Here is a 72,089-nt window from a genome sequence, read left to right as displayed (position 1 = left end):
TGCATATACATATTAGTGCGAACAATGTTTCTATGTGTCTATCTGTAATAAAATTCTCGGAAGTCGGTAGTGAATTGTCTCTAATTAATTACATCGACGTAAAAACATTTAACGACTTACTAATTCAATAACGCAGGACGTTGTTAATGTAAATGGTAGCTTACGTACACCGTGCGTGTACGACGAGCATGATCTTTGACGAGAAATTCCCCAGATCTCAAAGTGAGCGATGCAGATGGTTACAAAAAGAAGACGAGTCGTAAGGGCGGCCGGAATTTGATTCTCGGTGACGTATTAAATGTGTGGTAGCGCCCGTTGGTGTCAGGGGGATTGCTTTAATCAGTAGATTAATTCGTCATGGCCTCGCAGCGTAGCAACGTCCTTTGTCGGCCACTCGTAAAATATGAGCCAACGTACATAATCAACTATTTGTGGTAATGAATATTATGCGGCCCGAGAACGTGTCATTAATAATGCCGAGCCGTGCTACGCAATCTTTTTTCTTCGCGAACGTCGTACATTATATACACATACACCCTCTATTACCAAATCCGTGGAAAAATAGCTCGCGCTCGATGCGTCCTTGGTACCTATAATTCCTTTCGTTGTGCGAACGTTCAATTGTGTATCGTTGCACAGCAAAACGAATAAAAGCCGAAACGCTCGTAGCAAATATTGCATGCATGTCAGGCTGAAAGCGATAACGTAATGCAGATGAAATGTAAGTCGACGAACTATCATCGGTTGTGTTTTCAAAGTTGTTCCATAATGCCGCTTTAAATGCTTATCCATGTTCGATAACTTTCGCGCCGGCGCCGGCGCTTACGTCCTTTAAACCTAAGCTCTATAAAGTGAATAGCGACGCGAAGTTGAATCGGCCACCGTGAGAGAACGGCTGGCGAGCTTTTGGTAGCTCTACGGAGAGCTCCAAAACGATCTCTTTCCTCCTCCTCCCTTGCCTCCTCGTCCGCCCCTACTCCTTCGGCCGTGTGCCGTCACAGGTTCACCTCTTGGCTGAACCCCTCCTGGACAACTCCCCGCGGCGAGAAGACAAATGAGCTTGAGGTGAGAACTTGCCCGATAAATACCAAAGGCGACACAGCGTTTGACCAGGGAGCATATAGCGCAGAGCGGGCAAGAAATACTGCGTCGGACGGTCCTTTCGCCCTTTAGGACCTCCCTGCGTATCCACGGCCCGTGGCCGCTACCCTTCCTCTCCCGGTGCACTGACACAACCCCCAGCAACCTGCAACCTCCGACCTTCTCGTATTCCGGCTAGCCGCGAGACTCATTTACTCTCACCGAAACTTTTCCATACCTTAATTCCGCAATGACGTGTGTCCTTTAATCGAGTTCTTTGTTTCTAACGTAAAGGACGTCTAGCTATTTCGAATGATTTTTGATTTTTGATAGAGCCACGACAGGTCCCGTTGATAAAAAGATTGATAAAAAGATTGATAGGTACTTTTGAATAGAACTCGTAGTTCAACGAAATGTATTTATAATTGTTAAGGATTGTTTCTCTAAAATTGAAAAGAAAGAAAGAGTTTTATATGCTGTTTACTATAGTTACGGACTGCTGTTTACTATAGCTCCGTGGTTATATCTTTTACAATATTAATATCTATTTTGTTTAGTCATTTTTAGGAAATATTCTCGGTAAATTTCATGCGATGTTTACACAGGACTTCTTTTCTTCTTAACCATGACATGTCCTGAAAATGCATTAATTTTGCGCGCTGGATAGGATTTGGGATTCTATCCGGAAAGCTACTGTGTGTTCGCAAGCGGAACAAATTTCAGTCCCGAACTTGGGTACCACGTGCTCAGTGGTCACGCTGCGGTTAAAAGAATTGGATATGCATATTCACGGAAGTTATGGCAAGTTTTATTAAGGCTAATAAGAAACGCGTTGAATTTTTCATTTTTTACAAAAAAATACATTGTATAAAAATAAATATATTAGAAAGTTAAATGATTTAATATACATGAACATTTTTAACACTTTAATTCTCAAAATATTGTTATTATATGTTCTATAACATGCTATAATAATGTATTTTTTCATATAATAAAAAATTTAGTTGACGTTTCGATAACTCAGAAAGATCTATTGGATATTGAACGATATAATAAATTATCTGTCAAATAAATAAATTATTCGCGAATAAGAGAAGAGGACTCGCGGCACGTTTAACATTCGCAAACCGAGAGGCGTATCTTTCAGCGGGCGAAAAAATATTTTTGTGCTTTTAGCCGGGGCAGCTACGGAGAGAATCATTTTTCAACGGTGCTTCGTAAAAGAGACAGACAGCGAGAGAAACGCCGCGCCGGCCGAGGCCGCCGGCGATGTCAAACGTCAGCGAACAGTCTGCTGCCCTCTGCCCGTAATGCGTCTTTCTTCCTCCTTGACATTTCCGTGTCTTCCATTTCGCGTGCGGTACACACACGAAGCCTATTGAATCCACCGCGCTGATCCGGCCATGAGACACATTATTGCAATTCCTCTCGCGCCGCGACGTTCTCGTGATCAATCGTACGGGCGTCGTAAGCGAGAAAAATGAACGGCACTCAAAAATTTCTAATTTCAATTCCATCCATTACGTTTTCCCCGCGCACAGCGGAAAATAAAAAAAAAAAAGATTCTGCCGATCTTTTATGCCCGTTTTTTTCCCCTTTTGGCGTGGTCGTTAAATCTCGGTATCGCCGTGAGCGATTGCACCGAAATATCGAGGACGGTTCGAATCGACGTTGGGGTCGTTGAAGGAGGAGGCGGAGGAGGAAGGGAAGAAACAAAAGAAAAAGGGAGAGAAAGAGTGGGGCTTGGTACGTGGGGCACGTTCGTGGGACCACCGCCAATGTATGCTGCCCGCATAAACTAACAGGCGCATCGGATTTTACATAAAATTCCGGCCGAGAGCCGTGATTTCAGGAGATGGACGGGGAGACGTGACGAACCACCGACAGTCATTGGTCGCAAAACCGGCGACGCGACGCTACGTTGAATTATGATTACGGATTATATGCCGTCGTGTTTTACATTCAGCAAGCCTTTCCTTTCGCGTGCGTTATTATAGCACGCGTTAGACATCTCGGTAAACTCAAATGGCACAAGAAACTGAAAGACATTCTGTGTGTAGAACGTTCGAAACTTCTTCCAGCCGTCTTCGGATTTTTAGATGCTATAGCTGAAACAGACATTTCAGTTAAATATCTGGTTAAAAGTTTTATAGCTCTTAAGAGCTCTTAAGAGCTATGGATGACACATGTGATTAATGCAATATAATTCTCTGTTCAAATCGATACCGTTCATTGCCATGGACGCGCAATTATTTTACCAAATGGGAAACGCCACACTAGGAAAGAGCGAAAAATTGCCTTAGCTGGCATCGCGAATGCAAATCATCGGGTACACCTTCCGCGCACCAAGCGCAATTACTTCTGATCAGACATCACGTATCCGCCGTTTTGCAGCTCGCGCGCGCGCGGCTACGTGGTGGGCTTCCAGCGTACAATTTGATCGTAAATTGCTTCGAGGCGAAATCTTCTGGTGACGAGTCCGTTGTACGTCTGATGCTTCGGTACGAACGGCGAGAGAAACGTACGAGGACAATGAGAGACAGAGGGATGAAGAAACGGCGACCGAGGGAAGGGAAGGGAAGAGAGGGGAGGGCAGCCCGGTCGCTATCTCACGGGGGGACGGGTGGATGGATGTGAATGCAATTGTTTAATTGGGGAAACGGCGTGAGGGCATGTATAGACAAAACTGTTAGAGGCGAGACCCATCCATCACCTATGGCGGGCCTTCTTCGGCGAGGTCGCACGACGCTTTCTGTTTCTAGATTGAGAGCGGAGCGAAAGAGGAGATGATCCGTGTTTGGCCCTCCTGAACTCGCAGCTCGCAGTCCGCCCGACTGACACGCGTTGATTACCACTTATTTGATTTTTGCCATCGTGGGTGACACGCTGCGTCAACGGACTTCCGTGTGAACATACATCCCGTATCGTCAATTCGTCACGGCATTTTGACAATTAATTGAAACGATACGAGATATACAGTTAACGATGAAATTTAACGAAACAAAGCAATTATTAGTACGTATGTGTATAAATTATTCATAAATATATTTTATTCTCCACTTCTACATGTAATTGATTGTATTTATATACAATCAGTACAAGCAAAATACATTTATTTTTTACTTTACACAAAAGAAATATATTTTTTATATTTATCGTGTAATTATATTAATTACATATATAAAGTATAAATAAAATATATTTGATACTTCTTGTAAATAATTGTTTTATTTCTATATTCTTATCGGCGAATTATATGCGCATAATATACGTTGTATAAACGTCCATTGCGTGATTGTTACTCCATATATCTTCAACTAGAATATCGGTGCTTTTTGCAATAATACATTGACGATTCAATAGCTTTCACGAATGTTTCTTGTATTATTGGGGATTGACGTACTGCGAAGTACGTCTAATCCTGATTTTGTCAGCATCCGTATCAACGATCGATCATTCGTGCAAAAAAAGAAAGGTGAAGGCCTTCGTGTCAGTTTCGGCGAGACGGAGAAGGAAGCATTTTCATAGGCAGGGTATCCAGGTTGGCTTGTGACGTGGCAACGGTTACATGCAAGCGCCTGTAATAGGGTGAGCCCGAGGGTGAGGAGCTTGGACTTGACTAATGAGGCGGTGCGTCCTCGACGTTATTAGATCGCCGAAGGAGTTTTTGAGGATGCCCGGGCTCCGAAGCGAAGTCGAATCCACCGCGAAGGATGGGTAATGATACGGCTGGACCCTGTTTCTTATTTGTCAAACGTCAAGCACAAAGACGTTGCCCAGTTGTTTTCGGAGCAGAAGGAAGTCCCGGCACTTCTCAGAATGATAATCTACTTGCAAATGCGAGACTCTTTAGTTGATTCGGCCTTTTGTAATCCTCCGCGCCGGTGGGACTCCCTCCTCCGTGCCTTCCGTGCCTATTACGCAATTATAAATAATATAATGGCGGCGGTGACACAATGAGTTCAGTAAAAAATGAGCAGTAATGGTTTGTGTTGTCTACGGCCATTGGGAATGATAGGTTTCTATATCCGCGGTGAGTTTGCTTTCCTGTTTCGTGCGATATATCTGAGTCAGCATAGTAAATTCATGTGTGCAGTAATATTGCACCGTTCTAGTCAGTCAATATTTCAAGCGTCATCTAAAATAAAATATTCTATTTTTTTATGAGCAATTATCTAATGATTTGATAACATTAAGTATTGTATAATATTTATTTTAGATCATTAGTTACATTTTCTATTTTTGCCAAGCTCTATTATATCTCTTTTATATTCTATATCATAAATTTGTTCCTAAAAATTTTAAAAAGTTTAAGAGCAATAAGAGCTGATGGAATTGAGCAAAGAAAAAAGATTGTAATATGTGAAATAGGTGACCAAAACACCCGCATGAGATGCATTGTGGCGTATACAGCGCAATAATTAGCGTTTTAATTGCATCCTTTATGTATGAACGGTGATCGTTCCACTTCGCGATATACGTTAACAAAGCTAATTTCCTCCTTCTTTTTTAACGCCGCTTAGTGGAACGAAATCATATTCTTATCTATTAACGCGGCGCTGAACATGTGTAGGCCAATATATTCTCGTCTTTTTATTTTACTCTGAAAATTGTTATGCTTGGCAAGACGGAAATCTCTGAGAAAATCCTGTAATACATTATACGTATACGTATATGTATTCTGTATAAAGTAATATATTGTATATACAAATATTATTTTGTACAGAAGATATATCTGTATTAGTAAAAAGAGTAAAAACATACATATTGATCAAAAGACGGTTATCTTTGTTTAAAATGCACGTTTGCTTCGTTCATTTTTCCGTTTCTCGCAACTATAGTAATTATTCTCTTCAGTTTTTCAATCACGCAGTATTTTTGATAATTTACATTATAAAATGGTCGTTAGCCGAATCGCGAATCAATGCTAAACGCCGCGAAATTCAACGCGAGCAGAAGTCCGATCTGAAGCTCTTGCAGCTTCTACGAGAAAAGAGAAGATGGGAGAGGAAAAAGCGTGTAGGAAGAACAGGCGATGGGCAACCGTGGCAAAGCTGCTTTCGCCTCGCCGAATGAAATTGCCCCGGCAATCGGTGGTTGCTTATTAGCGTTTGACGTTCGATTAGTCAAGTGCACAGGCTGCGATCCGCCGTTTGAAGAATCCACGGCTCCTCCCATTACAGGTTCCTGGACTGTTCGTGGTCTCAGGATACTCCGCTGGCTAGCAAACCATGCATCGGAGATCTCGGAGAAGCGAGCAACAGGCATGTAGCATCATCACTCTTCCTGCGCGAGTCTTGCACGTTCTCCAACCATGCATATACCTTATAATTACGTTAACCACTTACATACTACTACCAGTCATACTTGTTCAAATTGGTGTAGTTTAATGTTTTGTTCAATGTCTTTAAATTTAAAACGCTAGGGTGATAGCGCAGCTAAATAATAGTTTCTTCGTATCTGCACGGAATTATAAATTAATCTATTCCCCTCCTCTATCTTTCTGTGTATATATGTGCGTGCGCGTGTGTGTTTGTGCGCGCTGATATTTTCTCAATTTTAACTTTTCATAAAGTATTATAGTAGTCAGCTTAATTTAGATTGATAATAGGAACGATTACAAAATTTCTTCGGGCGTATCTAGAGAAACGAGTTCGATAACTACGTTGATTTTCCTTCTCTAAAATCGTGAATCAGGTTTGCAGACTCGGGACGTCTCTCACGAAGATCATTTATCACATCTTGTTGTCTTTTTAAAGACGCGTTTCCTTTGTCACGTCTTTTGTCGTTGGTTAACCACGGCGGTAGGTAAGCTCGCGGGCAGTGTGTAGGTGGATCACGGTTAGAATACACGAACGTCCAGCAGATCAGGTGAGGAGGATCCGAGAAGGGAGGGGTAGAGAACGGAAGCGAGATATGGCAGTTGGCTTGATACGCATGTAAAAGACACAAGAGAGTTTTAATTCCACTGTGGCACTGTGTGCGTCCTAATTTTATACGTTCTGACATTTCTCTCCACTTTGAAAAAGTGAACGTGAGATAATGGAACATAATGTAGCGTGCTCCGGCCATGCTACCTCTTCTGAAGTTGTCGGTTTACCCGCCCCGCTTGTATGGAGCATTGCGGAAATAGCCGGATAATAGGATGTCTGACTTTAATGACTGAACTTTAATGGGATGATAATAATAATAATGAAAAAAAGATAAACAAATCCGTATCCGTCGAGATACTTTGAATAGCGCCACGAAGCATTCTTACAATAAAATACCATTTATATCGCTAGAGAGAGTGTCATGTATTTACATATACATGCGAAAGTCGGCAAATATGTATATTTAGAACAGTCGTACAGCTACGTCACGGATATAGCAAAAAGTAAAATGTTTTTTATACGCTCGCCCAGTAAGGAAACTTTTACGTGTATGTTCCTTAATGATCCATCCGCTTGGATCTCACGAAAACCCCGTTTCATCGCGTATGATGACCACACAGAAGCGACTACAGAGTCTTCTTCTGAGAAGAGATGAAGACACGGAAGACATTGAAAGCAAATTTCTCGTTATATCTTTTTTACAGAAATCTATTGACCTAACTTATACTAATGAACATTTCTAAATTCGGTCTTTACCACTCTTATTATAAACTCATTCTTTAATCCTGTCATGATTTATTTTTATCGATTATTACAAATTACTATGAATTGAAATCTGTTCTTAATGAAATTTTATGTAATTACTTTTTTATTTATTATGATAAAATTAAATTGACTTTACTTTCCAATCTATAAATTACAATTACTTATTGAAACAAAACTGAATTTACTATAGGGATTACGTTAATGTTACGTTTAACTCTAACAATTGACTTTAATAGATATGCCAGTGAAAAAATATCGCTGAAATGTGATGCAATTATTGTATGATCATGGAAGCATCGCAATCTAAACCTTTTAATCCGACTCTTCAATTGTCTGTGCTTCACTGGCCCTCCACTCCCGCCCCTTATGAGCCACTATGTCACGGATTCAAATCATAATTTTAATGAACGCGTTGTGAACTCTGAAAATAATGGTCAACGTTTCCTCCGCGTATTATTTTCTCTGACGGGGTAGCGGGGATTTACGGGAAGCGAATGGAAGCAGAAAATTAACGATTCTACCGGCGGTAGGACGGGCTCGGGGGTGGGTCGGGGGTAGGTGGAAGTTTTTCTTAGTATTTTAATATAAATGCAGCTGTGCGGCGCGGGCGACTTGGGTGAGCCTTCGTTTCGCGCGGGGGAGGGTCGGTTGTTTGCGGCAGTTTGTGCCAAGCTAAATGAAGAATGAAGCTGAAATTATTTGGTGGAAAACAGTGAAACAGGATGTGGAAACGACACTGCTTGGATTTACAGAGGCTGCAGCCACGCGTCGGGGGAGCCGACGCGATGGACGGCGGGAGCATTTTTAAGCACGGTTGCTCCTTATCAGTAATTATAATCTCTATTTATTAAATTGACATCTTATGCAAATCGAGTTAACTTTTTAACACCATATTATTTAATATGTATAAATAGAGATGTTTGCGATCTAAAAAATGCTATTCTTGCGTTGTGTTAATCGCATGAAGAACTTACATACATTAGATTTTGATTATAAATCACTTATAATTTAAATAAAATTTTTATTTGAATAAAATAAATGTTTTTTATAATTAAGCAGATTTAGCGCAAAATATAACAATATTCTTTAATAATCTGCTCTTGGAAAGGAAATTTTAAATAATAATTCGGCTTTAAAATAGAAATACACAGAGCGTAAATGTGTCATGTCGCCAAAGACACTATTTGCTTTGATAGCTATCAACATACTACTCGCCACATCCGTTATCAGAGGCGATGAGAGAAATTGATGAGAATGCTTAAGGCATTCCCCGTTCTCCTCGCATTTACTTCATATTCGACCTTACCCTGCGGAAGCTTCCGTCCTCCACCCTTCCATGCCGAAGAGCCAAAAGGGTCTCTCTACCCCACGACAGAATCTTCAGCCGCAGCTTTTTACGGCGAACCAATAATGAACTTTTTTTCTCGGTATAAAACTTGATTTGTAGGGCTCTTTCTCTTTCTCTCTTGCCTTTTCCTCTCTCGCTGCTCTCGCACCCCTAACTTCTTAAAGCGGCGAGAAGTATCTCGTTCTCGCACGCTGATATCACTCGCGGCATTGCTCATTACTCACGGCGTCTTATCGTCCTTACCCCCCATCGTGGCACCATTCCCCTCCCTTCTCTGCTACACTCTCGTCTCACCTACCTTCACATCATACCGACAGCCTCTTCACTTTTACACCCCCGCCTTCACCCTTCCTTCACTCTCGCGACTTCTCTCTCCCTGGCCTCGTAAAATCTTATTTTGATCTTGAGATTGCGCTCCAGTTATGTTTCTAGCGGCTCTTTTTTCCGTTCTTTCATGTTTAATGTTATTAAAAATCGTAAATATGTGTCAAATAAACGAAATATGGATATATACTTATTACATTAGGCGTACATTGCAATAAATTATTATAATTTAATATTTATATGGTAGTTTTAAGGTAAATCGATAAATTTTGTTCAATTAGATAAGCATGTAGAGATAAAACGCTTATTTATTCTATCAGTTCTAGAAAAACTTAGAAAAAGACAATGCAAATCTCCGTATTTAGCAGCAGATTACGTCACTTTTGTACGCTCAATAATGAGGGGTGAGCGAGATGGCAGTAATTCCGGGTTTTTAAGATATCAGACTTCGCGCGCCGGCCAAGATACGAACCAATAAGTATTGAGCCGATGAGAAGGCGGTGCGATGGGGTGGCGAAGAGTCTTCGTGTGTTTCTTATCAGTGAATTAGCAGTCGGTGTGCTCATCAGATGGGTGGTATCCTTACCCAGAGTTGACGATGATGATGAGGCGATGTTTCGCGAAGTGGTATGTATCGAATAATGCACCACCCACTACGTATCGAACGAGTTTCTGATAAACTATATTTTTTTTCAAAGAATATCAATCGTAACGTTAATAATAATTAAGTGGTTAAAGAAGAGAAACTGTCGTAATTTATTCCTAATCGTGTAGAAATCTGTTTTTAAGTATATTACGTTAAGTATATTATATCTACTCGTTTCTTTGTAATTCGCTATAATTCGCTCGTTACATCTTTGTAACAAGAATGAATTTAAGAAAATTAGAATATGAAAAGTATTCTGATAAATATCCTGAAAAATATTCTGATCGCCGTCTCGGGATATTTCCATTGTTGATGTAAGCTGCTACGAGGATAGCTCTGAGGAAGAAGACGGAAAGGGACGATTATCCCCCGATATCAGCATACCAGGCGCGATGCACACCCCCGTGAACACTTCATTTATTATGCGGTTAGTTATCGCGTCTTTTCGTCTGATTTCCCTGGCAACAATGCAGCGTCACCGGCGCAGACAGGTCCCAGCGGCCTTAGAATCCTGACATGTCGACGTCTCGCTCTCTCCTTCTCTCTTTATCTATCCCTTCTCTTTTTTCTCTCTCTCTCTCTCTCTCTCTCTCCCTCTCTTTCTAGCTCATAAGATACTTTCTCATCCGCCACTCTAAGTGACGCTCCATGACGACATGCCATACGTCACGAAAGGGCTTCTTATCCCTCCTGCGCCTCTCGCCGTCCTTCTCCTTCTTCATTTTCCTACGTCGTTCTCCGCAGTCGCGGAACTTCAGCCAGGTACACACATCGCATGCCGCCATTTACGTATTCTTTGCTCTCCACGTTGCAGTTCTATCGTTCCTTTTTGCTCTTTTACGCTTCGTATTCCTTGCCGCTTTCTTCTACCGTTTTTTTTTCGGCGCGACGCGCGGTTTCGCCTACCACGTCGAGCTACTGCGCGACGTGGAGAAGAGAAAAAGTCGTTCGTTGCTTGAGTTACGATCGGAAGCGATGGAGATGAAACGTGCCCGGTTCATATATTTCCCTGAATTTTGCCGAAACGCCCTTCAATCGCGTATGAAGCGGTACGTGGAAATCGGCGCGCTATGTTGCGCAAGCTGTTGCTCGTTAAAAAAAAAATTTAGGGAAAAAGGACGCCGCACGCATGATCGTCGCGTATGTGCCCTATACGAATATGTAATTTCTTGAATTTGTGACGCAATATTCATAGGAATTAATTAATATTATATATATCGTTATTATTTTTGTTTAAATTACAATATATTGTTATTATTTTCTACTTTTATTATTATTTTTGCTTATTTTGCAAGAATATTTGCGAGAATATTTCTTACTATATTACTATTAAAAGTTTAAAATAAAGTTTAAAATTATATATCATCAAATTATACTTTGTGCATTGCATTTTATTAGGTATTTTCGCGATTTGAGAATACCGCAAGAAGCAAGTAAAAATATTTCCACGTGCTGTGTTTAAAGATTTGTTACATTGGCAATAAAAATTTTCGCAAAGAATTGTACGTAAGGAGTGGAGGCCGTAGGTCTAGGAGGGCCGAGAGGACGCCCAAGAAGTGATGGATGAACGCGGGCCGGTTTCTCGAAGACGAGCTTCGCTAGACTGACATGTTTATACGAAGCCTGTCTGTAAAGGTGCCCATGGCTTTGCTTTCGTGCTCCTCTTTTGTATATATGTCTCAAGCAAAGTGCGCTGCTTACGATTTATCCGGTGAATGTCTACGGATACCTATTGCCGCGTCGAGTAGTCGAAAAGGGGAACGGGATGCTTCTTCGGGTGAGGGACGTGGGATACGCGCGCGCGGTCTTAAATGGGAAGTAATACAGTTGAGTGATTAATTAAAGTTGACGTTTATCGTGCCCACCTACGAGGCTTATGAATGATCCACCTGACAAGAGTCCCTGCTTTCTATTATTCGATGCCTCGTGTCCTCGTCGTCTACGTGGAGTAATTTGTTATACTGTAAAAATTGTAGTTTTAACTGATCTAAGTGTTTTTCAGCACTTCTACCGTCAATTTTTAAATATTTTTCAGGGTCAATAAATTTGCGTGAGCGCAATATTTTCAACCAAATAATATAATAAATCTCTATATCTTTATATTGTAATAAAAATGTACTATGAATTAATAAAGATAAAGCAATAACTTTTATAAAGCCATAAACAGAATAAAACTTCACAATGTATTTATTGTTATCTGTTTAGAAAAGGTTATTTTAATAAATACATTCCGTCTATAGAATAAAATTATCTTTTGACAGAATATTCTTCATACTCTCTTTTATTTAAAATATCTCGTACTTGAACTATCAATTATATCTTTTGTTATACTTTTAAAAAATATATCTAACAGATATTTTAAGACGTAGGTACTTATACGTTTTTTCTAAATTCTTATATTAAGTACTTGAAATGTACGTGTAATGATCACATGCTCGTGTAATGTGTCTATTATATCTAATCTTATTTAAATATTTAGATTAAACATATGTCTTTAAATTTCAAGTGGAATCGACGTTTCAAATAAAGTAATACGAGTCGTAGTCGCAATGATTTATGCAGAGCAAACATTTCGCTCTTCACGCATTAGGCCGTATTTGCATAGACGCATTTGCTCAGTCTGGATGAAGCAAGTCGCGATATAACCGACTCAGTCAATCAATAAGTATTTTACGGTGATGGACGATCTCTTTAATTGATGCAAAATGCAACTTTGAAAAAGTAATATAAGAACTAATTTTTTATAGTCATACGAAGAAAAAAATGTAATCAAATCTTTCATAAAAATTTTGAAGACACATAAAATAACTCGCCTAAATTGCTATCTATATTAATTTCTTTCTATAGACATTTTAATAAATTTCTAAAAAATTGTTTTGTTTTAAAGAAACTATGTGATAACCATGTTGATTTTTAATTCATTGGCTCGGTATTCATAGTTCAATCTTAATATCGTCTTAAGTACGATCTCAAGATGCTGTAGTTCGTTTCATTGACTGGACGGACTCTTAAGACCACCCATGATCATACTTAAGACGATCTTGAATATAAGATCCGGACTATACACTGCCCAGTATCCAATTTGAAAATGTAATTGTATATATAAAAAAATATCTATCTTACTAACTATATAACCTCACATCGATATCTCATTGTTAATATTAAAATTTTATGTGCAAAATGAGAAAAAATATTGAGTTTTGTAAAGAAATTATGTGTTTACATAATCCATAAAAAATTAAGATTATGAAAATTAATATTTTAGTTACATTAAAAGTAGAAAAAATGAAAATTATAAAAACTGTTTTTATTACAATATATACCTACAGTTTTCTTAAAACACAAAACGACAATCGCTTTAACTTTCGTGTAAAGTTTCTTGAAAGAAAGTTGATATGTGGGCGAGCAATTTAAGTGAATCACTCTGTATACGCAATATTTAGTATGTATAAGGTAATTATCTAAAATCGATGAGCAGTCGCTACCAAAACTACCCGCAGACCGCTTTGCGCGAATAACGTTTTTCGTGAAGTACGAAATAACGTACCGTAACTTTTGCGGCGGGCGTGGCGGTCTGCGGCATGAATAGAAAGCACCTTTAATTAAAAAGGAAAACTTACTACCTTGAAGAAGATTACGACCACGTGCATTCGTAAATTTCGTATCAAGGTTAAATATATCGGTCCTCTAATCGATAATTGTAAAATATGCAAAGAAGAGGTAAGAAGTATATATATTCATACTATAAAGAGTAAATGAATATAGCATTTAAAAGATCACATTGCACCTACCATTGAATTACATGTGACAAATAGCGTGTGAAATTCGTACATGTAGAATCTCTGCGAATACATCCGACAGGTTCCCAAGAAACTATCGAAACAATCAGTCATTCCGTATTTTTATACCGCGGCGGTAAGCGAAAACACAATCTCGTGAAACTCCGAATCTGGATCCGAAAATGTATCCCCACATTGAGAAAATTGACTGCAGTTAACTTAAGTGCACAGTGTAAAGTAACGTGACCGACTTAAGGCTGACGGATTTCGAGCGGAATATGAATAAATTTATCGAAAGAGTACGTGGACGGTGGGATGGGATGGAGAGCGAAGGAGGGTGCGGGAGGGTGAGAGACCGGGATGAGAGCTCGATGGAAAGCCAAATGGTGGTGGGGCTCGTAGGACAGGGGCAAAGGGGGAGTCAAAAAGAGTTTGAAACTGCTCGGGGAACCCCTGTATTATAAATATCACCTATGAAAGATGGCGCAGACAGCAGCAGGGAGGCGATGGGGCTGGGGGACGCCTGGGTAAAGGAGTGGAACAGAACCGGAATTAGCATAATCAGAATAATTTCCACCAGCTGACAGCGCCCTCATTCTTTTTCCTGCGACGCGATTCTTCCGCTGCTTTATTTTCCGTTGTTTTCCGCCTTCCACTGCCTCCTCCGCCACCGCCACCGCCACCGACCACAATCTCTCAGTCTCTCGAATTCTCGCGCCGTTTTCGCGACGCTGCATCGCGGATTGACCTATACACTTGGTAGTTACGAAACTGATTTAATTCTTAACGTGGCAAACACATCAGTATGTGAGCGGTATCTTGAATACCTATTAAATGCAATTATAAAATACATGTTATTATGTGCTTATTTATGAATAGAGCAATGCTCTTTCTTGAAAACCGAAACAATCGTCCTTTGACAAGAATATCGAAGCACGAATAATTTTTGAAAAAAGAAGATTCTGATGGATTAATTCTTCAACAATGTGTAATGTGTAATCGAATTTCATGAATAATAAAACCATTAACCGTCGCGTCGAATTGATCTATATATTCGTGTACCGATCGTGTACCGAGCTTTCTTTAAAATTGTAAAAATTCTTAAAGATAAGGTAGGCACAATTTCTTGGAAAAAGATGCTATCAGAAAGTTGCAGGTCACGTATGGTTCGGATACTTGCCGCGATATGGCGTCTTATGCCGCCATGCTCGACCGCCGCTCACCTTCTCCACGCTTTGACTACTTCTCCCCCCGTCTCCCCTTCCTTCACCCTCTCTTCCTACTACCTCACGAATATATCAAAGTTCATGCGTTTCTACCTAATATCACTTGCGTGCACGAGCAAACCGACCCCTTCTTTTCCCTTCTCGCAGCTTCTCCTCACTTCCTCGGCACACCAAGTTGCGCTTTACGTGCTGGCAACGGCAACCCTCCGGGCTTTCCCCTCTCTCTTCCTCTTCTCTCTTCTTTATTCATTTTCTCATCTTGCCCATTTCAATTGTATGTATATATACATATACATATACATATATATTTTTACGTTTTAACCGAAGGAAACTTGAATTTTGTCTCGCGTGCATATAAGAAACCTAAACGCGCTCAATAAATTTTGTAGTTTATAACGTTGATCGCTTGTGTAACGCAATTAATTTCGGAATAGAATAGCAGAGTTTTGCCATTAGATCGCTTTATGAATTATATTTTAATAATACATTTTGAACACAACTAATGCATACATGCTCATATTAAAAGCGTTATAAGAATCTAGGCAACACCTACTTCTATGAAAAAAATTTTTTTTTTTCAATGAAGATAAAATAACGTCGTTATTTTTCTTAACAGTATCTGCTTATCTTTTTTCTTTCTTTCCTCTCTCTCTCTCTCTCTTCAGTTCGTATTTAATATTATTGTGATAATGCGTAGAAAGAGAGTGTGAGTTACTTAAAAAATTCTAGAAGCTCTGCGCTCCGTCTTCCGATAATAGGCCGTCCTGTTTCGATATTATCCATCCATTATTCATCCGGAATAAAAGTGGAATCTCTTAGAATCGCATTCGCAGTAAATCCGAACGGCGAAAAACGCCTGATTCAGATTCAAATGCTCATAGATCCCGCTGTAGATCCACGGGCATTCCGCAGTCCATTGTATTTATTGGTAGAAACAGGCGACCGGGGTGAAAGCTACCTTATGTAAGTATACATGTACTCATACCTCACTATCGTTCACGCACGCGTGGTCGCATTCATCCGTACATGAGTACGTACGTTTACAAAGACGTTTCGGTCGAGGAGATCTCGCAGCGCGATCGACTGGAGGCCACAGTGCAAAAGTTGTGAACTCTCTCAACGATTTCGTAAGAGTTAGCAGAAGAAATATACACCTGTATGTATATCTAAGATGTAAGCGCAAGTCGTAATGAAGACAGTGATATCATTACAGTATAATACATTTTTTTTTAATTTAGAGATTTTTAAAATCTTTATGTGTACTTCAACATAGATTTGTTTAAATTATAGCTTTGACGCTCGCGTAGTCAAAGTCAGTTCTCTTGCAGTTAATGTTCGTTTCTTCTGACGTAAAAGGAATCGGCATTACTGATCAAAAAAATTTTTTTTTAAATTTCTCTTTCTCGTAATTTCTTACATCTCTACGCATTGTGCTATGTATTATATCGAGGGTGAGATATAAAAGCAATTTTGCTGTACGAGTGTCGCTGGAAACGAATTTTTCACACGGACGCGAAGTTTAAAGGCACGCAAAGCTTCACATAGCGCACTCACACTCAGGAGCACGCAGACACACACACATACACACACACACACAACATGCAAGACTTGCCACGTCACCAGCACTCGGATCCGCGTCTATCTGTCAGTTTCCAGTCTCAAACAAGATGGATGGCTGGCGAATGGAAATCATGGTTGAAACCCAACCCCATACCCTTGCTTCCTTCCACTGTGAGAGAGCGCCCCTCCATTCTGTTTGCGACCACCCTTATGCCGAGAGGGCCACCTCCCCCGCGTTATTCCACACTTCGTTCTCGTATCATCCTCCTGCCCGTCTCACCCTTCCCAAAATACAAATATATTAGGAAGAACTATTTGTCATATATTTATAATATTTTTGGCGATTTATAATTATTTCTATGCAATTTTCTATATTTATTTATATAAACACACATTTTGTAATAATTCTGTGATTTGCATATGTGTAGGATATTTCAGAATAGGTATAAAAGAGTTTTGTCAAAGGAGGTCATTTCAAGTAAAAAATATGTGCACACATATTTTATTGTAATTAGTTCTGTGAGAGTATAATTGTAAGAAATCATTTTTTTTCAATTCTACGCTAATTGTAAATACATTTAATAATATACACTGTACAATTTAAGATACCAAGAATGTAATAGAATGAAATCGTCTGTCTTTCCTGTAGATGCAAAATCTAAAATAGAGGAAAATTTTATATATAATAACAAGAGAGTTAGTAGCGTCAAATCATATATAGTGTTGAGAATTATTAAACTTCGACATAAACTTAACAATTATTATGAAAATATTGTATAACTTCGAACATTTCGCTAAACACTTTGATTTGAAGGTAGAGTTTTTAATAAATATAGTCATTAAAACAATGTTGAAATAAAAGAGCCTGCTCACTCTCGGTGTTTTCTGAAATATAAGGCGGGATCCAGAGTACATTTAGATATAATACTAGACCAACGTGAATCTTTATGTTTATTCGTAACGATGGCATTACGGTAAATTACGAGTCTATAGAAATATATTGCTTTCAGTCTTTAATCGAAATTCTTTGCTGTAGATATGCGAGCGAGAAGAAATATCGGGCGATTATATCAAATAGCCAAATCATAACTTTCTGCTTGTCGGTTGACATTTTTTACATAATAAGAGTAAGACACATGTATCGCGGAGCAAATTATACATAATAAAGACAAAGCAATTGCACGCAACATGATTGCGCTGTAGTTCCCAAAAGAATGTCTACGACCTTATTTCAAATAACGTTTTGTCATATAATCACATACGCTATAAAAATTAGACAGTGGCAAAAAAATAACGAGAGAGAAGAGAAAGAGGAAGGAGAAGTAGCAAAAGCCTATTATTCAATAGCGGGCGTAAGAAAAGAATACATCTTCAATAACTTGGCCTGACAATTTATATGGACTAGCAATTCGGAACTATTTATAACAATATAATATATTATCTTCTTCTGCATCAAGAAAATTTAAATTTCTTGGTATTATTTTGCGTATGAGGATGGTTCTATATAGTTGCAAGTAATTGTTGTTCTGCTGTAGTTGAGGGTAGTGCGTAACGAGATAGTCGGCCCGCTGCAAACACAATTAATCGACAAAATATGTATCATCTTGTGAAACGTTGTAAGCGGACTGCATTTGCGTCTGTTGTGCTAGTATGACCACTTAATTGATATTTCTGTGCTCCTTCGTGCTGGATAAGATCGAGAGACTTATGATTGAATATTGCCTGAATTGAATGTCGCTGTTTTTTTGTTGCTAGGATATAAATTATTTACAGTATTTATCCAGGCTAGAGTAACCAGTGAATTTAATGTCGAGTCGTTAACATTGCTTCAATAAATATATTCAAAGTCTTTGTGTTGCTAAACTACGTGCTTTGGAAAATATCATAGTCGAATTGTTCGATTCGTTCTTAGAATCTTTTTTCTTTTATACTTTATTCAATTATTTTCGAATTATATTTGTCTCTCGGTCAAGTTAAAGTCATCCGCTATATGAATACGTTGAATTTTGCTAAAATAATGCTCAGTGCTGAATACCATTCTTCAACGCCATCAAGTGCACTATATAGGCCGTTCTGATATGTTTTCTTTTCTTCTTCTTCACGGTTGCTAGAATAGAAAATTTATAATTGTCGCAAAGTAGATAAAACATCAATTTAAAACATATTTAGTATTTTCAATAAAAAAAAATATACTAGCTAAGAGTTAGTTTCACTTAAATAGCAATTAGAATGAAGGTAATTACTTTAAACTATGTAATTTATTTGAGATAAGGAAAGATAGTCAATAAAAGAACATCCTTGTAATGATATATGTTTCAATAATAATAATATATGTTTCAGTATTTATATAACATCTCTAATTAAAAAATAATATTTAACTACAGCTTTTTTCTTAAAAATAAAATTCATTGATCTTTTTTATCTGACAATGAAATAAAATACTAGTGACTAATACTGATAAAAAAAACGTTGCTATACGCCTTTGGAAGCAGATTCATCACTAACAGATTATTACTTTAGAATATTTTGAGAAATTTATGTTTCTAGAAATTTGTATCTTTTATCTTTGTATCTTGTATCTTATCTTAGTAAAAATTGAAGAATTATTTACTTTGTGTTCCATTTAAATAACAATTTAAATATATTTGCTTTATATGAACAATATTATTAAATACGCATTTTATATTATAATTACATTATTCAAGAAATTTTGTTATTAATTTTTTAATCAAATATTCAAAAATACGCGAGAATCAGCAATGCTGACAGCGGACAGGAAAGTACTGTCAAGGGTCGCCCAGCGGGAAACTCGTCGACCCACAAGGAAGCCGCTACACCTGCTGAGCGTTTCAAAAGCCCGAACAGTAAAGGCGTGTTATTTCGATTAAACGGTCCCATTGGGATTTATTACTGAAGATTAATCAGTGACCAAAATCGGATGGAAATAGCTGTATAGGATAGTTCGATTTAGTATACGAATAGAGCATATAAGATTTTGCACTTAAAAATAAATAGTTTATAAATTGAACGAATTATTTTCTTAAAACTGGAACCTTAATTGCAAAAGTTTAGCTTGTGAGATAAATATCAATAAATTGTTTTGTTACTTAAATCAGCATTGTTGAATTCTTATATATTCTATACGTCGATATTGAATAATCGAGGGGATCATAACTCAAATATTATTTTGTTTTGTTTACGAGTTTGTGTTCTTAATATATAGTATTTTATATCAAGATTTTCGAACAACGTATACATCCATATATCGGCGCGCGATAGATTTTTGACTACATAAACAGACTTTTCCTTCGAACTTATGTTATGAAATAGCGTTGGCGAAGAGAAGGAAAAACGCGGATCGGTTTGGGGTCTGGACTTCGAGATACGAAACCGGGAGATTGATCAGCGTCATCCTGTCCGTCTATCCCTGGACTCTTCTCCGGTATTTCTCCTCCCCTTTCACTACCGCGAGATTCTATATTGTCTTTTTGTCCGTTTCGCGTCTCTTTTCTCTGCGCCTCTCTCCTTTTCCTTTCCTTTTCTCTCCTCACAGAATCAGCCATTCGCTATCCGCGCCGGAGAGCTGTCTGCAGATCCGCGCCACCGGTTTTCCAACCTTCCTTGCCCACCCCAAAGACGAACATCCTCCGACTCTCGGCCACATCCACCCCTCGCCGAAGCTTCCTCCGCGTCGTCTGAACGTCCTCTTTTTCTACGCCTGCTTGTTCCGTAGACAAAGATCGCCGCGATAGAAAAAGACGACCGACGGTTGTAGGGGGAGGGAATGAGTGTAGGGGTGAGTAATACCACAGGAGAAAAAAAAGAGAGAGCATCCTCTCGTTGCTTCTTTCATTCTTTTCTTGCAATCAACTTTTTGGATGGGATCACGCGTCTGCACCTTCTCCGTTTCCGCTACCACCGAAAATTATTGTTTCATGCTGCGATATACACGCTGCAATTCATGGATAGTTCAAGAGCTCATAAAATATTCATCCTATAAAGAAAGTATAAAGATGCGATTAAACATGCAAAAAAACTTTTTTATTAATATTCCTTTGGACAGAAGCAAATATATTTGACGTATATTCCGAGTATTATTACGTATTACAGATATGTTTATATTTAGTGCTCACTGTTATATTTGAATAGCAGTTACATCATGCAATTTTCTTTGCGTTTTTCACATTTATACCCGTACAGTAATGAATAATTATCGCACATCGTGCATACTAATAATCTTTGAGATGTCGGGATGCGTATTGATATAGAGAACAACAGAGATGGAGAACGGAGCAAGATATTTCAACCGCAAGAACGAGCGAGCTGACATCAGGAAGAAGGAGAAGCGGGTATGAAGGGCTTGGTTAGAATATGGGGAGATAGTAGACAACGTGCATACGTATACTGAGACGGGTGAGTAAGGCGATGGAGGACAGGAAGGATGATGAGGGGACAGTGGGGTGGGAAGGGGGGGATCGGTTGAAGTAGGAGGGTAAACCTTTCCCGACCCTTAGCAACGCTCTCGCGACGCGCTATCCTGCGGATAACATCAGCGGCTTCAGGGCAGGAAATGAAAATCGCGCCGACACTGTTTAATTTAGATAAAAGCATATGTTACACGACGAATGGCGTCGCGAGATGGTATATCCTTGAAGAGGCCACATTATGTCTTTCCTCAGAAGGAATCTACGCGGGGACGCACGCCGGGCACGGAAACATTCTATTTTCGTGCATTTGTATGCCTTCTGAATGCGTTTTGCACAATTCTTTGAGATGATATGTTAAATTGTGGTATAATATATAACATATATTTTAGCATGTGATAAGTAAAGGTAAAGGATTTATATATGTGTACAAGAAAAATATTTTTGTAAACTTAAAAAAGAATATTATCCTTTCTTTATTATTAGATTATAAGATACTTGCTGTTTGTATTTCATAATTTTCTCTCTTAAATGCATATCGATCTTTACAACTGATATATTGATGCGAAAATTGATCTCGATCATATTGAGATATCGTGGTTGCGGACATTGAAGAAGACGACGGTATTCGGCAAAATGAGTCGAAAACCGTTTTTACTAGGGATTGGAGACTTGGTTTCGCGCAAGAACCACCCGCGGATATGACGTGTTTTTATCGGCAGTACCTCGGCCAGACTCCGAAGAGCCGTCAACTTCAAGGCGGATGCCGAGATTCGTGCGAGCAGATAGAAAAGGCATAGCACTTTTATACTCTGGAGGTTAAAGTTTACGAAGTTATTTTGACTTTCGGGGTTGAATACCTCTGCCCATACCATACTTTGGTGGGAAAAGCAACCCTGTCAGCTTGGTTGACGTCTCCCGTCATAGCCACCCTCACCAAAATGTAGATCTTCCCTCTCATCGTTCCTCTCTTGCCCATCACTTCTTTTCTCTTATCCAATTATTGTTGTTACTTTCGAGTTTACTTTCTTTTAATTAAATTTTCTTATATATCTTATATATACATGTATATTATATTCTTTCTTATATAATCTTATTATAATAGTTTTCTTTAGAAATTGAAGGTAATCGGAAGTGGGATATTATTAATTCTTTAAATAGTTACTTTAATTTTAATATCATTTTAATATCAAATTTTAAATATCATTCTCTGTTTATTATTTTGTATTATTTTCTTATTTAGTCTATCATATTATTTTTTTGTTCTATTTTTTTCTGTTGTCCATTCGGTGTCCCCGGTTTGAGTAAAAAGTTAGCAATCTTATAATAAAACTTTGTTGAATACAAAATCAGTGGCCCGTCGCTCTTCATGGCCAACTTGTACTGTATTTTAATAGAACGAACTTACTACGGTTATACACACCGTCTGTACGATACTAAAAAATTATCATTATTATTATTATTACTATACAAATTCCAATAATCTTTATAATATTCGTTAATATTCCTTTTTGTTAAAATTAAAAAAAGATAAATATCGTCAAATTTGAAGAAACTGGCATTGTCCATGTATATCAATCAAGAATCTTAAAATCTTGGTACAATTATTATGAAAATAATATTACAAGTTACACAGACCTTATTACTCGTTAGAAGACATGTGGTCAACGGGGGACATCCACCGTAATGCTTACAGCATGCCTTCCTTCAGGCGTGTTGCAAGTGTATGTACAAGGGTAGCGCGGGGAGTTGCTTGCGTAACGGATGATATATTATCGGGCGCTGTTTGCACTTTGACAACATCGCGGGGCATAAAAACGCTGACTCATTTAAAGCGGCCCCCGGGATTGTGCGGTGCTTCGGGAGGATCCGCGTGCCGGCCTCCCTCTGCCTCCCTCTGCCTCTCCCTTCGCCCTCGAGCCCTCCTCTTTCTCTCTCTTTTCCGATCCTCCGGTGTTCCAACTACCCGCCCGGCTTCCCTTTTCCGTTCCGGCGCAAACCACCACTACCACCCCAATTGCACCCCCCGACGTTCTCCTTCCCACCACCCTCGCTTTGTCCACCAGCTCCTCGTCCCAGCTTCTACCGCATCTCGGCCCCGCGACTCTCCTGCGGGTCCCACAAACCTACCCAGCATCTCGTGACTCTCTTTTCTTCCGCGCCAACGGCAACCGGACTCATCCTTCGTCCGCTTTCCCGCCTTCGTTCTCTCCCGCCGCCCCGTTTACTCTCACTCCTCTCCCTGCGTTGCCCGCAAACTGCTTCCAGCGTTTCCCATGACCTGCTCTTTCTCTCGCTCTTTTCTTAGAGATTTCTCCTTTCCTCCAGATCCATTGAAGCGTCGACCAACGATCGCTTATAATTGCGATTCTTGGCATAATTTGTATTAAGGCTAATTAATTGCAATGGCTTGTATAATTCAGTTCACTATCATTTTCCTCTTCACCTGTTCGCGACCAGTGGATGTTTATTCTACTATAAGGATTACTATTGGACTTGTAAGTTTTGCGAGATTGTTTCTTTGAGCGAACATTTATATATGTAACATTCATTAGTTTGAAAATTATGTTATAAAAACACATTTAATTTGTGCAATCCAAACTGACTCCTACATACACACATATAAATAAATATATGTATACATATATGTACACACACGCACACATATATAGATCTTACGCTTTTTAGCCTGCGGATTAGGAATCTTACGCAAAAGTTGATAAGTGGGATGAGGTGAAATGTGGGTCGCAAGGCTCCCTCGAGTGGATTCAGTGGGGTATTCAATGGGGTAAATGGGGTATTGCATATTAAATGCGCAGATAGGGGGTTATAACGGTAAAAGGAGGAAGCGCGGAATAGCTCGGGATTTAAGAGGAACGTGTGGAACAATGTGTGTAAGCTTGATGCGGTTATTGATTACGGATCACTGTCATTGACGGCCCGTCATATGGAAACAGTGATCGTTTTTCGTCACGCACACATACTTGCACCCGATACTTGCGCGAGTTTTGAAAATGTCAAAAAATTGTTTCAACTTTGGCCATTTAATAAATTAAAATTATTTTAGCCATTGGTTAGATTTCTATTATACATATTTTTTATGTACAATTTTAATTGTACATCATTGGTAGTTTGTAAAAATTAATATTTACTTAATTCTATCATGTAACATTCTAAATATATTGCCAAATTGTACAAAGAGTTTAACTGTTTCATTAATTTAGACAGAACCGGCTTTCCTTTTAATATAAATATTAAAATGATAATATCTTCCATGTCATAATTGATTGAGATTAGAAGAGAGCAAGAGAGTTCTTTCGTGAATTAAGCTTTCATGAATCAAAAAATGATTATGTATTAGATATCTAAATTTTATTCTTTATTACATATTATAATTTAATTAAAAGATTAATAATTTATTTAATTTCGTTTTTTATATATGTATATAAACGTTATTAATTTATTAAAATAAAATATAGATAATATAATTAGAGTTATATACAAAAAGAAAATTAAATTCAAATTTTGAGGCATATTGTCCTAGTAATTTTTCTAAAAACAATCTTTTATCAAGACCTCTAATTTTAGTTGCTAATTAAAAAAATGTTGATGCCTCAGTTTAAAGAAGAACTGATTTTAAATTGGAGACGGATTATAAAGAGATGTTATATTTAATTAAATATACATCATGATAAGAGAGATAAGTCTGTATCTCGTAATAATTAGTGTAAATCGCAACGGATAGAAAGCCAGGAGGGAATGGACAGAACGGGAGGCTCGACGACGTATGTCCTCAAAAGCCGCGGAGCTTAGCGTTGAGTGATCGCCGCTCAGTCGACCTCGTAACCGGCGCCATATATCATTCAAGATGGCTGGCATCTCACGCTGTTCAGAGAGAGACAAGGGTGACAACCCTCCCGTCTCTGCTTGCTACTTTTGACTGGCTATGTCTACGCCTTCGCTGATAATCGTGTTAAGGAGATATCAACCCTGAAGCGGTGGTTTTTCCCTATCCACTGCAAACTATTAGTGTAAAAAGTTTCAATAAATGTGTGATTGCAATGAAATTGCGCATTAATAATAACATTTCTAATTACTTATTAATTATAGAAATTTTTTATTATTAAGAATATAATGAAATATGTTCAAAAAGTTAAATATTTCAATCAGTACATTAAAACTTTTTGATTATTTTAATCATAAAAAAAGTAAATTAAAATAAAAAAGACTAAAACAAAAAATAAATTAAATAAAGAAAATAAAAATGAACTAAATAATGTTAAGCGTTAAGTTAAATTAATGTTTACTATTATAATATTTTGCTTTTAATTTGTAATGTCATATTAAATATAATTACATTTAAAAAAAATAAGATTTGTTATTAATATGCTCGGTGAAAATTTAATATAAAAGTCCAATATTGTTTCAAAATATATATGTCTACGTCTAGAGTTGTAATTCTGGGATAATGTATTGATTAATTGTTTTGTATAAATAATCAGGGGATTATCAAAAGCTAATTAATTTGCATTTGCGGATTAATTACATGAATAAATTAATTAAATGGCTAGAGAAAATGTGAGATTTAGGTTTATCTATAGATCCGAATTTACATGAACAATGCAATTACATAATAATATGGTATACAATAAGCACAATTTAACATTATTTCTGTATTTGCAGACATACTCTCACTTTGGAAAAGTAACTGATGTGGAAAAATATTTTCCTCGGTTCCATCTACCGTCTATAAATGTGCTTTAAGACGACGCATCTCGCGTCGGTAAACGAAATTCCTCTGCAGCAAACTACCTTACTAACGTTAGGTTCAGTAAATTAATCAAATTTTAGGTTCAAATTTTCCTATTTAGCGTAAATTAACACTATCAATTCTGTCAGTTTTCTCAGATAAGTGTGTTAGCTGTATCAAATAGAAAATACTTATATATCTGAATAGATATTGAATATAGGCTTTCTTATCTCCTCCTTATTTCTTCAAATTATTCGAACACTAAACTCTAATTACTAAATTTATCTAAATAATTATTTAATTTATATAAGTGTTTCTACTCTTACATAAATAATTAGAAATGTATTGAATTTTACCGTGCAATATATTGAATGTATATAAAATAGAAAAAAGTGACATGTCTACAATGTAAAAGTTTTAATGTACTAGCACTTTTAAAAAATAGATGGATACTTTCTATTGCATCACAAAAAATGTATATTATATAAATTAAACTTTCAAGATATAAAAATTGTATTTTAATATACGAGACACGTAAACAAATATAACTCGATATTCACGCTATTTCGAATAAATGTTCCTTAAAGCTATATTCAGTACATATTTTTCAAAGGAACGACTAGCTTTTTATAAAGACAATATAGCTCGTCTATCTATCATACAACGAGCAATATTGGCATGCCCATCGGTTCTAATATTGAAATTGTACTTTTTGCAATATGAGAGTTATTTATGAAACGTAGCAGGCAATATAGGAACACGTAGGGAGGATGTCGGCATGTGATGGTAGCGTTCTGATATGATGTGATGCGATGCGAGGAGGATCGAGCTCGTTGAGATATATAATGCTCGACGTATGAAGCGCAGCGGAAAATAAATTATAAAAGATTGAAAGGCAAAATGAGTGAGTTTTTAATCTTTCATACAATCATATTGTTTTTCGTAGCCTGTCTTCGTATGTTTCTATCGTTATTTGATACATTGCTATTTTTAGAATAATATTAGAAGAGGATATGAAACGTTTTACTTTATATTTACTTTATATTTTCTCTAAATATTTTTTATTGTGCTATAACGGATGCCTGCTACGTGCTGTATTTATTTTATAAATAACTAAACTAACAATAAATTTTTTTCATATTTTAAATGCATAACAATAATATTATTTATGCGATTGATTTTCTACAGTGTCCTTTGACTTTTTTTTGTGAAATTGCAGTAGCAACGTGTAACGTGTACGGTTAGAGCCCACCGAAGCGACAGCTGTTCACCGGTTGGCTGCACTATTCGATTGTCTCGCTCTTGATGATTGATGATCGTTCGGGGTAGCTGCTGCTGTGCCTTGACTCCGCGTCTGTCTTTTCCCTCTTTTCCCTCTAGCTTTTTTCGTTTCCCTAACAATTTCAATGCAACGTACCGGGTCGACATACGATGTTAAAATTTTTCTTTTAAATCGTTAAGAAAAATCATGGAAATGGGGCAACAAGCGTAAAGAAAAGACGGATGATGGAGCATCGAAGAACTTGAACCGAAGAAAAGTTTAGAAATAACCCAACGATCATTTCTCAATATTTAAATTACCGTCCGAGTAAATAGCAATAAATAATAGTACTTGCAATAAATATAGAATGCTGCAAGTATTATTCAATTTTATAAAAAAATAACAAAAATAATAATATAATTAAAAATTGATGAAAGTTGAGCTATTAACTCAACTGAGCTATTAACAAACATGCACTTTCTAATTTTCCAGGAATTCTCATTTTTCCCATTTTCTTGTTTCTCGCGTTTATTGCAATCTCGCGTCATATCGTCGTACATTTGAAATTACAAGCGTATCTCGTCGGTAAAGATCAAAGCGCTGATGAACATCTTTGCATAAAAACAGCCGGTTGCGAAGCTTCGGCCGAAGACATCAGCTACACGGCAGCATCGTATGCGACACGGACGATATCTCTCTTTCGTCCCAACCCCTCTTATTTCTCACCGCCAGGCTGCCTCCCTCCCGCCCTCTCCCCGTCCCACTCCCCTTACCCAGCTACCATCACGACGGTCTGCTACCGTCTCCGTCCATCCCTCGTTCCCCATCGTCGCCCCTGTCTCACCCGACGACTACCGGAGCTCTGCTCTCGTCATTAGGCCAACGAGATTTTATTAAACTGCTCCTCCGCGCGCATAGGCGGCATTTCGCCTCTCTCACCTCCCCTCCTTCACTCTTGCCGGCCCTTTGCCAGTTATTACATGCAAAGTGAAAAAGTTGCCCATAGGGCTGACCATTATTCCATTGCGCTGCTCGCGCGTACAGCCTAGCCTCCTTCCATGTGCGTGCGCGCGGCACTTATACGAGCTACCGCGAGCATTTCTTCATTCTTTTTTGACTTCTCGGAGCCAGCGCGAGTAGCGCGACTAGCATCTCGCATGCCGCATGTTACAAATTAAGTTACATCAATTACAACGCGTGTACTCGACTATTGCAGACTGTGCGCGCCGCCGCCGCGCCGTGCCGCGACCTTCCGCGGGATAATTTCCTGCCAGTCCTTCGCTACAGAAACGCGATATCCGGCTGTCATTTTGCCCGAATGCTCGCGTACAAAGTTCTATTGTCAATCGAATTTGATATCTTGGTTAAAAAAATCTCCATTTTGTCTCACGATATACTATGTATTATCTATGCGAACATCAGTTTTGCGTATAGTTACTGCTCAAATATTACAATTTATCACTTTGTCACATCTCTCACATCAAAATGAAAACAGAAATTTGCCTTGAAAAATGTTTGGGCTGCATATGTCAATGCTATTTGTTTTTAAAATTTTCTAGTGTTCTCAAAATATAATAATTTTCACGTACATCAATTATTAGATACTAAATATATTAGCATCAGAAATCATTTTTTTTAGATTTATTTGACAAATTATTTGTATATTCATTATAAAAATTTATTTTAATTGTAAAGGGTCTATATATACCGAGAATAAAATGATTAAATCTGTTATGAGATATATTATGAATAGAATAGCAATATTTACCGTAGTTTTCCCGTCATCACAAAAATCAAATATGGACAATCGATTTACGAACTGCGCTGCACATCACAAAAACACAAGAAGTTTGACGTGATTTATTTTAATCACTGTTTCATCCGCGAGGATCGTGAAATTCGTCTTATGCCTATTGCGTAAATAGGCCAACTGAAAACGCATTGACATCGCAAGTCACCGGGCTAAGAGAGGGAGCGTCGGAGAGGTGGCGGAAGAAGAGAACGAGCCTGGTGCTGAATGGCGCCCTACCTGGTCCCCGAAGTCATAAATCATTCCCCCGCAATACTACCCCTCGGCGTTTTCCTGCACCATAACATCGCTGATCGGCGAACGGTCAACATCACCTGGAGCGCACCACGAAGAGGACCGTGCCTGCTCTCGCGACGGAATCTCACAGTAAAATTCCACGGAAAAAATCAGGTATATACTTAAAATAATTATTAAAGCTCGATCTCTTCTTTCCATTTGCAAAAGTTGAAAGATATTTTTTGGGACATTTTCATTAAAAACTAAAGTCGAAGTAAAAGATAAAAATTTTATCTCTCGAAACACGTATCCTAATGTACTGTCTTTGTAGACCGCGTTATTAGGATTAACGATGATCACTGATCAAATAACTTTGTGTTTACACATAATTAGCGTCGATATTATTTAAAGATAAAGGTATACTTTTCTGACCTTATAGAAAATAGAGACTGCAGGGAACGCTTGCCTGCCGCCCAACTACCAAACATAAAATTAATAGCCAGTTTTTACTACGCGGTACTAACGGCCGGAACTCTCCTGGTGGGAGGCCATAAATTTCAGCGGCACAGATTCAAAATGATCTCCTTTATTGCACGCAAGCTGAGTTAGTTTCGCTTTGGCCTGCCTCCTGTACAGTCGCACCGCCGCGCCGCGGCCGGTTTACGTCTCGCGCCGTGGAATGCGTGCTTCTTCCTTTTCTCTTTCCCGCTTCACCGCCAACTTTTATTGGCCGAAGCAATTAATTGTATGATCACGTGTTACTTCTATGCGCGATATGGCTCGGCCATATTGACTTTGCCGTGGTACACACCAACCCTGGTGAGTGCTATAATCGTAACAAATTAGTGATTGAAAAACAATAGCGTGTTTGACGCGCACTTTTGTGCATATTTGTAAACATATTGTGATAATGAGTGTTGTGATATAAAATCGGTTGTGAGATAAGATGTAGATTAAATTTTATAAGAAAATTTGTTTATCATGAAACTGAAAAGGTGAATTTATAGACGCATAAAAATTTTTAGTTAAAATTTTGGAAGAATTTTTAAAATAACAGTGAACTTTTTATAAAATTGACATTATTATCTCGTACATTTTGCTTTCAATTATTAAAACTGTGTAATGTAAAATTTACCAGAATGGAATATATATTTGGATATATATTAAGAGTGAATAAATGAATGAAAGGGTGGATCTTTCTCCAGGTTTTTTAAAGCAATGGATTTTAATTCTTTAACTAAAAAAGGAGTGAAATACATAATTGCTGCCATCTGTAGGTGGTCTTTGCAAAATAGTGTCACAGCGTATGCAAAAGATGACGCTGCTGCAGCAATTTGTAATGCTCCTTTCTTCTACAGCAGTCTCAGAGTGAAAGAACAGTTTACAATTAATTATATTGCGCAAAAAATTTAAACTTTTCTCTCTAAATGAGATTAGGTAAATTAATTTGAACACAGGATTAAATTTGCAAACTAAACTATTTTACATTTCGGAGAAGAAAAAGATTCAATATTTATTAGTTTATGCTGCAAATGATTTCTTAGAATCTTTTAAACAATTTTGAAAATTTAAATATATTTAAAATTTCATTGAATGCACTTATACTTTTATAACATAAAAATATTTGAACGTTTTGTTTTTGTTATAATTTTCGGATTTGTAATTCTAAGCAACATGATTGACATTATTAATTTAAGAATAACATTTTTATAGTAATTTTTGTGATAAGATAATAATTTAATAATAAAAATCAAACGTTCACATGCGTTGTATATTTCTTGTTTATACATTTTAATTTTTCATTTTTTATATAATATATGTAAAATAAAATATTATAAAGAATATCTCATAATCAGAACCATCTTCCTATAGATTTTCCATTAAATTTAGGGTGTCACTTATATTGCCTGTTCTGTTTAATGCATTTTTAAAAACTACATTATATCTGCAGGTCAATTAAGATATTTTTATTTTTATCCGGGAGATTTATTTCTCAGATGAATGAATGCTTTCCCTTGTTCCTTCGCAGAGAATTTATCAAAATTTTTATTATACTAATCTTAATACAATGTTATCGGATTTTTCTAATTAATGTTTCACTGCAATGTTTTTAAGCATTATTTTCTGTATAGATAACTGTAGTTTTTCATGTCACTTTAATAAAACAAGTTATTGTTTCTTTTTAATCTATGAAATGATTAAATCTTTAGTTAAACATATTAACCATGTAGTTGTTTTGATATTACGCGATCATTCTTTTGTATACGTATGTAATCTATTTATCAAATTGCAATCTAAGTATGTCGTAGGTTTTTTAAATCTGAAAAACACATTTTTCTTTAGTGTAATTTAATGATAAAAATTAAATGTACATCGCATGTTGATCGTTCATATGTTTTGTTTTTTCACTATTACCATAATACAAAATATGCCGATTGCACAAGAACCATTGTGTCCTATGTATGGTTTTCCCGTTAAATGTTGAGGTCACTTTAAGAAAAGATAAATAATAAAATAATTTATAAGCAAATAGTAATAATATTTCAATATTTAAATGTGAAATGTGTGTGTAGAATACGTTTAAAATGCGCGCATGTTTACTAATAACGAGGTCGCTTTGCAGCGGATAACTACTATAATTTTTGCAGATATGCGATAATAAAGAGAAAAAAATTACTCCCATTTGCGGAATTTACAATGGATACTTGTTTAATTTGTCGTCCTATGCGATATTCATTTCTCGTCTCCACGAGAGTAAGCGTTTTATGCACGGCGCTCCAAATACTGCAGCCATTTTATATAGATTGCAATGTATTGATCGTCTCCGCCAACTGCCGACATTGTACGTAGTATCAGAATGACAGGCTGGCAGATGGAATCGCAACTTCCTCTTCCCTCGCCACCACCTGCCATCACGATCCAACCCCCTTCAATGCTTTGGACTGCCTGCCAACCCCTCGTCTCCGCCTATGCCTATATATATGGATAGGTGGCTTCACAAGTCGCAAACACACAGACATACACATAAACACACACACACACACACAGAGCTCCCTGAAAACATATCTTTTTAATTAAAATGGCGCAACCACGTGTCACTCACGTTATGAGTATTTGGACTATGTCGACTTATCAAGGATTCTCAAAGTCCTTATGCATCTACAAAAACGACTGTTGTAGGATAGATTTTTGTCTGAGTGTCATAAAATAATTAACGTTGATATGTGTATATATATATGTGTATACAATAAGAAGCTGCTATATATATATATATATATATATATATATACTCATATTATTTTAAAGCTATGTTGTTACGTTTAATCTCTAGCAGCTTCTTATTGCCCTATGACGATCTCGTTCTCCTAAAAATCTCTTTCTTGTAGGAGACGCGCGATAGATTACCTCGGTAGAGCTGTGATAACATGTTCACGTTCGCATCCACTTCACTTTGACAAATGATCGCCTTTTGCGGAATCTCTCGCGCCTCCTAAACTACGTTACGATGTTTTATAGTTTAATATTGCTGTCCACAGAAACATTCTTTTTTACTAATTTAAGAAAGGATCTAAAACGACGGCAGAAGAGCACTTTAATGTGTGTCAACAGAAAATAAACATAAAAGCTAATATATTATCTGACTGGATGATGGCTATTATGCGATGTTTGTTGTTTGTTACTAGGTATCACATTAATATGGGGAACACAAAGGAGAATCTGAGAAGAATTGGAGAAGAGATAAAAGAATATAAAAAAGGAAGACGAAAAGCGCAAAAGAAAATAAGAGGATAAAGCAAAACGTTTCTTACTACGTCAAGTATAAGATAGGGTGGTCTTCATCCGCAAAAGTGCCCCACGGGAGCTGCGTCAACGTCTTACAGAAGAAGCAGAACCCCCTTCGTTTCCCGATCCTTTTGGCCTTTCAAGTTACCTCTTCACGGATCTTCACGGATGAGCAAGATCACAACGGCAACGAGTTTTCTGGACGGACGTCACTCAGATTCCGACCTTCTACCATTCTTCTTTCCCGTTATGATTTATGGATTCATTAATGCGACATACAACACTTTCTCGGCGCGGGAAAAAGGAACGTTGATTAACCGTTTTATTTTTGGTGCTGAAGCAAATGTAAGATACGACTATATCGAATTGCTCTATTTATTCTTGGCAAACTGCAAACAAACGAATTTTTTTTATGGATTTTGAGAACATTTTACGCCTAAATTTACGTTAAATATTTTATTTTTAATAAATAATGAAATGTTGATAACTATTGAAATGCAAGGATCTTACTATATTGCATATATACTACTGTATATTGTGGCAGTGCAGTAAAGCGTATCACGAGTTTCGCGCAAGTTTTTATAGCGATCTATAAATGTGGCGGGTTAGAACTTTCGGAGTAATAAAAGCACTAAAAAATTTAAACTTGTAATTAAAAAGATTACCTTATACTTAATTTTTAAATAAATTGTGAAGAACGAGATCGTATAATATTTAATACTCGCAATTGTATAATATTTTTAAGCAAGCTTCCTAAATAAAATTAAATATTATTTCTATCAGTATGCGCGGTTTACCGTAACTGTGACAAAGACATTGTTTTTTTAAGACAGGAGCGAAAAGTACCTAAATTTCAATATAGTGGGCGGCATTGCAGTTCGTTGTTAGAGTCTTTAACCCGCCCACCTCAATTCAGATTCATCTCAATAACATTAGCTTAATCGTTTAAGCTTTTAATTACGCCGGCTTATATTCATCCTACAGAAAATCTACCTGCGTACGATTTACTGAACTTTTTTTTGTAAACATATTAGCAATTCTGAAAACAGTTATAATTTTGGAACCAAAATTATGTTGCATCTGTATATACATAAGTTTTATATATTAAAAATTATATTAGTATACAAAAGCAGATAAGTAAAATTTAAATTTTAAAGAACAAAAGCTAATTATTATATTGAATTTTCTAATTATTCTTACAAATTAAAGTTCAGTTGGGTATCGATGCTATTGAATCGTTCACGTAATAGTCACATGGAGCCATTTGATTTACATAGAATAAAACGCTGCCGATTCTTTTATGACAACTTTAATTTCAGATTCAAATTTGTCGCGAGTTACGAATGCGAATCGGTTGCCGTGCCGAAGAACAGAAAAGGAAATCCACGGACTATCGGCTGGATTATTATTCCAAGCATGCCTCTCGGACGTCCATTGCTTCTGAAACATTCCACGATACGATACATGGTGTCAGTCGAAGACCAACGCTTCTTCGTGAACGTGCAAGTGTGGCGCGATCGGGATACGCTTGCGAACAATAATCTCGCAGAAGGTATTCTCTTTTTAGATAATCCTTTTCAATTCTTAATATTTGTATAGAGACAATTGATTGTATTATATATTCTAACCGAATTAACATATTGCGTTGTTTAAATTTTTATTTGAAGTTTATTTAAAAATATTTATGTAAAATAGTTTATTTTACATAGCACATTATAATTGCGAAGGTATGAGTACTGCACCTACACAAGATATATTTTTTGTAATATAATTAAAATACTGTGTCAGCGCTGTATTTAGAAAACTCACTGTTAAATTTTATCTGTCAATACGTTATCTCTCTGTTGTCGCGCTGGACTAAGCGGTCTTTTATGGCAATGACCCCCAGTGAATTAATCAATAAATACGTAGCTACACTGCGTGAACTATATTACGGTTTGCCTGTAAATGGTGTCTGGGAACGCAGACGCATTGCTCGATGGCCAAATATATTTTTGGTTATTTAGCCTACGTTTAATTATTACTAAAAAAAAAATATGTATATATACGTGAATATTGAAAAATTAATCAAAATTACTGTTCCGAATTACTGTTCTTGCAATTATGTATGGAATAAGTTTCTGTGATGAACAGTGAAAGGTATTATTAATTGACCACTATGTTATGCGCGAATTAAGCCATGCATTTAATGATTAATCTCTGTCCAGGTGTCTAGTCAGTCTCTACGAAGTGTAAGCTGATTGGTTTAACGAAGACCTGCTCAAAGTTCCGAAAATGATCAGGAGGCAGAGATCCTCATGTTCGTGTCAGAGATTCATCCACATTCGCAACTTTATCCGATGATGAGACGTAAGCAAACTTTAGGAAGACATATTGCGTGTGAGTTGAGAATGACAGGTGGAAAGGTGGTTGAATAGTATATGACATGGGGCCGATGTTATGAAGAGACAAATAGTACAGTCGCGATTTATCGAGTTAGATCCGGAATCCTCCTTTGTGTAATTTTAATTCTCTAGCATGTAGCGTGCATTAATTGCTCCTCGTCTCTTTATCTACTTTTGATTTACTTAATATTGTGCTAGAAAGACTTTTAATATATGTGCTGCGCAAGGAGAATTACGAATTGCTTTCAAATAAAGTATATTGGACAACATTGCTCTCTTTCTTCTCCGTTTCATTATTCTCGTTAAATATATTTTTTTTCAACTTTGATCGATCTCAAGTAATTTTTTTTCATTTTCACGTTTATGAACCGTCTTCTATACTTGTATCACAGACATACAAAGTATTTTATACGATTTCTTTATCGCTCGTCGCTTATCTTTCATATTTTGCGCTTCATTATTTTCATCCCTTCATCCCGACGATATTTTTGATGGAAAAGGCGTGCAACGGCTCATCGCTATCTGCTTGATTCTTCTATCTTATCGCGATTCGACTCCTTCGCCGTTTTAAGCATCCCCCTCGCAAGCTGCGTGTCCTTTCTCCTTCTACTTAACTTTTTCTATCCGTTATACATACACACACGGCTAACTCCTCCGTCTCCTTCCGTCGCTAAGCGTCGATGGAGGCACGCTCTACGGCACAACCCTCACCCTCCGACATAGACACGTTCTCTCTCTCTCTTTCTCTCTCTCTCTCTATCCACTCTTCTCGTTTCCCTCTCGTGTCAGCCTCCGCAGCTTCAGGAGCAGAGAGACGATCAATACGTCGCTCTAGAACGGAGAAGGAACGGAAGCTACGTCATTGGGAGACTTTGGTGCTCGTGGGGAGCGGAAAGGGGCCGAGGTAAAGGGACCTTTTCCAGGCGATTCCTCGAGAAGCAGAGGAGAGGAGAGCAGGCCTGGCTCAGACCAGATATGCCCAGCTATGAGCGCGAAAAGATGATGAGACGAAGGGTGGCCCCTAGGTTTTGCATCTCTCTTTCTCTAGCGGGGCGGTTGACAGGGACCCCGGGCCGAGACTGCACGACTCGAACCGAACGTCAACGAGCGCAGGGACGGCTGTGCGATCGGTTCCATCCAACGTTGATAAACTTATCAGGAGGACTGTGCTCATGATTTTTGCCGTTTCGCGTCGATGTGATCTAAGTAACATTTAACGTTTGCCATTCGCTATAGAACTCGTCTGACGATTATCACTCGTACAAATTAATATCGACCGCCATGTCCATGCAAGTCATGCTAAAATAATCCAATAATATTTTTCTCGCAAAAAAAAAATAAATAAAAATTCTTTAAGATATATAAACTAACGTTCTAAGAAATATTTAGATATTACTTATAGAGAGATTTGCACAATATCGATAATTTAACTTAAACACAAAAACGTAATTGTCATAAAGAGGTGATAAATGTATCGTATCTCGTGTATACACTTATGGAATTATCTTTTTCCATTTCATCGATAGTTCTTGATGGTTCAAGATTTATTTAAATTTTCAGTATTCAAGTGTATTCTATGGTATAGAAAGCTTTATCGATTGGCGTGCAAGCGACAGATTATTACGCATATATTTTAAACTGTTTTCGGAAGGTTTGGCTTTTCGGCGAATACGTGCGTATATAAGGTTGTATCTTTCATCAGCTAACAATAATCAATACATCAACTAGCAACTAATATAACAATTCTCTATATGTTGAGGGTTATGAATCAATGTTTAATAGTTTTGTAATATTTCAAGAAAGAAATTTAACTTTTTAAAGTTTTCAATTATATGATTGATGTGCTAAAGTTACTTATGAACTCTGCACATAAAAATAACAAATATGCATATAGAATAAGCACAATGATATATCTTATTCAAGTAAAATGTATCTTATTTGTCCATGACAGCTTGTTAGCTTAATAAAGTTTAATAAGAAGAATGAAATGAGCAATGTATTTTTCTCGGAATATAATGTAAATTTTTACTAAAATAAAACTGTAATTTGTTAGCAAAAATATAAAAGAGATAAAGGAGATAGAAGGGAAGAAAAAAGAGAGTGATCATTATAAAAAAATTTTGATTTTAAAGTAAAATTTGATTACAAAAACAAATACAACTCGACGAATCGTTCTAATATTTAGATTCTCGGTAATAATAGAATTGATAAATGTTGCTAAGAACCGAAATTTCGAGTTGCGGAGGCACCGCGCAAACCTACGGCCCTGTGCTGTGGCATCCCCCGTGCCGGAGTGAGGGTGCGTGCGGTCCAATCATCGCAGAATCCGGAGAAAGCCCCTGGCTTCACCCGGGCAGCCGTGGGAGAGACGCCCCGCAACTCGAGGATTCGCTTGTCGCCGAATATCTTCTGTATCCGAGTCGTAAAGGACAGTCGACGGTATACAGCGTTTCGTTAGAGGGGCGTTGGCCCGTACTTTTGCCCTGTGTGCCCTTGCAAATTTGAAAGAAAACTTGGTTCCATCAGAATTTCGTCATCTTTACACGCCTGACAAACTTGATTGGCACGCGAGGCTCTAGTGACAAACTGAAATCGACCTCGGATGACCTCGAGGATCAATCGAACGTGAAATAATGCCAAACTGCGGAAACTCTTAGTGTTTTTCGAGCGGTTCAAGTGTCTTTCTCCTTCACGCACGAATTTGTACAGTTTGTTAATAACAATTATCTAATACCGCTCCGTCAAGAGCGAACGTGCTAAATGTGTATTAAATGTGCATGAATGTGAGTTCGTCTGCTCAGATTATAGAAATATGTTTTGTATCATTTCACACTGTGTCGTATATTATTCTCAATGTGTATTTATAATTAACGGATTGCGTTGCGATGGTTTAATGTTACACTCCGAAGACAGATATTACTTTTGCGCACGAATATCTCCGAAAATTATATTTTCGCATGATCGTTTTTACTCTAAACTTTTTATTGTATGCAACATACATTTGTTGTAAACAAATATCGTATATGTATGTAACAATCACGTGTATATGTATATACACATAGTTTTATTCGCCTTCTATTTGTATTTCAAGCATGGTTTCTACTCTGGCATGTCTTTTCGCACTTTTAATAATATCTTCTTTCATGAACATTGTCTAATTACAACTTTTTAGTATATTAGCTTTGATGGACAAGTGGTTAGTACCCCGTATATTATTGCATCCATATTTATTATGACGCATATTTATATTTGTACAATTATAATATTGTCAATAGAAAAGTTTTCGTAACAGCAAGAGTAGTTATTATGTAGTTAGACAAATCATTTTACCTATCTTGTATATATTATAAAATTATACCTCAGTTCCTTTTATAAATTACGTTTTCACTTTTAGAACCATGCATATCCTCCACTCTCCTCTTTCCCCCCTGCGTCTCCATATCGAATTCAATGCCAATACATATGAAATAATTGATAAATTATACACGCTATAAATATAAATATTTGGTCTATATTCTTATTATTCAAAGAGGATATTAACCATTGGCCCTCATGTTATTCGTATATAAATACAAAAGCATCAAAACACGACGACACGTGAGTAAAAGTATATACGCAAAATATATACTTGAGTAACAAATACTCAACATCTATATTATATTATTTGGAAAAAATAATATCAAAAAGTTTGAAAAATTTCAACAATTCTGATGTGAATGATGTATAGATGATCATGATACAAAGCACAATGCGCTAAATCAAGTATTAAAATCGAGGAAAGGTAATCGTGTCAGGTAGGCACTATTATAATTCACGACTTCCTTTAACCATACCCCGGATATGCATGCCGGGTCACGTCCTGTTTCAGCGGAGGTTTTCCGGCGTCACGTACGCTGGCGCGGCTAGAGCTAAACTTTTAATCTGCCGCAGCTTTAAATAGTCATGTCCGTTATTTGCGCTTCATATCAAATCTGATTAGTTGAAAATTCTCCTATTCCTACACTTTTTTTTGGCTGTTATGACTAGAAGTTGTTATGTGATTTAAACAAGTAAAATGAGATTATTATTTTAATCACCATATTAATTTTAGAATACAAAAAACCACGATTACGTATATCTAAGCTTATAAAACAAAATTATACAAAATATTTTAGACATAAATATAACTGTGAGATAGCAAGAGTGAATATATTAAATCGAAAATTTTGTTGCAGATTGCTACTATGTGGAAATGACAAGGGAAGGTTGCAAAGAATAGGCACATTCGTGATCTACCCTGTAGATCCGGGCTTTTGTAGAATGTAAATATCAGAAGCTCGACTCTACAGGTATCTTACGGATGACATGCCACGCGACTCTAGATTGCGATGACGCCATACTTGTTTACAAAATGAGTAATGATGACTCTCCGAGAATATGTAGAATAGTTTGAATATCGGTTCTATTAATATGTCAAGAACTATAAGTGTAAAAAATGAGTACATTTATTAAAATTAATAAATTATTATAATTTTTATCAGATTTTTTAATAAAATCCAATTAGATTTAAACATTGTAATAAAATGTATGCGTAAAAATCATATTAAAACTTTAATTCACTTTTGCATGACATGTTACAGTGTCATCTCTCTCTCTTTCTTTCTCTCTTTCTTTCTCTCTCTCAATATTAGAAAGTTATTTTATGTTACAATAGTGTTAACTAATTCTATAAATATTTTTCACAATATTTAATATTTATTTAAGAAAATATAAGAAGAAAGTTTTGATAAAATTTGATAATTGTCTAGAAGTTTTTAATTAACGAAAGCTGATTCTTGATTAATACGTGCTAGATGATCCTTGTTTATTTTGTTTGTATAAAAAACTTATTGTATTATATAACAAACAAAACAAAAGCATCATGTTTACTCATTTTATTCCTTATTTATTTTTTCTACATTAAAAAATTTCCTTATACGTATATTACCTGTATATTACAATCCTAATTTCTACAGTTCTAAAAAAACTTATAATGAATAAAAAGAAGCTTCCATTAAAATAAAAATAAGCAATTTTGTAAAAAAATGTTAATAAAATTTTATTAATTATAATTAGACATCAGATTCTTTATATGCAGATTGGTAAAAAAGAGCAATTATAATAACTAAGATTTCATTATTTATAATATTCAACATATTTATACCTAACATGTGTTGCAGTAGAAATATGATAGATATTATAAATAATCTTAGTTATTAATTGCTTTTTTCCACCAATCTGCATATAAAAAATCCGATGTCTAATTATAATATAATGCATTTATTTACAAAATGCAATCTATATTTAATAGATATATTCAACTTATTTATTTATATATATATTATTTATTACAAAATTTATTTATTTTAAATGTTTAGTAGAAATAAATTGTATTTTAGCAATTGTAATATTATTTGTTTAAATTAGGCGATTATTAATATTAAATTAATTAAATATTATATTAAATTATTATTTATATTTTCACAATGTGTGTGCTTACAGTTTATAATTTTTAAAATAATATTTAATAAAAAAATAAAAAAGAATCTGCATACTTAAATCGACGATTTGCTCTAGCGGAAATTTCAGGTACGATGTTAATGTGTACCTATATGCGATGATACGACAGAAATCTTCTTTTCGACTTTCCTAGTACAGACATCTATATAACTAAATATATGTAAGAGAAATTTAATTTTCGTGGTTTTTAGTTTAAAACAATATATAACATAAAGCCAAAAATATTAATCTAATATGTATATTTTGTTACATGTTTTAAATATAAGATAATTATAAAGCATACCAAGTGTATGATTTTATACGTTCTTTACTTCTTCGTCGTTGTAGCTTCTTCGTTAGATGTCACTAAAGTGTCGGAGAACACAGCAGCAAACGCTAGAGCAAATCATCGATATAATCGTTGTCAATTGGGAGAAATTTCCAAGAGTTTTATGATTTTCAAAAAATTTCTTGTATTTCTTTCGTACCAAAATTATTTTTGTAAATATATATTCTTTGCCACTTTTTTCTGTGTAAAAAATTAATATTATTAAAAAAATAAAAAATTGAAAAGCGCATAAAGCTACACAAATAGATATTTTAATGTTTCATTAAAAGCAAAAGGTTTAGTAATTACATGTAGATACAGAAATTAATAATTTTTCCGAGTAATAAGATTTGTTATTATAAAACAGTAAACTTTCAGTGTTCTGAGTTAATCCGCATGGTTGTTAAATGACGCCAGACTTGTTTATACAATACGTAATGATGATTATTTTTCATAACATCGGCGTCTGAGAATCTGCAGAATAGTGATTATCTATTTTATGTGTATGTCAAGAATTGTGTAAAATAAAAATAATAATTAAAAAATAATATATTATATAATATTATGAGTTATTTTTATTTTATGATGGCATAAAAGATTAAAAGTTATTTTAGTTATTTATCAATTTAATATGCAAATAAATAGATGTTTCTATATGATGTTGTCTCCTCAGCATAATAAAAATATTTTATTTCTGTTATTATAATCTATTATAAAAAAATAATAAACTTTCGATATCTTAATTAACATTACCATGAGAAAAATCAACTAATTCAGTTGTGTCGCGTAAAACTTAAATAAATGTTTAATCTTTTCCAAAGTTGTTTAATAACTTTTCATTATTTCACTTATATTAAAAAATTTAAGATATTAAAATGTTAACACTAGATAATAAATTTATGTAGAGATAGATCATAAACTTATGTAACGCGATATGAATTTGTATCTCCCCTGTGATGTTTTTCTTTAAAAATAACAAAGTTGCTTTATTTATTTATTCATTCAGTTTGCAGGAAGATCTATTTTTTGGGGGCTCTGACCAATATACAGATCTGCAGATTCGCACGAATTCTAAAAAAAAAGAGCGTGCAATAGCACGCGTGTAGATGAAAAGGCTAAAGGCAAGCAGATCTCGATGTATGGGAAGCACGATGTTTGATGGTGTGATAGCATGGTGGTACCTGGGGCGACGTGGTATTATATTATTGATCGTTCCACGAGCTCTGTCCCCATCAGCTGTCGTAATATCCGGCGTTCTCCTGGTACTACCGGGTTGCATGCTAACATAGTTGTCTAAAAAAATCATTCGCGCTAGATTGCATTATAAATACATGCTGCTTTGCTATGTTGCCCGACCTATATCAACTCTGAATCTGTTGTGGAATTTTTTAAAACCCCAGCAGAAAGATTAATAGATAATTATAAGATGATAAAGATCGATGAAGAAAAGAGTTAGTACGCTCTAGCGACTCATTGGTAGGTTAAATTAGTGTGATTTCGTCATTAGCTGTCAACATTCGGAATAATTCATGATATCCATTTATTTTAAATCTTGAGATTAAGGTAAGAAGATTCAGAAAAAAAGATAAAGGCGAAAAAACAATATAGAGAGAGAGGAGTAGAGAAGAAAAGTGATTAAGATACAGAAAGAGAAAGAGAGGAAGAAAAGGAAGGAAGAGAGAGAGAGAGAGAGAGAGAGAGAGAGAGAGAGAGAGAGAGAAAGAGAGAGAGAGAGAGAGATAGGGGGGTGAGGCAGAGGGGGAGGGAGAAGGGGTACAATTTTCCCTTCTTGGACACTTTAAAGTGCCTCTTCCAATATCCTCAGTTATGCTCTACTTCTCATCTCCTTCCGGTTGGTCTACTATTCTGAAGGTAATATCCTGCTATCCTGAAACCTTAACGTGGCTTGAACTCTTAGTGTCGTCGTCCTCCAGTCTCTCAGTGCTCTCCTCTCTCTCCTCTCTCCTCCTCCTCCTCCTCCTCTCTCTCTCTCTCAACTCTGTCCTGGCATCTCTTTGCATCCCTCTTTCTCCTTGAGATCTCGGCTCAAGTCTTCAACGTGTTACTAATACCATGAGGATTAATGTTATGTGCCGGAGCTTACTCTAACTATTAATTTAATTAGGAGAACAATACCTTATACGTTGATACTACTATCAGGTAAAAGAATGTTTTCAATTCTTAAAGTGAGAGAAGGTAATTCTATTTTAATCAATCTCAATCGGAATTAAAGAAGGGTTAAAATTCGGCTAAATAAGCTAGCAAAATCATTGTTTTGACAAATGCGCATTTAAGTTGTTTTATTTGATGTGTAGAATTGTTTTGTCTACTTGCAAAATGCTTAAATAACAACGTCATTAACATTTAATCATTATTTTATATGACATTTATATATATTTTTATCAAATGTTGATTTGATACGCTATCTCTAGCTATCGTTTTAATAATATTAGAATAAATCGAATAATCTTCAATGCGCCGATATTGAATTAAAAGCACAATTTCTACATGAAATAATTATGCACATAAATAATATGATATGATAAAAAATGCATTTATTGAACTTGCACAATCAAGACATTAATATCAATATTAGTTAGTGTGAGAAAAATCAAGTTAAATTACTTTTAAACTTGATATTTTAAATGCGTCTATAGCCCAAAATCAGTATAATTAAAGATTACTACAGCCCGCGATAACATCCAGGCGCAGCTCACCGGTTTGACTGACGATCTTTCAGACGGCTCTGCAGGAGCACGCTATTCGCAAGCGCCGAGTGATATTTATCTCCAAGTAATTAGGAGTTGGGCTGGAATCACGCATGCTCATCTTTCACCATGGCAAACGCCCGTTGCCCTGTTCCATGCATAATGCCGAAGGCAATGATTATTTAGTTTCATCCTATTATCCGTATCGAGAATTTCTATCTGCGAGAAGATCGGAATTTTTCCTTGCATTATACATAACAGCATCGCGAATAAAAATTACCACAAACTTTAGTTAAAAGAATTGTTCGTATATCTTTTACTTATACTAGTATCACGGATAAGGTTTCGTGTGTAACGTTGACCTTGAACATATATATCTCTCTCAAGGAATTCTAATTATTATAACTACCAAACGGAGAAATGGCAACGACATTTTTCCTACGAATATTTAAGAAAGAAGAAAGAGCTTCCATTAACTTTCATTCCTGTCATGGAAATTTACAAAGTACCTGCACGTTCAAATAAATCTTTCTACAACGGGAGCATGATGGCATGCCACTGACTTATTTATGACCGTCTTCTGTTAGACGAAGGGTTGGATAAAGGGTTAAGAGCGAAACAATGCCTAGACCGACAGTGCTTTGATGCGGCCAAATAGCAGGAGAAGTCGAATCGGAAATCGTGACGCGAACTAATTTTCCTATTTTCCGTTATAAATACTTAAGATTTGGAACAAAACAGGTTATATAAATACCTATATAAAGTCCTGCCTTTGTTTTTACGTGTAATAATTATATTTCAACGCATTTTCTTTAATAATAATAATCTATATTGATTATCAAATCTATTATGCGTATATATGATTCTTAATGTACACAAAAATTTTCTAATTTTGCCCAGACACTTTGGACAGCACGCTTGTCTAAAAGACATGTCTAAAAGACAAAGGCCCATTTGCGCGCATTTATATCGATAAAAGTACGTTCAGAATATGGGCCAAAGTCGTAAAGACATCTTTAAAACATCTTTGAGACATACATGTTTAAAAGACATCTGCGTGACGTCTTTTAGACATGCATGCTGTCTGGATGCATTCTGACATTTTAATTTTTTCGTCGATCTTACTCTTTCTTTCTCTCTCTATACAAAGCAATATTCTAAAATCGTCGTTTCTCGATGTAATAGTGTTCAATTAAATATCTAAGAATAATCTCAGTATCATATCCGTCGTTCACGTGAGCGTGATAATGCTCCGTGCAATATTATTCACGCGCTCGGTTCTTGCGGGCGACGATAATGGTAATCGTCCTGTCTCCGTGTCGTCCGCGAAGGCTGGCTGCTCTCGGTCTTCAACGTGATCAGAAGAGCGGGAGCATCCTGGCCCTCCCCTTAGTAGCCTCATACCACTGCCGTATACCCTTAGTAAGGTACCCCTGGCGGCGTGGTGCTAGCCGTGACACGAGCACGTGATTAATGATCGCAACGGAGAGCCATGCAGCGCACTCCTCTCTCCTCTATCTCTCTTTCTCTCTCGTCCTCTCCCTTCGCCGTTCTGTCTCTCTGTTCCCCGTGCCTTTCTCCCTCTCTCTTTCTCTCTTTTCTCCTCTTTTCCGCTTCTTTCTTCGTGACCGTCACTCTCCTGCTCTTCTCTCTTTCAGCAACCCCTGGTGATGCCGGCGGCATTGCTGCCGTTGCCGCCTGCAATCGCCCAAGCACAATACCGGGTCTGCGATTGGACTCTTCTTGGTAACTTTCGTCTTTCTTTCTTTCTTTCTTTCTTCTTTCACCGGTGGGAGCCACGGGCATTACTGATTATTCGACGTTGGGTCTCATGTTACGGCTTAACCTAGTTTCAGTTATTCTAAAAGTTTTCGAGGTAATATAGGCAATCTATGAAAAATCAATTGACCTTCCGTTAATATTCAACAAAAGCGATCAAATAATGGAATATTAGAATAATAGACTTGTCACAAATTTTACGAAAAACGACATGTGAGAGGGTATATATAAAGTATTAAATACTAACTAAAATGCTTATTCAGTTTCTAAATTACTGGTTCTGTTTGGTCATTTCGTAAACTGTAAGTTTAGAATTTATTTCAATTTCGCGTTCTACGTCTATTTCAAATACTACAATATAAAAAAATTCTTCTTTATTTGAAAGAATCGGCCGATTCTCATCTGTATGTTTTCGCGGGTTGCATAAAATAAAGATGTCCACGAAGGAATTTTACAAGAAAATGAGAATATCGTAAGAGTCGACAAAGAAATCAGTCAATCTCTCATCTAGGATGACTTTGAATCTGTCGATGTACTTCCTGCCAATCTATCTCAAGTACGTCTTTATTTTGTAATAGAATGATTCATGTTTTCTATCAAATTCTTGTGTCATTAATAATATCAGAATAAAAAACGAATGCTCCTTATGTTTAAAAAAAAACGGTAAAAATCCCGATTGACATCTTCGACATATAATATGCTCACTGATGCTCACTAAAAAATAATATAAACTGTTGACTTAATCCTTGACTCATTTCATATTTGGCAAAATATTCGTGACTTATTTGCCTTTGCGATTTGCGATATGCATTGAACTAATAATTGACCATTATAATAATCGACTAACGACTAGCGCTATAATAACGCTCATTAATGAAAATTCAAAAGTGACAAGCGCATAAATCTACTTCACAATCAATTTATCCTACAATGCATGATTTAATGGAATATTTATATCAAACCCCTTAGACGATTTTATAGAAAATAAAAGAAATTGTATTAGATTTTTATATATTCTCCGCATAAAATTGAATTTAATTAAAGACCTATTTTAAGTTTAAAAGGTATTCTTAGTACAGATAATGTCTCGATTATTTAAATATTTTTCCAGTTTATATGTACAATTTTAGTTTGCGATTTTTATTCATGTATAGAATCAATCGATGAATCTAGACGGAATCGATCGCGAACGTATGTGTGATTCAGGTTGCAATCGATAATAGTATCCAATTGCATGTATCTCGATGGGGCATCCTGATGTTAACCAACACACAATCAAACCTCGTGCTCCCCGCGGAAATCAGCGGCGCCCGTTGTCAGCTTCGCCGACAGGGAGAGAGTGCGGGTGTGCGGGTGTGCGAGCGGTTCAGTGAAATTTCCGGCGTATTGTCGGCGAGTTCGGTTCAGGGTTGGATGATGCCGAACCACCACCGTCGGTCCCTGCACGGGGCAACGAATAGCGCGGAAAAGGGGGAGATAGCGTATAGTGGTCGCCGGGGCCACAGAATTGGAATGAGAGCGAGTCTAATGGGACGCGGAGGATGGTGACTCGCAGTGATACTGAGACTTCTCAGCAACATGAGTGGCGGATGGAGTAGACTGACTAGGTACGGGGATGTGCTCGGTGAGCCTTATACATATATAGTCGGTCAGGCTACCTCCACTTTTATTCACTCATAAATTATAAAAATATTTATAGGCTCTAAAGTCTATCCACTTCCGAGTCTATCCATTTCGAGGCAATAGATTATTATAATATCTCTCGTTTCTCATATGTACATTTTATTTACGTATGTGATATAATTTTTACAAATCCATTGCCTCGAAATGATTGAAATCAAAAAAATAACTCACCGGCCGATGCGCAACAACGGAGTTATTGTAACTTGTAGCCCTGCGATGATCTGTAACATAGAAATATTTTTACATTAAAGCAGTGCAAGTGTCCAAGAAAATAAATAGGTACTTGAAGTAAATAATTATTATATCGCGCTCGTTAAATTTCTAAAACGTCATTTTAACAGATATATCTGATTTTGAGATGCTAATGCATATTTCCGCGCATTAACTCGCTCGCGTAGTTATTCGCGAAAAATCATGCAAGTAATATTATACGAGCGTGCGAATAAGGAGAGACTCGACGTTCGCGACGTAATGTCTCTTCTCGCATATGTCGGAGATCGAACTCCGAGATTGCGAAATTGCGCCGGAGTGTAACCTCGAACGATATTGTAAGTACGAGTTAATGAGTATCATGTAATGGACGAAATCGCGCTTGAGAAATTGGCGGAATCTGCCATCCGCCACAGGACTGACAGGACAGCAAAATAATAAAGGAATAACAACTACTCACCTCACGGTTGCTCCGCTGTCGCCCGATGCCTCCCAGGCCCCCTCCTCCTCTCCTTGATCCTCCTCCGTTGGTCCATTGTCGCACTCACTCACGACGCGACGACGTTCACGAGCGAAAATGCCGAAAATCGACGATATCGTCACGACGTCACTTACGATCGCGCGACACTGAAAGCACGGCACCCCCGGTATTAATCTCGCGACGCGGCGCGTATACTTAATTACACGACGACGGAAAAATTACGTCGCGGTCGGAGAAACTACGAACAAAACTGTACGATCCGCTTGACACCCATGACGCCGCGCCGTGACTTCCCGTCATCCCGCGCGCAGGTAGACGCGATAAGTGAAGCGAAGGTGGCGGAGAGAATTTCGTAAATCGCGCACGGCCAACTTCACTCGCCAGGAGCAACTGTCGCGAGAACGCGATTACGCGATTACGCGACTTTGATTAACTACATGCAAAAATCGTTAATAGATAATGTCGCTAATTAAACACGTCGCGGCTCGCGGCTTGCGGCGTCACTCAATTCAGGGTCCACTCGTATTCTTTATCCGTGTTCCGAAAACGACGGACGACGGCCACTTCATTCTGAAATCGCGTGACACGACGCGAGCGAGACGCGAATCAAGTTGACGGTTGATGAGAAAAGCGAAATCAATCGTCCGAAAGAATGTAATAGAAATTAAGTCACTATCATCGAATGCGACATACCTCGGCATCCGCATATCCGCGAAGCACACGAATTAAATGAACATTCGCTGTATCACAGTTTTTCGCAAGCTAAACAATCGGAGTAATCGGACCCGGCGATTCGTGTATTTACTCCGCGATCGCCAAATTGTCAAACACGATTAAATATAAGGTTAAACGTACGTTAATAGGGACCATGATCGCTAATTAAACACGTCCGCGGCATCACTCGATTTGGGGTCCATTCGATCCCTTTATCCGTGTTCCGAAAACGACGGACGGACGGACGGACGGTCGCGCACAGCGCGACGCGACGCGACGCGACGCGACGCGAGACGGCGAGACGCGATACGCGATACGCGAATCAAGTTGACGGTTGAGAAAAGCGAAATCCGAAATCAATCGTCCGAAAGAATGTAATATAAATTAAGTCACTATTATCGAATACGACATACCTCGGCATCCGTATCAATTTCGCGAAGCACATATAGTAAATAAACATTCGATATATTAGGGCTGTCGCAAAACACAAAATTGCATGAGCTGCATAAGCATATCATAAAACCGCCGCGCTGGACCAATGAACATCTTATGTAAATCAATATGGCGACTTTGTGCTGATGGCCTCAATTTCGGGAACTTTATCCGTTCCGAGAACGACGGAAACTTTATTCTGAAACTGCGCGACACAACGCGAGACGCGAATCAAGTTGACGGTTGAGATCGATCATCCGAAATAATAAATGTAATCGAATGTGATATACCTCAGTATCCGTACGTATAAAGTCCGCAAAGCACATGTATTAAGGCTGTTTCTACAATTAATCGCATGTCGTAGTTGGATGTCGGGGTCCAATGAGATAATTTCTTTTTCGAAAAAGAATTTTTCTCATTGGATCATCGGTTACGTTCCGAAATTCGACTCCGACATACGACTGATTGTAGAACCGGCCTAAATGAACATTCGATGTATCACAGTTTTCTGTAATCTGAATAATCGGACCTGGGGCGATTCGTATATAATTACTCCGCGATGCGATCCGCGACATCAACGGGCCGTGGGCGCCGCGGTAACATGAACAGTGGGAATAGAGAGGGGTAGGCTTTATATACGCATACCCGGCATACCGAACTAACCGACCGCGCACCGTGTGTACTCACCTTACCCCCACTCTGTCCCCACTAACCATGTTTACCGCGGCGCCTGTGGCCGTTCTGACGTCGTTACTCCCGCGCCCCGCGCTCCCGCTCCCGCTCCAGTATCGCACATATCGCGGAGTAAATACACGAATCGCCGGGTCCGATTGTTTAGCTTGCGAAAAACTGTGATACAGCGAATGTTCATTTAATTCGTGTGCTTCGCGGATATACGGATTGATATATATGGATACCGAGGTGTGTCGCATTCGATAATTCGGACGATTGATTTCGCTTTTCTCAACCGTCAACTTGATTCGCGTCTCGCGTCTCGCGTCTCGCTCGCGTCGTGTCACGCCGTTTTCAGAACACAGATAAAGAATACGAGTGGACCCTGAATCGAGTGACGCCGCAAGCCGCGAACCGCGACGTGTTTAATTAGCGACATTATCTATTAACGATTTTTGCATGTAGTTAATCAAAGTCGTGTAATCGCGTAATCGCGTTCTCGCGACAGTTGCTGCTCCTGGCGAGTGAAGTTGGCCGTGCGCGATTTACGAAATTCTCTCCGCCACCTTCGCTTCACTGGTCGCGTCTACCTGCGCGCGGGAATCGCGGGATGTCACGGCGCGGCGTCATGGGGTCAAGCGGATCGTACAGTTTCGTTCGTAGTTTCTCCGACCGCGACGTAATTTTTCCGTCGTCGTGTAATTAAGTATACGCGCCGCGTCGCGAGATTAATACCGGGAGTGCCGTGCTTTCAGTGTCGCGCGATCGTAAGTGACTCCGTGACGATATCGTCGATTTTCGGCATTTTCGCTCGTGAACGTCGTCGCGTCGTGAGTGAGTGTGACAATGGACCAACGGAGGAGGATCGAGGAGAGGAGGAGGGGGCCTGGGAGGCATCGGGCGACAGCGGAGCAACCGTGAGGTGAGTAGTTGTTATTCCTTTATTATTTTGCTATCCTGTCAGTCCTGTGGCGGATTCCGCCACTCGAACTCCTTTTGAGGTTCCACTCCGGCGCAATTTCGCAATTTCGCAATCTCGGAGTTCGATCTCCGGCATATGCGAGAAGAGACATTACGTCTCTTTTATATTCGCATCTCAAAATCAGATATATCTGTTAAAATGACGTTTTAGAAATTTAACGAGCGCGATATAATAATTATTTACTTCAAGTACCTATTTATTTTCTTGGACACTTGCACTGCTTTAATGTAAAAATATTTCTATGTTACAGATCATCGCAGGGCTACAACTTACAACTCCGCTGTTGCGGCATCGGCCGGTGAGTTACTTTTTTTATTTCAAACGATGTGAATATTTCATCCGATGTGTATATATTCAGATGAGGATATGTATATTTCTAGATATTATCTACTATAGTTCAATTTCAGAATTATAATTTTTCAGAAACTTTGTATATTTTCAAATATATGTATTATATATATTGCAGTAATATTTCTCTGATTAATATCATTTTAAGACCATGCACGCATATGCCGATATACATCACGGACAAATTCTCATTTTCCATTTGTATTAAACATAAATACACTCTATACTTTCGTAAATATAACTTCTTAGAAATGCACTAACAGTTATGCTATTTAATGTCAACGTGTTAAACAAAAATGCCCGTATTATACCATCTTACGTATGCAGCATTCTAGGTCTTATCGTACTCGCTATTCCGCGCCTTCATAGCCGAGTCGTTACATTATTCATGTTTAATATCATCAAGTATTTCATCCCCCTGACTAAAAGCAACCAGCCAGCCACCACCGGTGGCGGCGCTAATATTGCCAGGAGGGATGGACTCTGATGGACGGACAGCAACGATAACACCTTTGCACGGCATGTAAAGGAAGCTTTTTTCAAAGGCGGCCCTCGAAATATATTTAAACCTTTCTTCCTCGGTATGAATTATTCTGGATTTTATCATCGGTTTTTCGCACTCTAGTTTTATTTTAAGCAAATTTAATAAATTATACAACTATCATTCAATTATATTAAACTCGGTTATGTTAAACAGATTTTTAAAATGTCTGTAATAGTGTAAACACGCGATCCTATTTTTAGAATAAAGAAAATATTTAATCTTCAAATGGAAAATGAGAATTTGTCCGTGTTGTATATCGGCATATGCGTGCAACGTCTTAAAATGATATTAATCAGAGAAATATTACTGCAATATATATAATATATATATTTGAAAATATACAAAGTTTCTTAAAGAAAAATTATAATTCTGAAATTGAACTATATATAGTAGATAATATCTAGAAATATACATTTCCTCATCTGAAAAAATATAAAAGTCTAAGACTAACAAAATTTGTACTCCTTTTCAAGATAGAAAAATTTTGAATATCGAATTTAATTTTATTATCGCGATACTCTTATAACTCTTAGTTTTTATATGATAGATATTATCACACTTTCTTTAAAAATTGATAAAGTCGTAAATGATAGAAAGTTTTTCCTCGTTTCGTGCCTTTCCATAAGAAATAAAAATTTTGTAAAGAAAGAGTACTGAAGAGAAATAAGAAATGCATGTTATTGTCAAGAACAAACGTCATAAGAACTGTGGGTATAATATATACACACGGGAACAAGCGAGAGCTTTTAATCCCGGTCGCGTCAAACAAAATGCGGAAATAGAGTCGAGGGGGGTATACGGGCACGTCGGCAACGTGGCACGTCGTCAGCGTCCCGACGCCGACGTCGCGGTCGTCGGGGACAAGTCACCACTGATGCCTGGGGTCACTAGATACCTGGGGCCGCGGCTTCTCGCAACATGAACGACAGGGATGGAGTAGGAGTAATCGTACCCCCCTCGACTCTATTTCCGCATTTTGTTTGACGCGACCGGGATTAAAAGCTCTCGCTTGTTCCCGTGTGTATATATTATACCCACAGTTCTTATGACGTTTGTTCTTGACAATAACATGCATTTCTTATTTCTCTTCAGTACTCTTTCTTTACAAAATTTTTATTTCTTATGGAAAGGCGCGAAACGAGAAAAAGCTTTCTATCACACACACACATTTACGACTTTATCAATTTTTAAAGAAAGTGTGATAATATCTATCATATAAAAACTAAGAGTTATAAGAGTATCGCGATAATAAAATTAAATTCGATATTCAAAATTTTTCTATCTTGAAAAGGAGCACAAATTTTGTTAGTCTTAGACTTTTATATTTTTTCAGATGAGGAAATGTATATTTCTAGATATTATCTACTATATATAGTTCAATTTCAGAATTATAATTTTTCTTTAAGGAACTTTGTACCCCACTTTTATTCACATAAATTATAAAAATATCTGCTAGGCTCTAAAGTCTATCCACTTCCGAGCCTATATCCATTTCGAGGCAATAGATTATATATATTATTATATATATTATTATAATATCTCTCGTTTCTTATATGTATTACATTTTATTTACGTCTGTGATATAATTTTTATAAATCCATTGCCTCGAAATGATTAAAATATAAATAAACTTTTTCCATATAAATAAATATTAAATATCTCTTTACTAGAACGCAAGGATATTTTAAAAAATAATTAATCACATCTGTCAAATAAAATTTTTATAAAACATTGGATATGAATTTTTAAAGGCAATATAATATATGTATATAGATATAATGTAAAAGATATAAAAGGTAAAAAATGCACAGGCAATTAATGCAAATTAATATGCATAAGTATTTTGCTGCTTGAAATCTTCAAGTGTTAAATCATAAGATATAAGATAAGAGGAATATGGGGCGATGGAGGGAGGGAGGGAAGGATCTTCACAATGTGAGGAAGCAATTTGACTTTTAATTTACTATCACTTCGTATTTCACTCAAGTAGTTGCGTTGCAGTAGGTTATTCAAAACAAGGGGTGCAGAAGGCAGAAAAAAATCTGTGTCGGATGACTGTGCTCTTTCGTAAGCGAAGCAGAGTGACTAAGTGTGAATTCAATTAAGGGTTTGTTTTAAGCGTCTATCAGGCTCTGTTTACGGACTCGTTCGTTATCCGGATAACAAGATAAAATTGACAATTTAAGGGGAATCGATCCATGTAACAAGAACCTCCCAATCTAAACTCAGTTGATTATTTGCCCAGAAAGAATTCATTTATAGCACTTGCGTTATTGTATTTTAATGTTAACAGAAAATTCATTTGATTTTTAACGGATAATATTATCTAAATATACTTTTTAAAGAAAGGATGAAGCTAAAGATTACGATTATTATAAATAATAAATTTGGAATTTCGAAATAGAATGATTGTTTTTCTCTAGCAGTCATCGTAAGCACAGAAAATGAAAAATACGAAAATGGTAGGGTATTCGGAAGGAAATTGATCCTCCCTTTGCTTCAATGCCGTCCAATCCCATATATGAGGAACCGTCCAATCCCATATATAACACAGGCTATTCCTGCATGCCGAACGAAATAGTTTGGGGCGGATCTTGGAACCATTCTTAATTGTATCGAGGGGTGCGAAATCCTTATCGAAGAACGACTCGTGAGAATTATACCGTATCGGCTGTTTCCGAAATTCGTCATGGTATAATGCACTATTAATTTCTATAAAAACTATACCTATATATACCTATTAATTTATATGTATATTATTTATATTTAGCTACTATTTTCTATCTTATTTCATGCTTTTCGGAATACACAAGTACACACAAAGAATAATCAATTTTTAACTAGATTTTTAACTCAGCAACTAATATAGCCTAATGATGATATGTGTTTTATGTAGTAAATTCCTCAAAGCTGTTGTGGCAACTGTTAAGTGACCGCTAATATTATTGCCTTAGCCTACTATAAGCATCCCTCTTCAGCGCTAGCCGAATTGGGTATTAACGCCCTTCATGTAATTAATCCCTTAATCCTGTAGACATGTTCTGCGCTTCGCAGACAGGAAAGGAACGACATTTATCTGGTATTTTTATCAAAATAATTTAAAAGAGAAAGAATCTACAATAATATAGATATATTATTGTAGATAGATAGTATAAAGTATTGACTTCTTTTTGTGCGATGTGTGTGTGAACATGTATCTAATTTTAGTCGTTTAATGACTTTTCGCAAAAAAAAGAAATATAGTTTTGCTGATTAGACTTTCTAAATTAATGTTTATCTTCCTGCGAAATTAAATTTCTTCGTCAATCATGCTTGTTAATAAATGATTCAGGGTTACTGAAATCGACTCACGTCGGATAAAAAGGAACGCCGCGTATTTTGTGACGCGCAGAGAATCGCCATTTCGAGGTTCTATTCACAGCTGCTCTTTTTTCGTCTCACTCATCTTAATCTTTTGTGGCAGCCTGTTTGAAATACAACGCATCGACAATACAGTCACGAGTTGCAATTATTCACGCTGAGCTTAAATGAAGTTGTTAAAAAAAATACCTCAATTGACCAATAAGTACATATTACCTGGCATAAAAATTTAATAAGAGAGCAAGAAAGAGAGAGAGAGGAAAAGAGAACGGTGAAGCGTTCCTAATATTCTTCAATTTTACAATAATGTTTTATTTAGTTTTAGTACATTGACTGTAATATATTCATTAATTTTATAAATACATTTCTATAATATGTATTTTATATATTTCTATTCTTTTTATGACTAAATTGCAACAAGAAACCGTAAAGATTAAAAAACGTAGTCTAATATATAATATATTGACTTAAATTACAGCAATATTTAAAAACAGGAGAAAAACAAAATTCGATAGGAAGAGTAATAGTTTTTATAGAAATTAATAGTATAAAATATATATTGCAATTTGTTTATCTAGTAACATAGCAAATATTTAATATTGCTATAGTATGTAATCGGTTTCCATGCACAAATTTTTTTATCACCGTCGCAATTCATAGTTCGCTGTCAACCAGGGTAGGAAACTCATTGCTATTCCGTGAGTAGATCGTGCGGAGCATTATGGTAGTCGCAGTTGGGGCTCTACTAAATTGAAAACAAGATCCATCACGTTTTCACGGAAGCAAAAAGAATTTTAATGAATTATAAGTAGGAAATGGGATAGGAGTAGAAAAATTAGTATTCAATTTATTCGAAATTAAATTACCAAACGTCGTCACTATTCTAAATAATCAAAACGAAACGTTTTAATATTTTTTCGAAATCTAAAGTACAACTGTAATATTAAAACATTTATAAGCAATAAATCTGTATAAATCTAAAGCCATATAAATTTAGCTAATAAAGATATATTTTTAGATTGTGGAATGGGGAACTTTATAAACAGGATTTTTGTATTATTATTTTATTTGAATTAATTGAGATGATTGCAAAATGCATTAGAAATCAGGTTTTAAGAAAAACTAAATTTATAAAATGCATTATTAAATAAATTTAACTTTAAAATAACAATAGCTGGCTTTGTCCATACAATTAATTAATTTCGATAAACTGCGCGTCTGTGAACTAAGAATCTGATCCTACAATTCTGAGAACCCATGTTCGGAGATTCGGATGGAAGAAATTGGTCAGCGTGTGGACTGGAATTAAAATCGTCAGGCGTTCTCGGCGTGGCGCACTGTCGATCCGTTCCGAGGGTTTCCTCGCTCTTAACTTTCGGGTGAACCGATCTAAAGGCAGGGTCCTGCAGGAAAGAGTTCGAGGAGCAGAAGAAAAAGGAGCTGAGGGATACGAAGGACGGGGGGGAAGAGGTGAAGGAGAAGGTGGAGGCGATGGTACTAGGGGACTTGATGAGAAGGGGTGGTAGGAGAGGGTTTCCGAAACAGCTCGCCGCTATCTCGACTGATCCGATCAAGATTAATGAACGTGCGGCTTGCGAGTCGAAGCCTTTGCGCCGCCCAGTCTGTCGTTCTCATTCTCTATTTCTCTTCCCCCTCTCTTCGTCTCTCTTTCTCTCTTTTCCGCTTTTTCTTTTTCTATACAGAGGCAGCGACTAGCGACAGGTACCGTCGACGGCTTCTCGTAATAGTAGCACTTCGTGGTGCTTGTTGTTGGTGCGCAAACTTTAGGTAGCGTTATCACGAGAGAGCTGAAAATACGCCATTTCTTCTAGAAGATAATAAAATAGTCATTGAGATAGATATATATTATATAATGGCTCGATCGACATATATATATCTCATATTTGGACATGGCTCGAATTAAAATGTGTACCTTAGTTCAATGTTTAATGAAATCTGAAATTGTGCCGATAATGATCACGTATTTATGTTTATACGTTAATACTGTTTACATCACTAAGTATCTTAGTAATATTCATGAGGTGTCGTGTAACGAAATTAAAGGCATGAGATATATAACATTGAACTGGGGCTGGCATGGAAGATTATCTGCGGTGGGACGTGATGACAGTAACAGCACACTTTTTCCCTTTATATCCAGCTACTCGGAGGTAGATCACGTCACCGAGGCTAGCCGTAGATAAAAATACATGTCCCTTTCGGGCCGATGGTTTTAATTAATTCTAGAGATGGACGTGGCCGCCCATGTCAGCTTTTGGAGCCTTTCGTTCGATCACTGGCGCGTGTCGTCAGACTGCTACTGTGCTGCGTGTTACGGCAGTCGATTCATTATCTGGTCTCTCGAAATAATTCCCCCGCCCGTCCTCCTTTGCAAATTTATTTTTTTATTCGTTTCCGATCTTCATTCAACGGAAGCGACAATTAATAGCGCGCGAAGATCAAATATTTCCGCGCTACGTCAGTGCGGTGGATTTAAATCCAATTTCGTGTCGGTTCCCTTCGATGACACGGTGGTGCCTGTTATCTTTAGTTACAGGCGAATGTGTATTTGAGATGCGAAACTGTCTTTGGGGGATGTCAGTCAGTCAGCGGAGTAAGCGCCGAGCGGAAAGCGATGCGGCGAGCGCGCGAAAGGGCAAGGGTAGATTGTTGAGGGAGGTGGGAGGCAGAGATGCTTTGTAATTACGGTGGCTGATAAATGGAGTCGTGACTCGTTAATCCCCTCCAATTACATCTGATGGGGACCGTTCACACCAAATCTATCTTACATCAGTTTTGAAATTTCCAAATGCGAACGATAGCAACATAATTTTATCGAACTAAACGCTTGATTTTTGTGTTACGCTTTAAGCAGAAACTTTAAAAGTAACTACGAAAATAATTTTTGCAGTCACATTAGGGGCTTAATCGATATGTGATAAAAACGCTGCCGTTTAACTTTTACAATAACACATTGCTATTGCTGAATGCAAAATGTGTGGTCGCGCTACACGTTAAATGACGATAATAAGAGATATGACACAGCTCGCGCGCGAAATTCTCGTTGTCTGTCGCTGCATTCGCTAAATGAGCAATTCAACGACCACCCAGTTCACGTTCAGCACCGTACAGGTTGTAGATCGGAGCGATTGTGATGCGGATATAGACGAAATGACCAGCATGTATGCATCATTTGTCTTAAGAGCACGGATATGGAACGCGACGCGTAGGTGTAACGACAGGCAGCGAAGAGAAGGTTCGGAAATGCATCGGTTAAGTATTTATATACAGAAAAATGGCAATCTAAATAAAGGAAAAGATTCTTTGATATAAAATCTCGAGAAAAGGAGAAAAATCAGTAATAACAAGCAAAACGTAATTATTAATAAATCTATTGTAAATATTTATATCGTAAATGACTGTTTTGCATGATACCAATCATTTTATCTATGATTGTTATCAAAACAATCATTTATAACTTAAATATTTAACTATTAGCAGCTATATGTCTTGGCCCTTATTGGTTCTTTTTTTTTATTGAACTATCTAAATACTCTAAATAATCGATAAGCAATGTTTGAAAAGATTCTTCTATTTTAAAGATATTTAAAATATACTTACGTAACTTATTACGAAAAGATTATGTATTCTCGATTTATATTTAACGACTGTCTAATTGATGATTTTTATTTTAAGAACTATAAACGCATTTATAAGTGATATAATAGAATGCTGCTCAGATATATATTTTTTTTAATCAAGAAGGACAAGAACATATCAATTTATTATTATAATTTATTGTCATGACATTTACTTTTTCTAAAATTTTTATTATAAGTATAAATACGTTATTGATATTTTATAATTTGCATAATTGTTAATACTTTCTCTCTCTTTCTTTCTCTGTCTCTGCTTTTCTTTCTCAAGTGGAAATTCACTGTTATTATCTTAATACAAACATAACTGCAATTAATTTTGCATTATATCTTGCTCCACTTTGAAACAATAGACTGACCAAAATGTCTACAATAATTTCCAACTAATCCACATCCTAGAGAAGTTAGCGAAGGTGTTTAACATCGATACCTATAGTTTATCTACCCACGGATAGCAAGCAGACAACAGTACATAGATCTTGCAATTAGCGGCTCTTGTGTACTTCCTTCCTTCTACTCGCTTGGAAGCTTGCTATTAATCGTATCGTCTTGCGTTGGATAGAATACATATATTTTAGAATTAAACCATATCGTGTTTCAGATCATGTTTTCGCATCATATATTAAAAATGTTTTTTTTTTTACAAAAATGAAATATTGCGTACATGCCATATGCAGCAGTTAAATGTCATCTAATTATAAGCTGTGTCACACATTAACTATATTACCTTGTAATTAAAACTTTTAGATCAGACTTTTTACATTAATTTGCAGAAAAAAAGAATATATAACAAAATATAACAAAATATACAAATTGTAATATTCAAATCAACTTTACAAAATTTTTAATTTTAGATCTTTTATAAGAAAACTATACATATAAGTATATCCATTGATTTTAATAGACTTACATAAATTAACAGTCGCCTATAAATTAATTAATTTAAAATTATTAAAAAATTAAAAAAAATAGAATATATATAGTATATTTTACTAATATAACTTTCTGCATATTGTATTTACACATGTAAAGTCGTACTTACTTATAAAAGTCAGTAGTCTGCTAACTGGAGGTGTTATAAATTCAAAAGCTGTCAACAATTATTATAAACATTATAACAAACGTTGCAATTTTATCGATTAACCAAAAACATGTATTAAACACATAGACATTAATAAAAATAAAAATAAGAAATTTCTTTAAATATAATTTTGAAAAATTAAAAATATAAAAGTGCTATGTATACATTATAATATTTATAAAGTAAAATTTAATGAAATTATAATTAAATTTAATACGCTTCTTTATCATCATTTTTTTAACCTGTTATAACAATCTAAAAAAATTGATAAAAGATTATTCCCCACAGAAATAAGGAACAATAAAACTGTCTAATTATGACCAATTAGCAAAATTGTGTATGTTTTCCATTATCGTTAGAATTTTGTGAAAATCGGAGCCGATATCATTAAATAAATGGAGTTAAATGTAAGAAGCGATTTTGTGTATAGAGATACTATCTAGTATTATCAGCATTCTTCCAAAATCCCATGACTCCGCGGTGTGTGTTGTATGAGTATAGCGACCTTGGTTCACGCCATAATATGTCTGACTTTGGAACCCGGTTGGTAGCAACATATCTAGGCAGTTGGCCGGGATGTTCGCGGCATGGGCGGAGGCAGAACTGCACAGGCGGCCCCCCATTCGCTTTCCGGGTGCCACCCTTCTTTTCGAGCTGCTGCGAGGTATTCCTTGCCCCGGGCTGCGGCAATCACGCACATGCTCGCGCATGCGCTGCTACGGCAACGTCGCACGCATGGGCGCCCACACGATTATATGGGGACACAGGGGGGGATACAAGAAAACAGTAAATATATACTTATGATATACATTATACAGTATACACCATAATGCCTCCTGTGATACCTGTAAATTACAATAGCGTATCCATTTAGCACATTGCTTATTTTTCTATTAACTCAAGTATATCTGAGTGTGATACGTTCAATTGTTGTCCCACAAGTTATGTTGCCAATATTCCTTAAGTCATCACTATTGCAATTTCAAAGTGTGAAAGTATAATAAACTATATGTATACATAATAATATAAATTAACTGATATTTAAATTATTCATACAACACAATTTTATAATATAGAAATTAAATTTTGCAAAAATAAAAGGTATTTGTGTTTTATATTGATTGGATTATTAATTTGAAATAAATCCTTTGTGTATCTATTAACATGATTATTCTGAATTATCCAGTATAAATAATTATTAATATTTCTGGACTATTTTAATGTTGAATACATGTAGTTTTACACAGCTACTATCACATTTATGACAAAAATATCTGTTATAATGTTGTCAAATTTATTTATTATATTAGTTTTTAACCTGTTTCATGCACAATATTGCTCTCAGTTTTAGTTTAGTTCTTATCGAAGTTAGAATGGAAACGATATATTATACACATACAATTCAATGCGAATGCACCTGAGGAAGAGATAACGTCAAAACTTAAGATAACGAGTGGTGCTAGCTTTAACTGATTAACGGTGTTTTCTGACAGAATAATAAATAGTGCTAAAAGATTATGAAAAATATTAAAGCAAGAAACTGTCGCGTACGAATACGTAAAAAGAAAACTATTGGACGAAAAGAGTTGATGGACAAGGTTAAATAATGTATACGTGGGAATACGATTTGGAAACATAACGTTATTGTAAATTACGAAACATTTATTTATTCATTTATTTACTTGACAGTTGTATAGTTCATCGATCCTTATGATCAATATAAACATAAGCATTGAAGTGTGCCCAATGATGTCCTTATAGTACATGCTATATACAATTAATAGTTATAGCAAAGAGGGTATAATGTCACACTTATAGAACAATCTCGAAACTCATACACTTATTTTTTATGTTCTTTCACTAGTTACACTAATTCGATTCTTTAGAATTAATGTACCTTAACGTTTATAACTCTGTTTCTTATATCTAATAATATTGTTTTGGTATATCGTCACAGCGGTTCTGTGCATTAATTGTTTGATTACTACTCGCTTAATAGTACAATTTCCGATTTATTCACGGTGCAATTGCGTCCTAATTATTATTGGTCATTCCTCGTTCGCTTTCGGTAAAAATATATACTATTCATTTCGAATTATTTACAATGTCCCGTTACGGAAGGATGTGTTCAAGTAGGGTAGTTTTAATTAATATGTATTATTTTTTTTAAGGTGTTTAAAGAGATCTTTTTTGAAATATTTCGTTTCCGGTAATTAAACTACTCCGGATGGATAATAGTTTTTCAGAATGAGTATGAGATAACATATGTATGAAAATTACATGTATTTTTGGTATTACTGAAAATTTGCTGCATTCTAATGTTAATAATAAACACTCTGAAGTCATATCATAATGATTAAAATTTTCACTTGAAAATCCAATTTTCATCTATAATGTACATTAGGTATATAAAACGTTAATACCAACATATAATGCAATAATATATGAAATATGAACATTACTTCGATCATGTTGTAATAAAACTCTCTTTACACTAATATATACATACATAAAATTAGATATATACAATTCACATTTCATCAATTTCCTTTTGGATATTGATATTTATATGAATATATAATAGAGAGATGACTAATATCTCAAATTATAAGTTTTGATAAGGGATATCCAGTTGTGTGCTTGGAAAGACATAAAGAAAGTATTAGAATGGCATTTACAACTTCTTTTACTAGTATAATTTTTTAATTGCAATGAAAAACTACATTATAATTTAAGGGAGTCTGCTTACATTTGATTTTACAGTTTTAGTTGCCAGATGTAGAATTCTAATTTGTCAGATATTTTTATATCATATACATTATGCGTACATGCACAATTTTTATATCATATTATACAGTAGAAATATATATGTTATCACATGAAGTTAGTAGACATGTTTGGATATAATATAGATATTCATGCGTTAAGAGTTTGGGCTATGCCTAAGTGTTTGACGTGCGTAAAAATTATAAATTCAAGAAATAAGTATAATAACAGATTATATAATATTAAATTAAACAATAAAACGATAGTTTTAGAATTTCTGATAATTATAATACATGAATATCTAGATGCATATATTCAAAATATGTAAACACGTTAAATTTTATGCGATAAGAATATATATCATCTACTGTAGATATGTTATTGTTCAATTTGCATATACTAAAACGCTTATTGTTAGTATCAGGAATCTTTGTTCAAATTTCATCATTCATTGGAATTCACAACAATATGAAAAATTTGATGACAACTATAATTTAACAAATGCTAGTAATAATTACAAGATTTGTCATAGCATTATTATTGAAATAATTATTGAATTTAATTTATTCAATTTTCAATAACTAATGTTTGTAAAATAAAAAAATATACAAATTCAGTCATGTATATAACAGAAAATTATAGCAAAAATAAAATTTCTGGTTATTTTGGTATTAGCAGATTTATTATTAATTATGAATTATTAATAATAAATTTATTATTCATTTATTATTAATGACCTGATAATCTGACAATACTTTATTTTTCATCCAGACATTATTTTCGTTTACTACAGAATTATGTTCCTCTCTATTTTTTATGTTTATCTATGACAAATTTTTCAGACTTGGATTTTAGGACTTTACAAATCAAGGAACATTACATATAATAATATTTAAGAAATAGCTAAATAATTTTGGATCTAGCCGTTTACGTCTTAGTTAATGGATTGCAATTATAGACATTTGTCATATTTATAATATGTACGTAAAAGAAAAATAATACTGCCTTTTGAAGATTGTGATATTTTAACTCACAGTTTTGAGACTATTCTCCTTGTCCACGCTGCAATGAGAAAAACTCAAATTACGTTTATCTAATTTGCAATAAATATCCAGTCAAACGATGGAATTATCCACGGAGAGCGGCCGTTAAATGGTGTTGAAAAAGTTATATCGCTGAATATACCTCACGGAATGGATGTTACAGCGCCGTGAGTCCATAGTCGGATTTTATCGCTGATGGCGGCACAGGAGCTGATACTTGCGACAATCCGGGAGGACTGGTAGCCGGGGCGAGAGGACTGATACTTCCGGAACTTATGTGTCCCAACGGTCCTCCCGTCGGACCGTCCATCATTCCACCCACGTGATGATGACTCAGCTGTGCTTGGAGATGAGCCAGAGAATGAGGATGACCTTGAAAGCTCGGATGAACCACGTTAACGGGATGAGGAATACCAGAGCTGACTCCATGAACTTCGTTCATATCATGACCAATATTTGAGTCCAGACTGTTTTCCATACCGCTGGAAGGCGAGTTGTTGTTTTTCCTTTGGCTATTGTTATTACCGGTGCCGGACTTTGTCCGTGTCGCTGAAGTCTTCGCCGGTTTAGCTGCCGTTGGCGGCGCCTGGCCATTCGCATTCTTTCTACGTACGTTCTTCGTGTTCGGTAGCTTATGGTCCTTCTTCCATTTCATACGGCGATTCTGAAACCAGATTTTGATCTGTCGCTCCGACAAGACCAGGGTATGAGCGATCTCGATCCGCCGTCGTCTCGTCAGGTACCTATTGTAGTGAAATTCCTTTTCCAGTTCGAGTATCTGATGCCTCGTGTACGCAGTTCTTTGCCGCTTTGGCTCCATTCCAGGTTGATACGAGCCGTTCGCTGAAAGAAGGAAATAGAAATTCAAATATGTTAGTATTACGAAACTATAAATATATAATAATAAATTATCAGTTCCGGAGATAATACTTTCTTTTTTACTTGAGATATATGTGGCTGTACAAATTGTATTCTAACACATGAATTTCACTTTAATAATAGATTTTTTTTTAAATTTCAAGTTAATTCTTTTCTATCAAAAATTGGATTAGACGTTCTCTTTCAAAAACTTGGACAAATGCTAATATTATTATTTTTTTGATTGCATAAATATGGCATAAAAGCTGACTCTAATTTTTTTGTCTTTTTATTTACAATCTTTCAAATTATATTTGTATGGTTGTTTTCCAAAATTTCGTTAATATAATTTTTAGACCTTAAAAGTGCTAACGTGTAATATATCTGATTGTGAGCGCAGCGCTCATGGAAAGAGCAAATACGTACAGTCGACACTTGCGACTCGCGCTGTTGCTAAACCTAAGCTTTTTACTGTGATAAATCGATGTATTGGTCGATGTCTCTTCCTCTTGTTCTTACAAGACTGTGTTAAGGTCATTATTTCTATCGTCTATTAACCAATTTCTATTGACTATTCTGAAAAGTTAGCGGTCGGTTAGAGTTTAACAGACGTTGGAAATAGTAGCCCTTGATTTGAGAAAACTATGTAATAATGTCGCATTAATACAGTCATATACAGGTGCTAACACGAGAGCATTGACGTTTGTTTGTTAAACGACGGCAAGAGGGTTAAATATCTTAGCAATGAAGTCTTATATTAAAACTGATCTGAAATAAACGTATAAAATTGCCTATATATATGCTTAAAGTTTTTTTTATATAAAACTTTGCAAAAAGCTCTTCATATTTAATTGTTTAGGATACAAAACTATTGGTATCTTAATATTTTTGCTAAAGACAAATTGACATCTAATTCACCAAAAAATTTATTCTTAAACTTGAAATGAAATTTATGTATTTGGATGTTCTTTGCCTCTTTTATATTTATATTGTATAAAATGTTCCGCGGATCTACCCTCCTTCACTCGTTAATTAATTAAGGCATTAAAAAAAAGATATCAATATTTCTGAATAATTCCAATAATTCTGAATCTTTGCATTACAAGCGATTAGTAACGAATAGCTTTCTATATATGAATAAAACTCCGAAAATACAAATAACTAACAAAACATTAATTTTACTAACTTCTAATAAAATTTACTTTAACACAACTTCAACTTTTTTTAATTAACTTATTAATATAGTATTTAATATTAATTTAAAATATCAGTTTTAATAAACCATTTTAGAAAATTATATTTAATATTATTTATATTTAAATAATTATATTTATTACCGGAAATATATATGCACATCGAGAAACAAAAAAATTCTTATAATACTTATTATGTTAATAGCGTTTATATGATGCTTTGTAAAATAGTATCCTGCATATGGCATGAGAAATTTCGCTGCTTAATTTCTGTACAGAACTCATTGTTTTCATCCGAAATTAACTATTCTTATTTTTCTTAATATTCTCATCTCTAACGTTCTTACTGTTAACCTAACAAAGTATTACATATAAATCTTTGAACAATCTTGCTAAGCTATTTATTCCATCATTGTTACGCACATTATTAGTTCTTTCATGACTTTTTCAATAGACGTTTTACATATATTATTTACAAAATCATAGCAACAAGTTTTGCAAAGAAAGGATTAATATAGAATGCTTGCTCAACAAAAATATATTTTCTTAGGTCACTAAAATGTAGTGTAAAGTGCAAAGAAGCATAAAAAACGATTCGCTTAAGTGGCGCCTGACACATACCATGCTATTTCAACAACAAAAGAAGAAGAATTCGTTGTATGATTATTACTTTGTATGATTATTACCATAATTATAAAATATTCTTTACGTTGATGTCTAGAGAGATATTATACAAATAATATTTTTATAGCATATGACCATTCGTCACGTCATGGCCGTTTTGAATAGCATCAAAGTCGGCTGAAGTGACTTTTGTAATCTGATCAATCCATGAGATACGCCAGTTGAGTTGTGAAGGTAGAATACGCGTATGCAAATTTACGAGGATAAAAAGTGTGCCAAGCGTACACGCGCATTGGTCCCGCTGAGCATCTTCTAAAGAAATGCAGGAACGCTAGATTATTCTTTGAGAAACTCAAGGTTAAATAATTTGATAATTACCTCGTCCATTAAGTCTGTTTAGTTTTTCAGGATCTATTTGAAATATGAAATTCGTCATGCCATTGATTAATGCTCGGCATCAGAAATGTCTAAGAAATATTTAAGAACGCGCAAAGGTGAATATATTAATAACCGCGAAATGTCCAAAGTACTTTATAAAATAATCAGATACGATTGAAACGCAACGAACGACTGAACAAGTAGATTGGAAAAAAAATATCCTGCTGTGGCACGTTGATGTTAATATTTGTGAGTCACGCTAGTAGCAATCCGTGGTGGTCTGTTCAGTCCGATAGAGGAAACATGGGAACGAGTTCAGTTTAGAATCCGTGCAGACATTCCATTCCGAGCTGACCGTCGGTCTCGCAGAGGTCCCTTTTAACTCCGACGTCCGGCGACCGTACTTCGACAACCAAAGGGGAGAGATTGCAGTCTCTGACAGCCCGACGGACGAGCATACCAAAGTTCAGAGATTTCAAATATTAAATCGCGCGATTTCTAGCATAACGGAAAGTGTAACTTACAACATCGTACGTTTGACGGAATATTTTTATAACAGTTCATAACAGTTATAAACGATTTCATCATCTCTGTACGAGTCATACTTTTTCGATAATATTGAAGATTGTATTTTTTAGTTTCGCTAGACTGACATGTCCTCTCTCATCTATTCTTTATGCAATAATTGAAATATGTTCTATGTTTGTATTCTTATATGGATTAGAGAAGACATATATCAGTTTAGCAAAATTGAAAAAGTAGTCTTCAATATTATCAAAAAAATTTGATTATATACATTCTATATGTATCTCTTTCTCTTCCTCCTCTGTTAATAAATACTTGTAATTTTATATACAGATCCATATCATTAGCAAATTATTTTCAAAATATTATTTACGACACTTTTCTTATCGAAATAAAAGTTTTATAAAAGGTATTTGTTTTTATCATACATTATAAAGTATCATAAATTTATTAATATAATATTAAATCTTCTTAATACACAATATTAAATGTTTAAAGACTAATATAGGTAAAACAATATCTAAACAATACTTGTTTCCTTAATGAAATTAATTTGCTGTAAAAACGTATTTTTGTTTGTTTTATTATATGGATTTGTATAACGTTAATAAAAGAAATAACAAGTTTTCGTTGCAGACCATTTTATTTGGAAGCATAAATTATAGTTCAGTTTTGCAGTATAAATGGTATGGGATTTTCTTTTCTATTATATCATGTGCAACGGGCTCAATAGAAATATTTGCAAGCTGTAATGACCATGACGTTTTCCGACGTGAAATGAAGTAGAAATTTTTGTGGCAACAAAGCCAGCCTAATTCTGAAAGGATATTACATTGCAAAAACTATACCTTTGAGAATTCTTTATATATCCGCAAAGTAGTTTCTAGCTTAGCGTGACATAAAATACTACAAATTCTGGAGAAACGAACGCGTTACAGATACACTGCTTATAGAGGCATTGCTCTGTAATTTGCGAGACATTAATTAATACACCTGTGTGTTGTGGTTATGCTCAAAACGTCTTTCTATCTTTATGAAGATAGGAAGCACGCGTATATTAGTTCTGGAAGTAGTTGTCTGATTAATTATGAAAGAAGAACTACATTCGCGCTAATTGCCTTAATTACAACAACCAGGAGCGTTATACCATCACCGGCATCTGTTTCAAGTCTCGAGCGCTACGCAACCTTGCACAATGATGAACGTCTATTTAAAACGCGCTAGAATCTCTGTGTCGAATTTCGAAACTTATTTTTGCCTGCCATACTGAATTGTGTGCTGTGGACGTCCCATTATTGTAGTATACGTTCGCTACTGTACGAAAGATGAAGATATATTAGGCGTAACCAAATTCACCTATAAAACGTGGTGCCGCTACACCTCGCAGGTGATCGCAAGGTGTTAGGATAAATTTCAGCCCATAACTCTTCGGAAACCGTTCTAAAGCTCGTCACCTTGTAAACACATAATGTAATGTGTATACCCAGGAAATACAAACAGATACTTTCGGCAGGTCTCTCGCATTCAGAAAAAAAGTTTTCATAGGCGACGCTTTCGTATAAGTATACCTTTAAATCTGTAAATATTTCCGCTGTTTTATTTTCGCTTATTATTCCACTGTTTCTAACAGTATTGATAAATGAGTATATAATAAAGTAAGGAACTAATAAATGCGTTAACTGGTTTTGTTTAAATTTTTGTTTATCGTAGGAAGAATAATAATTCTTGAGAGAGAATTAAAACAAATAAAAACATTAATTTATCGTAATATTATAAATAATATATATAATGGATTTTATGTTTGAGATTATTGAGTGTCTCATATAAGATATAGCAGTGTCGCCAAGAGCCGTCGGATATATTTCTGTAGCGATTAATTGCACTCTTCACGATATAAATCGAAATATCGACAGTATAACGTTTATTAATTGTGGAGTAAGATTGAGATCAGTGTCTTGTTAATTGAATTATGTACGTTTATATATATTTATAAAACAAATGGTAGTTTCGAAAATGGATATAAAAATCTCTTTTTAAAAGTAAGATGATGCAGGGATAAAGATGAAAAATGTGATATTCCGATATAACTAATGGAAATAGAATAAAGTAAAGCAATTGGAGAATAAAGTAAATTTCAATATTACTGTAACAAAGTAGTAGTATAATATTCCGCTATCGGGAGGGCATAACAGAAATAACTGCAGATTTATATGCATAAACTCACCGACGCCTGCAACATGGATTTTTTTCATCCACGGATAAATCGTACGATCTCTGCTTTCATCATCTTCTTCTTCTTCCTCCATCATCCCCGGTGAACCATCCATTTGACTATCTTCTATATCATCCGCATCCGAGCTGTCTTCTACATGGTGTTGTTGTTGCTGTTGCGGCGGCGTCTGTTGTTGACCGCTCTGTATATGTTGAGATTGCTGAGACAACGACTGTTGCGTCTGAAGATCAGGTGAATTGTCTCGGTGCAACTGACCCGAACCGGCTGGACTGCAGGCATTGTTCTCGTGCTGGTGATGCTGAAGGGCATCCGGCTGCTGCACATGATTTTGCATTATAGATGGTGACAGAGGCGTGGAGCCGAGGATAGTTGACGTCGGTACGGATGGTTGTTGTTGCTGTTGTTGTTGCTGTTGACTCTGTATCGACGACGGACACGTGAGCGGTGGTGGTTGAGCTTCCGGCGGCATCGCTAAAGCACCCACCGCGTGATGATGAGAATGTAAACTGGCGTGAACCGCGTGCACTTGGTGATGATGAGGCCCGTAATATCCTGTATATCCTGTGTATCCCCCGTTTAATTGTACCGCGGAGGAAGTCCCGTAAGGAGTCGACGCCGCCTGATGATGATGCTGGTGATAGCCGTACTGCAGCTGAGATTGTGGATGGCTTAAATGATGACCGCCGCTGCCGCTCGTGAAAAAGTCTGCTCCGGTCGAGGGTATATAATTATTTTGACTGTATTCCTCGTTGGGAGGAAACTTAGGATCGACCAACGAGGAAGCGGCTAGATGATGATTTCCAGCTTGTTGTTGATGCTGATGGTGATGGTATCCACCGGCGGCGGATGGAAGGAAGGAATTCATGTTTTTGAATACTTTCTTGGGAAAAACACACGCGCACGATAGTCCAAACGAATTTTAAACGACCGCACTCCTCGATTCTTCTCTCTTATCTCGTTTTTTGGATCAATTCTTCGATCCGGCACACCATTTCGAGTTAATATTCATTCTCACAAGCTCACACTGCACGGCACTGCGCTGTGGTCCATCGTCCACACCTCACCGCCTCTTGCGAAAAGGGGTGACGTTTTCTCGAAAGGAGGAAAAGAGAGAAAGAAGGAGAGGGAGAAAAAGAGAAAAGAAATGGAAAGAGCGGGGCCACAACGGAGCACAGGACTCCCGGTGGACAGCTGCTTATTCTCTCCTCTCCTTCCGCCACTTTCGCGATCCTCCACGACCTCGTTCGCTCCTTCCCGCCCACCGGAGCCCAATTACCATACCACGTGACCACAAAACCGACCAATCGGAGCTGCTCCTAGTCCGCGACCATGATGGATAACCACGGCACGCATGCAACACGTGAGTGGCGCCGCGAGAACCACTGCGGCAGGTGCAGCAACTTCTTGCTTTGCTTCTCTATTTCACGATTGTCATCGGGAATTCCGTAGACACTCCGTAGCTTATTAATTTCTACGCACGTTCCCAAGTCTGACTCCCTAATACACTACGCACTTGTCTTTTTCATAAACTTTCACTTCTTCGTTCACATCGTCAGTTTGATGCGAGTATCAAACTGACTTTCCTGCAAACAATTCTGATAAGTCAAGCATTTTCGTACGAATCATTTTTTTTTTAATAAATGAATATGTTATCTTTGCACTGCACTTCTGTCACTGCTCCGTTTCGAACTGTAAGTGATTTGTACAATAAATATAGAGATCGAGTCAGACGAGAAGTTTCCTCGGAAAGCTCTGAAAGTGAGCTCGTCCCTCGTCGGCAGAAACTCGTCTGGCAACTCTGGTTTGCCTCCAACCTCCAACTCCCTCCAGCTCCGTTCGCGCCGGCTGGTTTTGAGCCGATGCAGAGAGCGGAGTCCCCTCTTTCTCGTCATGCGTCTTCTCTAGAGTTACCCCCCCACTCCGCGGCGGCATGAGACCAACCCCCGCCGCGGAAACAGTGGATCTTGTGTGCCCTTATGGAGCATACTCGAGGGTACCTATAACCGTGGAGTCACTCCTACATATCCCTTTAACCCGCCTCCATGCTTCTGAAATTCATCTTGTACCGGAGTCAATGCTGAGAGAAACGGTGGCAATGAACGTTAATGCTGTTGATATCGAATACTATTGCGAGGGCAATCGTGCTACTAATTCAGAATTACTTGTGATCAGCAGGTGTTACCATAACCGCCCATTACACCTCCATTTACCAATATTATTGAAACCTGAGAGTTAATTGATCCCTATAAGTCTTTTTTCTATTAGATGGATATAATTTTATATCTAAAGTTGCTATTAATAAAATACTTGTCATTAATTGATATCCGTAGAAATAAATTAAGGTATACTTTCTATATCTATGTCAAGTAAAGAATAGATACGTTTATTAATTTTATGTTAATTATTACGAAACAGGGATAATGAGTAAAGTTCGATTGAAAGTGAATGATGTGTTTTATGCTATTGTTAAATCAGCTATCTTTAATTTTATAATTAATTGGCATTCCAGTCTGAAGATGTTACGTAAAGCGAGTTCGAATTGGCTAAATTAATAGTAATAGATCTGCCGTTCGATTACACTCTGCTTATATTAATGCACTAGTGTCTCGGCGTACTCGGTCAAGTACGTCTACTCGCGATCAGCTGCGTGGCATAGAGAATATAAAACGCCGAGTCATTACACAAAGAGCATACTCACTGTGTTTTGCCTTGGTACGACAATACAGCACGGTAAATTTAAGCTAC

The 72,089-nt window shown here is 36.4% G+C and overlaps 1 protein-coding gene and 1 long non-coding RNA gene across 4 annotated transcripts; one reads left to right on the top strand and one right to left on the bottom strand.

The window, feature by feature from the left end:
- The first annotated feature begins 28,988 nt into the window (after window positions 1–28,988).
- Window positions 28,989–39,838, top strand: LOC139812030 (uncharacterized). 2 transcript variants are annotated; one of them, XR_011731808.1, is made up of 5 exons: window positions 28,989–29,236; window positions 32,746–33,190; window positions 34,165–34,397; window positions 35,053–35,194; window positions 39,444–39,838. It is a non-coding gene; the product is annotated as an uncharacterized lncRNA (long non-coding RNA). The 2 variants fall into 2 exon arrangements; XR_011731807.1 differs by lacking the exon at window positions 39,444–39,838 and having other exon boundaries at window positions 35,053–36,553.
- Window positions 39,839–61,365: 21,527 nt separating this feature from the next.
- On the bottom strand, window positions 61,366–71,176 carry Dfd (homeotic protein deformed). Of its 2 annotated transcripts, XM_071775664.1 has the most exons (3): window positions 69,336–71,176; window positions 63,676–64,376; window positions 61,366–63,552 (listed from the first exon to the last, which is right to left on the bottom strand). In XM_071775664.1, exons 1-2 carry the CDS (start codon window positions 70,207–70,209, stop codon window positions 63,691–63,693), a joined length of 1,560 nt encoding a protein of 519 aa, XP_071631765.1. In that variant the 5' UTR covers window positions 70,210–71,176; the 3' UTR covers window positions 61,366–63,552; window positions 63,676–63,690. The 2 variants fall into 2 exon arrangements, with proteins under 2 accessions (XP_071631765.1, XP_071631764.1); XM_071775663.1 differs by having other exon boundaries at window positions 61,366–64,376.
- Window positions 71,177–72,089: the final 913 nt, after the last annotated feature.

Source organism: Temnothorax longispinosus, chromosome 4 (genome assembly GCF_030848805.1).
Source record: "Temnothorax longispinosus isolate EJ_2023e chromosome 4, Tlon_JGU_v1, whole genome shotgun sequence".
Taxonomy (NCBI): domain Eukaryota; kingdom Metazoa; phylum Arthropoda; class Insecta; order Hymenoptera; family Formicidae; genus Temnothorax; species Temnothorax longispinosus.
This window is presented reverse-complemented; position numbering and strand designations above follow the sequence as displayed.

Excerpts from the sequence above, each read along its gene's own strand:
- Dfd (XM_071775663.1), bottom strand. The coding sequence starts at position 70,209 with ATGAATTCCTTCCTTCCATCCGCCGCCGGTGGATACCATCACCATCAG. Across the intron at positions 64,377-69,335 it reads AATCCATGTTGCAGGCGTCG|CGAACGGCTCGTATCAACCT; the intron begins GTGAGTTTATGC and ends TCCTTCTTTCAG.